The following is a 72,089-nucleotide window of genomic DNA, read 5'->3' on the forward strand; positions in this document are numbered from 1 at the left end:
TTAACGAGCCTAGCGATAGTGAAACTCGTTCTCGTCTATAGACAAGTTTGTCGCTATTAATTTTTTTAACGAGTTTAACGACAAAGATAACTCGGTCCTTTTCAATTTTAGAGAGTATGAAAAGGAACGTAAAGGTAACTCCAAAATTCCTTTTTCGTCATCTAATCCCTTAAGTCCGAAAAAGTATAAAGCAATACAAAAGGGATGAATTTTCGATACTTTTAACGAGCCGAACAAAACAAGCGCTCGATCTTTTTGTGTAATAATCCCTCAGGTCCAAAAAGATTAAAATATAGAGAAGGGATAGCACTTCCTGTCCCTTTAACGAGCTGGAGAGGCCAATGGCTCGACAATCTTTTCATATTTTACGAGTCAGTTGAAAAGAGCTTAAAGGAGACTCGTCTTTTGAGGAACGAGTGATAAAACGGGTAGCAGCTGATTCCAGGTAAGGTTTGGAATTTTCCAATCACGGCAGTGTCACAAGGATGGCTAGTGAAATCACTCTTCGCAGCTGTTCCTCAAAATGGGTAAACAATCAAATGGAGGTGAATGATCGGCCAATGAACAAGTGGAGGTGACGGTGCAAACACGACCAAGGCTTTAACGGCTGAAGTACTACATTCACACTGGTTATTTACCGGGGAATAGTTCATTTTTTAACGAGCTTAAACGTGGGTGGAAACATTTGCTCATGTCTTATGTTTATTTTTTAACGAGCTTGAATTATGTGCTAAAACTGCTCGATTAATCCAGTCGTGTGATAAGAATGTCTCATATAAAACGACAACTTTTAGAGGCCCCACATCCTTTCTTTATGAAAGTTAGGAAACGACTAATCCTACGAGTTTAAAGGGTTAGAGGTCCTACAAATTTAAAAAATAAATAGTCGCTCTTTGCTTGCACGCCAAAAGGTTTGCATGCCCCCAGGTATAAAACAAAGTTTCAAGGTCACCTTCTATTCGAGCTGACAAAACATTTGTTTTATCAGGAAAGGTATACTTCTTTCAGGCTACCCAAAGATTGTTCTATTTAGCGCATAAACAAAACACTTCTCCGGCGATGTCTATCGAAATAAACAAAGGTGAGTGGCGATGCCCGCCAACCCACATAACTTTGACAAGAGGATCTTATTCCAGTCCAACTCCCTCTTCCAATCACAGACGGGAATACGAAGGTCATATTCTCTCGTGGAAACCTACCCTATACCCGAAGTTTTCCTGCCGAATCAGACCAGGGTGCATGCCCCCTGGGTTTCAGTCATGTCCCCTCGAATCACTCGCGCTCATCGGGTGGACGGACTGGAGATTGAGACATTTCTTGCGTGAAAAGACCATTTAGGGATGATATATGACTATTTGCTATGCGTGATCCGGGAAATGAAAGCTGGTCTACGAGCTTGACCACTCTTCCTTCGTGCGGAAAACACATCACTCTAAAGAGTGATGAGACAATGGCTCTCATGCAATAAATATAGTCTCATCCAAGGAGTAGATTGTAATCCAGGGGTCCTTAAACTATCATCACGTTCATGTGAATGATTTTCCCTCTCAATGTTATGGGCACATTGGGAAGGATCCCTAACGGTCGACTGGTTCCTTTATCAAAGCTTGTTAGATTTCTCATCTCAGGCAAAAGCGATGGCGAACCAAGCGCTTTCCAAGCAGTTGAGGAAAGGATACTCACAGAAGCCCCTTCATCTATGATGGTACCAGCCATAACCATTCTATATATTTGAACAATAATTCGGAATGGTATACTAGCTGGTAAACAGGGTCTTCCTAGTTGATTCCAGTCGAAGGAGACAACTAGGTTGCTTGGAGGTGGGACCGAATAGACAGCCGGGTACGACTCTGACGAACTTCCTTCCTGCGGTAAAGGAACGGGAAATTTCCCCCATGTTCGTTGGAGTCTGTGCTTATGAAAAGAATTTGGACGGTGTCATCCTTGTTCTCTTCAGTGACTGTATCATTTGAAGATGGAACGTCTGAAGGCAAGACCGGGTCAACTGCCGCCTCGACCTTTTGACTTTCGTCTGGTATGGATTCAGATGGTCTATCTTCAATGATAGATGCTTCGGCCGACCACCTGAGCGGGCCAGCCGGATTTTCAACTAGTGACAGACTCGGCAAGAGTTTTTTTATATCCAGGAGGAAGTCGTAACGGTGAAACCGGACGATCTTCCAAAACTCTTTTAGCTTCGTCTAAGAAGGGACAACGTTGGACGACATGATCGCCTTTGCACAGTTTACAAGGAAATCTATATTTTCCTTTTTGTCCTGGGGCTTCACTTTCACTAGTTGACGGTGTGTTTTCAACATGATCATCAGAAGTTGACGACACCGGGTTGTGCAAACGAGGAGACCAGTCCCTTAAGATTCGAGCGATACAAGGACAATCTCTGTGATAGTGGTCTCCCTTGCAAATGACGCATGGCGATTTAGGCCTGGTCGGTGCAGTGTGTGGATTTTCGCTAGACGACACTCGTTTGCCCCCATTTTCTTTTGGAAATTTCTTCTTCTTTTCCTTCTTCTCCTTAGGTACTTGATTTTTGGCTTTACTAGCCCCATCAAGCGAAGAGGAAGGAGGAGAGGAAGAATTAGAGGAAGTAGAAGGCTGGTGGGTAACTTTGGATTCGTCTAATTGCTGATTCAATTGTTCAGGAATTGTGGTGTTTTGAATGACAGAGGTTGAGAAGAGCCATACAGGCAAACCAATTGTCAGTCCTGGAAGCGACAATGTGGCCATATGGGGTGCACCAACATCTCCCCAAGAGGAGAAGGGACTAGGATTTCCTCCAAGGGGAATTCCTTGGTTGGTGGATTCCATTTTCTCAACCCAAGATCAACGTAGGAAAGGGGTAATGAATATTCCGTTTAAAATAAATTTTAGACGCTTTGACACAACTTGTTTTTTCAGTTTTTAAGAGTCGAGAAAAAACAAAAGATGACTCTAGTCTCCTTCGATTTTTAATGAGCCTGAAGTGACAAGTGCTCGATGGACCTTTTCCGTTAAGGAGTCTGAAAAGGAACGAAAGGGACTGCTCTGGAAATCTAGGTAGAGGGAGTACCAAACCAATCGCAAAACTGCAGAATACTTTTTACGGTACGGTAGTCAATCTTCCCGAATGTTGTGTTTAGTGCATTGCGATCGATAGGGTGGCAGACACGGATTCCTATCGATAAATGATTAAGCCTATTGGGGTCTCCCAACATATACTCGACGGTACGTGGGAGCACAAGTCCGTACTGGCACTTATCATCTCAAAGTGGAGGAATCACCCAACCATCAATGAGAACAATAGTTACCAGGCTTTACGACGCCGGAATACGTCTCTAGCCTAGACTTCTAAATGTTGTGCGTTAAGTTCCAAAGCGTTGTTAGATTCATTGAATTTATTTTAAGTTGATCTTGTTTATAAAGTTTGCCTTTCGGGTTCACCACGAGATGTAGATGTAATTCCTAAAATGCAATCTAAGATGATAAACAAACTTTTTATCTCCTTTATGCAATGAAAATCCTAGATACTAGGGAAAAGAAAGACAGAATCTTTTCACAAAGAGCAAAGAGCACACTCTAAATGCACTTTCCTAAATCAAGCCAATCAGACTGTCTATATGCAAATGCACATGCATGTATTTGTTTTTCGACTTTCTTAGTTTATGAATGCTAAAAAGAAAGTTGATGCACAAATCTGAATTTCTTTTCAAGCGACAAATATAACCAAGTTTCTTTTCGAAATCAAAAAATGGAGATGATTACAACACCTTACGATTTGAAATGGATACTTGTTCCTGACACTAGAAAATTACAAATTCAGACCAAAAGCAATAGTAACAGGATAATCGACCATCAACAGCAATCAAACTCTTTCCTAGGATTGAAATTGACACTTGCGGCAGTTTCAAATCAAAGGGCGACAGTACGATTATGCTACTTTTGCAAAGGAGAACTGTAAATGACTCAACAAACACACAAAAACATCTACAGTTCTTTTGTACAAAGGAGGAGGAATAACAGTAAGGAAAAGGGGTTTCAAACAGACATATACTGATCACAGGCAGCAAAATTCAAGAATAGATCTGGAAAGAATGAACCACAGGAGCCACAACTGCACAGAGCTAGTCTGATCAGCGCACCTGTAACACAGAGAATCTGAAATGCAGCACAGGTTGTCCACTCGGGAAGTGTGCTGAAATTCAGAATCTCTGAACAGTACCTGCGCTGGGCTAGAAATGAGACTCTGTTCGGGTTCCGGGTCACAATTTGCAGTTCAGTTCTTGGGTTTTGGCCGAGAAAAAAGCAATCAGTAATGCAACAATCAGGGGTAGATCTAAGGAGTATCTAAGAGCTATCACAAGGGCAATCAGATAGTTTGTGAATCAGTTGTTTAAATCATAAACAGATCCAGTAGATGGATTGAAGTAGCAGTTGTCTACTTTGCATTTGTTATGGCAAATGCAGTTCGAATGCTACTTGTAAGTTTATGAAATAGACAACAAAGAATGATAAACAAACAAACTAATTAGTTCCCCAGCGGAGTCGCCATTTTGTTACAGGGAAAAGTGTCTATATAGAACTGCTCTATCCCACTAAGGTGTGACAGCTGCCTTAGAAACAAACAGAGAAAAACTACTTTTGTTTTTCCTTTATGAGTTATAGATAGAGAGGAATAGAAAGACCAACCTCTGTCTTGCGCTAATCCTTCGATTCGATCCCTCTCTTCTTTGATAGTCCTCAACTACTTGCTCCCTTGCACACCCAGCTTCACAAAGTACCTGTAAGATCACAGAAGCATAGCACTATACAAAGACATGGATCTATAATCATAAACAATCTAGGGTCAGATGTAAATTGACCATACAAATGTAATAAACATCACTGATACAAAAGCATGGAGGAAAACTCAAATAGCTTTTATTGATAAAAATGAAAAGAGCCAGGAGGAGTTACAACCAGTTGTTCTGACCCAGCATCAACCTCCCAGCAAATAAGCCCCTCTTCACCTCAAACAAAGCTTAGATCACCCAACAATTTGATGTTTGTCTCAAGAAACCAACAACAATTCCTTACAATATGCAAAATTCCAGCCTCTGGATCTTTGGGATGAGGGATCCATATATAGATATCTGTAAGGGAGATGAGTCAGCTTGTGATTTGATTAGTGTCTTCTATCTGATAGTTCTTGCTTCCACTTGGAGACTGAGGGCCTCTTACTCATCCTTGGTCGAATTCAGTGAGGCAAGTGTCACAGGAGAAGATTCTGGAAGCTTCCATTGCCTCTCCACCTCGCGGAATGACACTGCCATTTGTCATTTCTCGCCCATCGCACCCCACAGAAGGGACTTTTGAAATGCAACGCACCCTCACAGTGTATTTGGGTGAGATGCAACGCACCTAGCCAGTGGAGCAGCTGCAATGATCCCGTTTTGACCAATTCTGAGCAATTTCTCATGGAGAAATTCTGGGAGAAGTTGTAATCTGTTGACCTTGTTCCTTTAGGGGTTAGAACAACACTTTTAGGGACTTAGGAGCCCTTGGTTTATGGACATTTCATGCTTGGGGTTGTAGGGCCCAAAAATGTCTATAACAGAGGAGGAGCCTCATTCCTCATCAACCAAGTGCAAATAATCATAGAGAATCCATCTGAAGTAGTTGAGCTCAAGGACAAGGACGAAGAAGGTTGAGGATTGATTTGGGTCTATTTCATGTCTATTGTAGGTCTGAGTGGAGCAGAAGGGAAACCACATTAGTTCTGGTCTGATTGTTGCATGAGATGAGGGTAATCTTACTTAAGGACAGGGTCGAGACCGCTCAAACTTGTCATAGGTAGGGTCAAGCCTTGTCTTTTTGTTGTTATCAAACATAGCTTTGAAGGAGTAAAAGGGATGCCAAATATATCTGGAAGGACAATGAGCTAGGAAATACCTTGTAGAAGGGACAACGAAGGGATTTGAGGGCTAGTTTAGGGTTGGTATATTTCCCTAACCATGTCGAAATGTTGCAGAGCCGTGGTATGTGGTGTACCTCTATGGATAATTCTATGTTAGAAATTATGCCAGAGCATCTAAAATGGTTTGTTCGTTTTTAAATTTTTTTGGATGACCAAAGCTCTAAACTGTTTGAAAAGCTGCAATTCTTAATTACTTACGATTAAATAGAAGGGTTGATTCTTCACCTCTAAATAATAATTTAGCTTTGATTTAGATGTGTACGGTTGAAACTTTAGAAACTATATGATTTGTTAAACATCAAACAGATTACCTAACCATCATATACAGTGGATGTGTGTAAAATACTTTTACAACCAAATAATATATGTTAAGGAACTTGAGGGAAGATGACAATTTATTGATGTAGAGGAGTTAGATCAAACAGACAGTTTAATAAACTTATATTTGTAATAGATTATAACTTCATGGGGGATTTCACGCAAATTGAAACTCAATATTATGTTACCTAGAACTCCAATAAGCTTCAAAACATATGCCGATAAAACAAAGTGAAAATAATAACAATGGATGACTTACAAGAACACAATCTGTTTTGAAATGAATCCAGAATCCTTTTATTATTTCAGAAATAACTTCGAAGGATACAAGTCTACTCAAAGGTCTATCACAATGGTTCAACCTGTCTGTCAAACTAGGCAGTAACTCCTCCAAATCAATTCATTTTCATTCATTTATGTTGGTCTTTATTATATACATGAGGGAGAGACTGTTCACTTCATCTCTCGGTGACTATTCATATTTCTTATTATTTATTTACATCAGTTACACTTATTCACCCAATCTTGATGATTAGGTGTCAACATTCCCCCCCTTAATCTGAAGGGATGTTGGTGAGTCCAAGCATTGTTTTGAATCATTCAAACTTTTCTCTTCCAAGTGCTTTGGTGAAGATGTATGCGATTTGCTCATTAGTGGAACAATGGTGGAGATGGATTGTTTTGGCTTCAACATGATGTTGAATCAGATGATATTTAGTATTGATGTGCTTCATTTGATCATGGAACTTTGGGTTCTTGGCCAACTTTATTGCAGAGGTATTGTCAATCATGAGTGGAGTCGATTGTTCTTGTTTTACTTGCAAATCTTCAAGAATTTTCCTGAGCCACACAATTTATTTTGTTGCCTCAGTTGCTGCCACATATTCTGCTTCTGTTATGGAATTTGCTAGAATTGATTGTTTGCATGATCTCCAGGAGACAACTCCTGATCCAAGACTCATAACATAACCTGAAGTAGATACCCCAGTTTCTTTGTCTCCATCGAAGTCTGAGTCAGAGTATCCAATCAAGCTGAAGTCGTCCACCTATGTATACTTGATTCCAAAGTCTTGAGTTCCCTTCAAGTACCTTAGAACTCTTTTTGCAGCAGACCAATGTCCCTCACAAGGCTCTTGCATAAACCTGGAGAGAATTCCAATAGTAAACGAAATGTCTGGTCTGGTAGTAGTTAGGTAGTTGAGACTTCCTACAAGCTATCTATACTTTGTTGTATCCTCAAATTATTTTCCTTGAATGGATGTGAGATTTAAGTTTTGTTCCATTGGAGTAGTAAAAGGATTGCATTATGTCATGACAAATCTATTCAACAGATCTCCAATGTACTTCTTTTGAGAAAGGAATATGGAATTTGGATGCTGAGTTACTTCAATACCGAGATAGTAATGAACATAGCCCAAATTAGTAATTTCAAAACCTTTACTCAATTCCTTCTTTATGGATGCAATGTAGCTTTCATTGTCCCCTGTCATCAAAAGATCATCTACATATACCACAAGATATACAACTGTTTTTCCAACTTTCTTAACAAATAAATTTGCATCCTCAAGATCATAATGTTTGAAATTGAGTTTCAGAAGATGCTCAGTTAGTTTTTCATACCAGGCTCGTGGTGCTTGTTTGAGGCCATACAAGGAATTCACAAGTTTTCATACTTTATGTTCATGTCCTTTCACAGTAAATCCTTCAGGCTGGGACATAAAAACATTCTCTTTTAGATCTCCATTCAAGAAAGCAATTTTTACATCCATTTGATGGACTTTCCAATCGTTTTGAGCTGCGAGGGCAACGAGTGTCTAGATGGTAGCCCATTTTGCTGTGGGGGAAAAAGTCTCCTCATAATCGACCCCTTCCTTCTGTGCAAAACCTTTTGCCACAACCCTGGCTTGGTGCTTGTCAAGTGAGCCATCTGCTTTATTCTTGTTTTTGTAGACCCACTTGCAACCAATTAGTTTGGTTCCTAATATAGGATCAACTAGCTTCCAAGTGCCATTCTTTATCAGGGCACCATACTCCTTTTGCATCACTTCTTTCCATTCATCATGAGAAGCAGATTCTTTGAAGGAAGTTGGTTCGAAATATGTAGACAAATTCAATTCACAATCACAAGAAACATCCATATCAATAGGTGAATCAGAGTCATCTATATCACCTCCATTTTGCTGGTTTGAATTTCTAGTTCTTGTCTTTCCAACCTCATAAGGATGAACACTTTCAAGTGTCTTTGTCAGCCACTTTGGGGGACCTTTCTTAGATGGTAGAGGTTGCTCCGTTGATTGAGTTGGGATTGAATCAAGATTGAGTCTCCCAATTCTATCAATCACATCACTTAAAGCATCATCCATTATTGGAGTTTCATGCGGGGGAGAGAGTTCTTTAGAAGAAGATTCCACATGTTGATCTAGTATAGGAATCCCCCTTCAAGATGTGGAATCTGATTATCAAATTCTTGAAATGATTTTTCATTTGCGAATCTATCCAAGCGATCAAGTTGCTGATCAACAACGTTGTCAGTTTTGGATGCTTCAAGAAAGATTACATCTCTAGATACAACAAAATTTTTATTGACTTCATCATAGAGATGGTATGCTTTGGAGTTGTTTGAATACACCAGGAAGATACACTTACGACTTCTTGCACTAAGTTTGTTTCTATGTACCTTTGGTATCAAGGCATTACAGGTGGAACTAAAGACCATGAGATGCTTTACCGAAGGAACGTGCCCATACCACATTTCATATGGAGTCTTGTTTCTAATATCATTAGATGGACATCTATTCTTTATATATATAACACATAGAACTGCATCAACCCAAAACATCAACTTTACATTTTTGAAAAACATCATGGAGCGCACCATATTTAAGATTTTCCTATTCATTCTTTTAGCTACACCGTTTTGTTGGGGATTATAAGGCACAATTGTTTGATGTTTGATCCCATGTTGGTGAAGATAGTTTTCAAATTCATTTGACATGTATTCTTTTCCATTATCAGTGTGAATAGAGCCAATATGAGATTGTGAATAATTTTCAATCCATGTATGAAAGTTCTTGAATGTTTGAAAAGCATCACATTTGTTCTTCAATAAATAAACCCAACACATTCTCGTGTAGTCATCAATAAATGTCATCATATATTTATTTCCATTTGCAGAAGGAACAGGCATTGGACCACATAAATCTGAATGAATGAGTTCAAGTTTTCTATGTTCTCTTGAATGTGAATCATGGAAAGATTGTTTGCTTGCTTTCCTAGAATGCAAGCATCACATTGCTTAAGTTTCCTAGGAATTGTAGGCAAACCAGCAACACAATTTTTCTTCAACAAGTGGAGGCTGTCATAGTTCAAATGTCCAAATCTAGCTTGCCATAATAAACTTGATGGAAGTGTACCTTCTTCATAATGAGAGTTGTATGAGAAATGTTGTGCACGAGTAGAGGTACTCTGCAGCTTGAGAAGCCTTTCTTCTTCTATCCCCCTCATGACGAGTGAGTGGTCAGATGCTTTTCTCACCTCAAGCTTTCCATTAAACATATGAATGTAGTGACCTTGCTGGCGGATGTGGACCAAGGACAACAAGTTTATCTTCAGTTGTGGGAGATATAGAACATGATGCAGAAGGATGTCTGGAAGACTAGGCAATTTGAGCCTGATTGTGCCAAGCCCTGATGGCTTGATTTTAGATTGGTCTGCAAAGTATAATGCTCCATCAACATTGTCAGTAAATTATTTAAAAAAATCTTTTCTATGAGTCATGTGGCAAGTTTCTCCTTAATCAAGCAACCAATCATTTTTCTAAGAAGTAAGTGAAGCATTAAGTAAGTCTTCATTTACTCCAATATTACATTGTGCCACAACATAATGAGTGGATTCAGGTGCTTTATCTTTTTCTATGTCATTAGTTTTACCTTTCTGTTGGTTTCTTTGCTGCTCAATTTTGTCCCAAGGTAACTTACATGTGCAGGCATCATGCGATCCATTTCTTTTGCAGCGTATGTAGTGCAAATATGAATTTTCTTCTTGAGAGTGTTTGCCCCCCTGCCTCTAAAATATCTTCCTCTTCCTCTTCGACCACCTCTTCCTCTGGAATAATCTTGAGCAAGATTATTTTCTTTATGAGCAAGGCACACAGCCTCTTTAGAAGATTCAGGGGTTGTCTTCTTTCCAAAAGCTTTCTCTCTTTCAGCAAATTTTTTCACAAGAGAGTCAAAGGTAATATTTTTGAGATTTCCATTTGCTTGCAATGACTCAAGATAAGTGGACTAAGTAGGATAGAGTGCCTTGTGAAAATCGATAAGAGGAATATCCAATTCAACCTTAGTGGCTTTGATATCATGCATTATAGATTTTACTTCGGATGCAAGAGCAAGAGGATCATTATTTTGCAATTCAAGAGTGAAGAGTTTAATCATGAGTTGAACAACTTCAAGTGCATAATGTGAGTCATAGAGTTCTTTCAGCATTTGTAAGGCTTCGAAAGCAGTTGAAAATGGCGAAATATGAAGACTCACCTCTTCACTTACAAATGCTACAATTAATGCATAGGCTTTACTGTTCTTATTTTCCCAAATGGCGAACTCTTTGTCTGAGGTAGGTTGTTCTGGTTCTTTGTCTCCGTCTCCAATACACACTTCTTTCCACAACTCATTGAAAATTAGGGTGTGTTTTATCATCCGGGACCACTCAGGATAGTTATCCTTGCCAGTAAGAACTATTCCCACAATAGACATGACTGAATGCATACTGTAAAATCTTAGTGCTGTAAAAAAAAATACTTCTACTGCTATTTTTTTTTTTAATTGATTCTGATATATGGAAACATAAGTATTACTGTACAAAGTGTAATACCATACACTGCAATATCAGACCACAATATTTCCAACAAAAGCCACAAAAATATATTCATCGTGTATACATCCAAAAAATCTCATCAACAATAACAACAATCACAAAAAATATCGTTGCTAAAACACAACATTGCAGCAACATCAATATATCATGGAGCGATCGTAGTCATATATATTGCAACAGAGGGAGTGATATACCAACGTTCCATGTATGGTTGGGTTATATATTAAAAATGCATTAAAAAAACACGAGTGGAAAGTCACTACATCTCCACGCTCACCGTATATCCACCAGACCCTTTGGGCGAACGATACACGAGTCTTCGAACATCGTCTCGATCATTCTATCCAGTAATCACTCTGAATTTTCAATCCATGAAGCTAGGGAAGCTTGGGGCAGAAACCGAACTCTGTGCTTGTTAGGAATGTCATTCTCACTGTATCAGCATAAGGTTTTGATACCAGTTTGAAGTTGCCTCGACCTGCAAGTTACCAGATCTCTGCTTCTCGCTGACCTATCTTTTAGCAATGAGCTCTACATAAATTAGAAATATTTGAGTTATAAGAATGGAAGACCCAAATATGAATATAGATATTGGAAGACCAAAGTCTGAAAAGCCAGTGAGTAAACCACTGTATCGAACTAGTACGGAAGCTCAGTTTCAAGAAGTGGAGGCCGGAGTGGACCCAGCAACAAGAGGCCCAAAACATTAAGAAAGAGTGAGGAGAGTGGGAATTTTACGGTGAGTTTCTATAGTGTCGATACCACTGAGTTTCCAGCAATTCCAGCGATATCACAGAGCAGGTCGGACCAATGATACCACCGAGCTCAGAACGGTTGGAGGGCGGGCTATTTAGAGGGAATATAAAATGTCTATGACACTGTATGGACAGTTGGAGCAGGCTTCAGGCAACTGACACTAGGCAGAGGTGTGAGTTCTTCAAAATAGGCAGAACATAGGTAGGAAATTGACACCAGGAGTTACACAAAAGCTAATTTTGGGAGCTGGCTTTGATACCATGTCAGACCAGGCAGTAACTCCTCCAAATCAATTTGTTTTCATTCATTTAGGTTGGTCTTTATTATATACATGAAGGAGGGACTGTTCACTTCAGCTCGCGGTGACTATTCATATTTCTTATTATTTATTTACATCAGTTACACTTATTCACCCAATCCTAATGATTAGGTGTATACTTTGGTCTACAAAGCATTTATACAATTTTCTCTAAAATATATTGATCAAATATGAATATAGATTTACAATGATATTTCAAAAATTGTTCATAAAAATAGATCTAAAATATAGGAAAATAAAACTGCTTAAGCTGTTTGGCATTGAATTCAAGGCTGGTGTTGATGATTGCGCCTAAAAAGATGTTGTTTTGTTTTTATTTTTCTGATTATCTATCCACTTCTTCCTCTAAACCTGACTGCTGTTGTTGAAAGCTTCAAAATTATTGCTATAAAACCTGTTTGTTAATTCAATCAATGAGTAAACATATTTTCTCATTTGGAATGGTGGCTTTAATTAACTTTCTGTAAGTCTCATCTACTTCAGTGTAGTTCTGAAAAGTGGGTTTGACTACAAACAAATGTTTGATTTCATGCTGAATCAACAAGTCAAAAGTCAAACCCTCAATGAAAGCCTTCCCTGTAATAGTCCCTCTGATATTGGAAAATTTTTCTTTGTCTATGGCTATTGAATACAACCTTCGTTGGTATTCTTCAAGAGTAACGAAATTATCTTTGATTCCCCTTAGACCAATCAGCCCATTTTGATGCAACACATTAAACTTTCTGTGAAACTTTTGGAGGCTGGCTTCTAAATTGTGGCATTTGTTTTCAAGTTGCAACATTAAATTCCTTTTGATGTGAATCTTTCTAACCTCCAGAATTGTTTTAGTTCTGTCATCTATGTCATATTCTTCAAGCTCTTATTTTGTTTTTGAATTCAAAATCCTGACTAATGTTGTTGCATCTCCTGGTTTGTTACCCAATTCTTTCTTAACTTCTGCTATTAATTCCTTTGATTTTTCTAGTAATGTTTCCTGTTCAAACAAAATTTCAATTGATGGCCACAAATATGTCATGGATTCATTTATGTCTTGCCATATGTTTTCTTTGGCCTGTGCAAGTGTTTGAGCAATTGATGATTCATTTTCCAAAGTGTCTATTCTTTGAGTCAACCTGTGACTCTTTTGGATTTCTGCCACATATGCATTGTCAATCTTAATTTTATGTTCTTGGAGGTTGTGAAGATGTGCTTTCAATTTCTCAATTTCTGTCCCCTTAATGATAGATCTCCCATGGCCTTGGCTAGATCAGTTGCTGGATCAATGGATTGTATCTCTTCTGCTATAGTAATTGTTGAAGTGGAAGCCCCTGCTGTTGAAATACCTGTAATTGGAATTGCTGCTAAAGGAATAACTACTGCTTGAGTTGCTTGTTGTTCTTTCTCCTTTAACAAAGTTTCTAATTATGTCTCCATCTTTTGTATCTGTGTATTTTGTTCAATTATAATTTTGAACATGTTCTCTTTTTCCTTCTCTAGTTCACCAATCTCTTTAGTCTAAGGATCTTCAGTAGTAGGAAGTTTTAATTGTTTTCTCAATGCCTGAATGTCAACATTTTTCCTCTTAATCATTTCCTCAACAACTTTAACATTGTTGGGATCATATCCCAATTTAATTACTAGATCCTCCAAATATTTTATCTTAGTATCCTTTGCTAGAGAAGAAATATTTTCCATCTTTAGCTGGGACTGAATATTACTCAATGAAACCTGCAACTTAGATTTTTCCATGGTTGAACTGGTTAAAGTTGAATAGATCATTTCCACAACTTGTTTATGTAAATCAATCTGGTCAATAGGATGAATCTCCTTTGAGTCAAAGGAAAAGATTGATTTCTTATAGTCTTCAGCAGTTTTGGGAAATGGGATTTTAGGTTCAAGGAATGCCATTTGCATCAACCCTTTTTCAGTGTCAAAGGTAGAAAGTAATCTGTGCTGAGAAGTTGAAGTTTGTTTCCAGAATTCTGTATAAGTGGTAGCCTTCAATGCTTCATTTTTCCTTTTGATTTCCTCGTACCTAGCAAAAATTCTTGGTTTAGTATGACCATGGGCTAATTCTAATGTTTGGGATGTTTCCAATGGCTCTTGAGAAGCTCAAGATGTTGGTGACCCTGTAAAATTTCTTCAATTTGAGGAAAGGTAGTAGCATGAGGGCCTGTCAAGACTAGTGTAGTATATGTGCTTTCTTCTGGAAAGGAGTCCTCAAGAGGATTCTTTTTCTTCTTCTTGTACATCACAAACTTTGTTTGCTGGATTTCTGTAACTAAAGGGGAAATAGTTTCCCTTACTCTCTTTGCATGTTTTTCTTGGGGAACTGGAGTATGAGATGTTGTAGGAGTAAAAATCTTCTCTTCTGCTTCGTGCAATGTGTTCTCTTGCCACTCCTCCTGATTCATCTACCACTCAGTCTTTGGTCTAGGAGTATGAGCATAAGGAGTAGTTTTTTGTTCTACCCTTAGCTTGGAAATGATCTCCAAGGGATCATAAGACTAGGAAAAATTCAGTTTAAATTTTATCTACTTTAAGAGAAGATATGCCTTCTTTGCTTCTATTCCATAATTACAAATGAAAGCTCCGACTTGAGTTTTGATTTTAAATTGGGACTTTCTCTTACCTGACTCAAAGTGTATCTCGTCCATATTTATGATTTGCTTGATGTATTCTAGTGTAAAAATTCTAATAGGTACAAACTTTGGCAACCTGTATGGAGGAAGCTCACAACCATACACTCTAATCTCTGTATAGTTTCAGGATAGATACCAATCTCCTATCTTTATTTGTTCACTAAGATGAAGAATCCTTTTAATTTCAAGAGAAATTCTAGGGATTAGATCACTATTAAGTAAACAAGAAACTGTGTATAAAAACTGATCTGTGTAGTCACTAAAAGAGAATTCATTTGTATTTTTCCTAACGAGTGAGGTCCAATGAATCACAGATTGTGGGTTTCCCTGTTCATCTAAATTTTGCAGTGGAATTGAAAACTTGTCTGACTGATAGAACAAAAACAATTATACAAGTATTGATGGATGTTTGAAGGCTCCTTATGTAGAAATATTCATGAACTGATCATGGATAGTCTGTGGTAAGAATTCACTGTAATTGAAGATAATAGAAGGTTTCTCATCTTTAGAAAATATTGACAAAAGCCCTAGGATGATGTCATCAACCCATTGGTCATATTGATAACCTAGCAAACAGGAAATTATTGAAATGATTTGTTTGGTCATATCTGGAAACATATAACCTGGGTAAGTGAATGTTGGGAAAACTAGTTAATTCTATGCAAGCTCCCTCATCAGTATTAAAAAAAAATGTGTTTTAGATCGTCTCAAATTAAACAAAATGCGAGGAATTATGTCTTAAGTATTGAGTGTCTTTTATGAGAAATTCATGAGGTTAATTAGCTGTTTAAAACACATATACAACAAGTAAATTGTAGAGAATTATAACATAGAAACTCATAACACAAATTTGATAAAGGAGTTCAACCCTCCCGGGCTACATCTCCTTGGACCTGTTTCAATGACTAGGCCCTCTTTGGATTAATGGTAAATTCTCTTATTACATGCAACTACACTTCTCCAATGGGTTTGAAACCTTCTCCATTAGATTCAAAAGACCCAAAAACCCCAAAAATGACTATCCAAGCTCTGCAATTAGACTTCAGCTGATCTAGCTTGACCTCCTCTCCTGCTGGCCCTAGGCTTCCTTAAACTTCAATGTAGAAAAATCATGTACAAAAGTGTCTTTCTACCTTTAAAACTTATTCATTGTGTTCATAACATCCAAATCATCTAAGAATGACTCTTTTTGAGCCAAAATTGGTCGAATTTTGCAAAAATTATGGTCTCTTCAGCTTTCCCTAGGAAAACTCCACCAAATCTGGAGAAATTCTAGTTAGCCCCACCAAAATTGGAGTAGCGTCAGATTTATTGGGTCTACTAAAACCACTGCCAACTGCTATCTAGCACCATCCATGTTTAGTACTGGGTCGTATGGTTCCAATGGAACTGGGGCTAGTCCTCTTGGGCTGACCCCTTACCTCCAAACTTTCGGCACTTAACATTTAAATAGTCATTCAACCGCATATATGTTAAGCCTTGTGGTTGCAGCATAGTGGTAAAGCATGGGGCTTGTGTCAATGAGGTCATGGGTTCAACTCTGCCGGCCCGCCAAATAACATTTTAAATGACCTTTGAGAGGGCACGTGGCAGCCTCTCATTGGTCCACCTCAAATGCCTTTGACCAATAACAAGCCAACACTTGTCAAAATCCGATTGAGCCACCTGTCGAAAAATTCAGGGAATATCCAAGGAATATTCCTTGGAATATTATTTTTGCTAACTGGGCTATACGGATTCCTAGTCAGCTCTGTACCCAAAATTTTGCCTGCTTGACAAAGTAGACATAATTCTCTATCTTTCTCATACGAGCTCCGTTTTGAGTGAAGTAAGTTGTGTTGGGATCGTATCACTGAGACGGTCATGGTCGTTCAAATTTTGAGCCATTCTGAGCACTTTGATTTTTGAGAATTTTTTTTCCCCTAATCCAGATTCTGATCAATAAGGTGGATTAGTTCTAGGAAATTCACCATTTTCAAGTAGAAAAATCTCAAAAATATTAGCTCGTTGAGGGAAGGTAATATTTTTGTAGAGATCCATGAGGGATTCTACAAAAAAAGGATGGAGTTGAGGATTCAGTATGTAACATTTTGCAAATGGACCGGGCTATAACTATAAACATAATGTCGTTATTCTATGCAACAATAACCCTTTGGTTGGGAATATACCTAAAATGACACCATGACACAAATTCAGAGATGGGGTGAGTATGTGGGAATATGAATTGAGGTAGGAAACAATCCCACATACTCAATTCATCATTACGGTCAACAAATTTATGTTTCATCCAATTATGTAATTCATACAAATCAAATTCATACCGTGTCTCTGAAATCTTGTACTCTTGGTCCACTAATGAGAAATGGTCTAGGTCTATCACAGGTCGGAGCATGGGATTTTTCTCAGTCATTCTAGCTTTTCCGTTCAAAGAAGTCATTGGAAAGAATACACAGACAATAAATGATGGTTACCAGGTAATTGGCCGTCTTATAGGTGCTGTATGCTGAGTCATTCTTCTAAGGTTGTACTGGAGCTTGGTACACAAATTTCCTTAACAGAATGCATAAAAGGATAATAGGCAAATTGTGGGTTTATTATATAAAGAAGGGAATTAACCATTTATGAAATTTGATATGGGCGCAGGGTATTTATAGCAGCAACAACTATTATTGTATATCGGTTTTAAAATTATGTAACGAGCAATAGACATGTGGCAGCAACAGAGTGGATATGGCGGGAGCAGAGAAAATCAAAATAGGCATGGGCATGTTTGGCAATGGTTGCTGGTGCATTTCAAGGGGGGGGGGTGGTGGTAAGTTGTTTTGAAGGGGTGGGGGGGGTATGCACTGCCTCTATGTGCGACATGTTGCAAAATGGTTTGAATTAAAACTGCTTTTCGCCCCCCCCCCCCCCCCAAGTTAAATGTCGAAGAGGCCGGGGGTGAACTATATTCTCCACCGTTGATTGGGCGGAGAATATCTTAGCTATTATTTGCAGCGCTTTGTTTATTCACAAGAGACAAAATCATTTCGTTGTATTACAACTTCATCAAATGCATATAAGAATCAAATAAATCAAATATCCAAAGTTTTAACTTAACAAAAAATTAACTATTTTTAATTTGATAGCGGCATTAAAATATGCATCGCTAATTTTATTCTTTTTCTAGGGATTTCATTTTTTTATTTTTAGTTTTCTTTTTTTCTCAATATTTTTCATTTTATCAAATTTTTTTTATCCCTTTTTATTTTTTCTTTCTTTTTCATTTTTTTGACATATATATGTAAAAATGTAGAATAATATTACAACATTTACTCCATTTGGGGATTGATTCCCTATGAGATGCAGAGAACATGCAGATGCATGTGCCCTCTCCTTGGGCTATGGAGTCCTTGAAAATCACACTTGCCATGAAAATGTAAATAAAACTGGAAATGTACAATGAATTATGGTTGTAACATCTTTCAGTACTAAATATAGTGCTTGAGATACTGTCCATTGACAGGAAATGAAGAATACCTCCTTTCTAGGTTCTGCAAAATGAAAGTATTGTTTCCTTTAACCTCTACAATCCTGAATGGCCCCGATTAGAGATTGTCAAATTTACCATGTTTTCCCTTTTCTTCTCTTCGGGCATCCCATTTCAAAACTAAATCTCCTTCTCTAAAATCTCTTTCTCTGGCTTTCCTATCAAACAAAATTTTCATCTTGTTCTGATATTGACGAAGTTTGTATTGAACTTCATCTCTATCTTCATTTAATTCTATAATCTGATTGATTCTTCTAGAAAAATCATCAGGTTCTTCATTTGACTCTTGTAAAAAATTCATGACAAGGAAAGCTAATTGTGTAGGAAGAATAGCCTCAGTGCCATAGACAAGTTGAAAAGGGGATTTACCTGTTGCTCTTTTGGGTGAAATTTTGTTGGCCCAAACTACATACTTGAGATGATTGTCCCAGTTTCTCTTATGATCTTCAAGTACCTTTTTGATGAATTTTACCAAACTCTTATTAGATGACTCTGCCAATCCATTCCCTTGAGGATAGTATGGAGTAGAATGATGCAATAAAATCTGATATTTCTGGAAAAATTCTATCATTTTAACACTACTAAATGCCTGTGCATTATCTGTGACTATCTGTTGAGGACAACCAAATCTAGATAATATATTTTCCTCAATAAATTTAATGACAACAACATCTGTAGAATTTTTTTATTGAGATAGCTTCTACCCATTTTGTAAAATAATTTGTGGCAGTTAAGATCCATCTATGTTGATTGCTGGATGTTGGATGTATCTCTCCAATGAAATCTAGTCCCCATTGTAAGAAGGGTGCCTGAATAAAAAATGGAACAAGGGGGAGTGCTGCTAATCTTTGTTTACCAACAAAAATCTGACATGGAATGTAGCTTCTGACCTTTGCTCCAACCTATGAAAACAACTTTGGCCAATAGAAACCTACTCTTAAAATATTGTGTGTTATTTCTCTCCAAGCATAATGACCCCCACATATTCCTTCATGGAATTGATCAATAATACCTTTTGTTTCATTCTCTGACAGGGATAGAAGTAAGATATTTAAAGGATCTTTCCAATACAAGTTAGCATTGATAATACAATACTTCATAGCCTTTAATCTAAGAGTTCTGCATTGATTTTTTGTGAAATCAAGAGGGTACTCAAAATCATGAAGAAAGTGTACAAGTTCAGGATACCATTTAGATAATAGAAAATTTTCCTCAATATCAAGTGGAAAAGGCACTGAGTTTGTAGAAGAAGAAGGTTCTTGTGGATTATTCTCTCATGAACTAGAGGAAGGTTCTTGTGGGTTCTTCTCTCTTGAATTAGAGGAAGGTTCTTGTGAATTCTTCTCTCTTGATACCCGCATGATGGTGCTTATTTCCATAACTTTACAATTAGATTAAGCTAATAATTTGGCTAAACCCTATCCTTTTACCAACTTGGTGGATTTGATGTCTAGATCAAATTCAAGAATTTTAGTTATCCATCTCCCTCGGCTATCATTTGTATTAGGTTGGGTCAAAATAATTTTGAAAACATTGTTTGGGACATAAGCAATAATAGGGGAATGAAGGACATAAGTTCTGAAATATTTTAGAGTTTTCACAAGGGCAAAAGCTTGTTTTTCAATGATGCAATATTTGAGCTCTGCATCTATCGTAACTTTACCAAAGAAGGGAATTAGCTGGTCATCTTGGTTATCATTCTTGTGCAGTAAACACCAACTAAAGTGGTGTTAGAGGCAAAAGAGAAAATATTGAATGGTTTTGTATAATCATGGATGGCTTGTATTAGGGCTCCAGAAATGGCCTCTTTGATATGTGTAAATGCATATCTAGCCTCCACTGCCCATTTAATCTCATGATCTTTCTTCAACATGTCAATAATATCTTTAATAATTTAAGCATAGTTTGGTATAAAACTCCTTAGAAAATTAATATTTCCTAAAAAGGCTTGAATTTCCTTTTTATTTATGGGGAGACCAATTACCTCAATAACCGAGACTCGTTTTGGATCAATCACCACTCATTATTTTGAGATGAAGTGGCCAAGTAACTTTCCTTCCTTTATGGAAAACAAATAATTTTTTTGGGTTGAGAGAGATTCTGAATTTTCTGCACCCGTTAAAAACCTTTCTAAAGTGCTTTAAGTGCTCTTCATCATATTTTGAAAACACAGTTAGATCATCTAGATAAATAAAAATAAACTTATTGATTTTACCAACAAAATCTAAATCCATTTCTCTTTGAAATGTTTCTCATGCACTAGTTAAGCCAAATGAAATCCTAGCATACATGAATGTACCCTAGGGAATTGTGAATGTTGCTTATTCTCTGTCTTTTGGAGCTACCAAAATCTAGTTGTATCCAGAAAAACCATGTAGCATGAATATTCTATTGGAGCCTGAAACTCTTTGCAGTAATTGATCCATTTTAGGCAATGAATAATTATCTTTTCAGGATGATTTGTTTAGATTCCTGAATTCCACACATAATCTAATTTCACCATTCTTTTTTCTTACATAAACTAAATTTGCAATCCACTTATAAAATCTACGAGGAACAATATTCTTATCATCCAACAATTTCTTTAGTTCTTTCTCTATGAAGTTTTTAAAACATCATTATGATAAAAAAATCCTTTCAAGAGGGATTAGACCCTTGGGAATGTAATTGTTTGGAAATTGGAGGATATTATGATCAACTATCTTGTTATTCAATTGTGAGGATTCATTTTCATGAGTTGATTTATGATCAATAATTTGTTCTTCCTCAATTTGGAAAGCTGAAAAATCATCAATTGCCTGCAAGAAACCCTTCAATTGTTAATCATATTCAAACACTTGCCATTGTTTAATATCTTCAATGATTGAAGGCCTATATTTTACCTGAATTTGATATTGGAGTTGCATTGGATCAGGAGTTTTAAAGGAGCTTGCATAAATTGCTAAAGGGTCTGCATAAATGTTCTCATCTCTTGGGATTTCTATGATGTTAAAAGATTGGAAATAGTTTTCTACAGAATTCCATACCTCATTTCTATAAGATCTAAGACTAGGATGTTTTGCTTGGCATAGATTTCTTACCTGTTTGACAATTAATTTTGAGTCATTGAAAACATTTAAGTTTTGAACTTTCAGACTTTTACCCAAATTAGGGTCTAAAAGTAGGGCTGCATATTCTGCTACATTATTAGTAATATAGAAGTCTAAATTAAAGGATTGGGTTATGTTTTCTCTATCTGGATAAATCAATGCAATTCCTTCTCCAACCCCATTTTTAGAAAAAGCCCCATCAAATTATAACTTCCAAACATCAGTTTTTATATATTTAGATTTGTTCATAATATTTTCAATGCTAAGCTGGGAATTTTGGAGATCATTAGATGAAAATGTGAAGCATCCAAAATTTTGATCAACAACATAAATAATATGATTTGTTGCTTGATCATCCCTACAAACAATTTTAATGAATCTTACATCTCTGTATAACCTTAGATGTTCACTGCCATATATAGGGATAGCAGCATCGGACATGTCCATCTATAGATTTTCCCCTAATTTGGCACAACATGATCTTGATAACAACATTCCAAATTTGGGAGGGATATCTGTGACTACAATGTCTAGTACTACACTTTTTACAGGGATTTGTGCTAAAGTTACAACTAGGTCTTTTATCAGTCTGAGACAAGGAAATTTCTTGGAGTCCAGGTGTACAAACTAGGGCAAGGTATGGTAATTTGTAATTTAAGTTGGTCCATGATTACTTTGGGCATCAAATTGTGAGAGGTCTTAGAGTCTAACATATAATTGTATAGAAGAAAATCATGAACTTTTAGAGTGACATTAAAGGGAGGAATGTTCTCATCAATCATGTCAGAACTAGGACCAAAGGCTATTGATTTTTTTTCATCATGTAAACTGATCACATTCCCATCAACATCTATACTCGAGGATTGGATCCATTTTGATACTTGGTTTTTGTATCCTGGGTTTTTGGAGAGTTCAGACAGTGGAACATGGATTTTGACTATCCTAACTCTTTTTCTACATTGAAAACTGTTGGAACAGTTCTTTCGAAAGTATTATGTTCATCAGGTTGAGTTAATGGCTGAATTATAGTTGTTTGGGTTTTAACAGTTTGTACTGGAGGCTTATTAATTGTAACATTCTTGGCTGGCCCACTTGGGCCTAGTCTAGGCCTCAAAAATCGTACCTTTTGTTTAATTCAACTATTAGAAACTATGAGAAGGCTTGATATTTAGAAACCTGTGAAGTTTATTGATTTTTCTTTAAAGCTTGATCATTGGAAACTAGAACTATAACATTCTGCTATGATTGATCATCGAAATAATTTATATCATTAGTAACTAATGGTCTAGTTTCTTCAGGTTCTTGATCATCAATCATCAACAATGGTTGAATTTGTTGATCAAGGTTGGGTCTTTGTAAGATCTAGGGCTGGAAAGGTATTTTTTACTAAGCCTAAGGTCCCTTTGATGTTTGTTGAACTACTCTAGGATGTGTTTTAAAATTTGAAATCCTATTTGAAGGATTTAGAAGTATGGAAGTGATTTCATCAATTTTGTGATCCTCAGTTTTTCTTTTAGAAGAAGAACCTCCTTCTTCCCTAGCTTTAATTTTCCTTTCATCTTTTTTAGCCTTTGCTTTGAGTTTGGCTAAGGCTGATCTATTTGCGTAAACATCAATAGCATTAGTTTTCATGTCTGTTAGGGTTACATAAGTTCTTTCTCTGAGCATAACTACAAAGTCATCATCAAATCCTTTAGAGAAACTTACTTTGGCAACAAATACTGGTGGCTTAAAATCGGGTGGCATTTTGTTGTAAAATTTGTTAAATCATTTTATAAAATCAACCACAGGTTCACTAGGATTTCTTTTTAGGTCATCAAATTTAGTCAGATAGTAAACTAGATCCTTTTTAACACCCCATTGGTTTTTAAAAATAGTAACTAATTCATTCCAAGAAGGGATTGAATTAGCTCGTAATTGTCTAAACCAAATCCTAACATTTCCTTCAAGAGATTGAACAAACAATCTCATGTAGACATCTTCATGCTCTATATTCATATTATCAATAAAGTCTAAGAAAGTTGCGAGATGATCTTCAACAAACAAAACGGTTTCACCATTGAATCTAGGTAAGTTCTTTAGATATCCATCTGGGAAATTATTTAGCTTATTTGGATGAACTAAGACTACATACGACCCTAAATGATGGGACGAATACCAACCATTTGATTAGATGAAGATGAGGAAGATGAGGATGAGCTTTGAGAAGATGAAGATGATGAAGGGGATGAGGATGAGCTTTTGGGAGTTGTAGGGGGTGAAGATAAGTTGGAAGAATTTATGGAAGTTTTTATTTTTCTTGGTGTTTGTATTATTAATTTTTGTTCTTCAGGACCAAAATTTCCTTCACTATCAAACAAAGGATTTGTGTAAACAGAAAAGTTGTCCTCAAAGTTAACAAAAGTAGATGGGTAAGTGTGAATTATTGAAGAAATAAAATCACTAGGTTTTAATTATGGTAATTCTAGACCTAATTATTTTTTTGATCTAGGAGATTCTGAAAGAGGTTCAGGAATCTGATAAGATTCTAATTGATAAACAAGGAGATTTGATAGTTAAGGAGGAATTGGAACATATCTAAAAGGATCAGTTTCAGAAACAATTTCAGATGGATGTATAACAAAAGCAGAAGTAGAGGCTTCTAGTCTTTGTCTTGTAGAGGCAATTCTTACCAGTCTCTCAGGATCTAATAGTGGAGAATAAAGTTGTGGATCTGAGAGAGACCTAGTGTGTCTATGTGAAGCCAATTTATTTTTGTGGAATCACCAGGTGAATTATTTTAACCTACTAACATTTTATTAACGGTCAAAAGGTAATCTTTAATCATTGTCCCAAAGAAAATAATTAAAGAATTTTGTTCCCCGACAATGACGACAGTCTGATGTTGTACCTCCGTAGATAATTCTAGGTTAGGAATTATGCTAGAGCATCTGAAATGTCTTGTTGGTTTTTCAAGTTTTTTGATTGACCAAAGCTCTAAAATATTTGAATAGGTGCATTTCTTAATTACTTATGATTAAATAGAAGTGTTGATTCTTCACCTTTAAACAACAATTTAGCTTTGATTTAGATGTGTAGGGCTGAAACTTTAGAAAATATATGATTTGTTAAACATCAAATAGTTTATCTAACCATCATATACAGTGGATGCATGTAAAATACTTTTACCCCAAAAAATATATGTTAAGAAACTTAAGGGAAGATGACAATTTATTAACGTAGAGGAGTTAAATCAACTAATCTTTGTAATAGATTATAACTTCATGGGAGATTTCAGACAAATTGAAACTCAATATTATCTTACTTAGAACTCCCATAAACTTCAAAAAATATGTAGACAAAATAGAGTAAAAATAATAACAATGAAAGAGTTACATGAATATAATCTATTTTGAAATGAATACAAAATCCTTTTATTATTTCAGAAATAACTTCAAAGGATACAAGTCTACTCAAAATTCTAACACAATGGTTGTCATTTTTCGGTCTACAAAGTATTTATACAATTTTCTCTAAAATATCTTGATTAAATATCAAGATATATTTATAGTGATATTTCAAAAAATTGTTCATATAAATAGATCTAAAATATAGGAAAATAAAATTGCTTAATCTGTCTGGCATTAAACTCAAGGCTGTTGCTGATGACTGGGCCTAAAAAGTTGTTGTTTTGTTTTTATTTTTCTGATTATTTGTCCACCTCTTCCTCTAAACGTGCCTGATGTTGCTGGAAGCTCCAAAATCACTGCTGTAAAACCTATTTGCTAATTCAATCAATGAGTAAACATATTTTCTCCCATATTTCCTCATCTAGAATGGTGACTTTGATCAAATTTCTGTTAGTCTCATTGAATTCAATGTACTTTAGAAAAGTGGGTTTCACTAAAAACAAATGTTTGATTTCATGCTGAATCAACAAGTCAAAATTCAAACCCTTAATGAAAACCTTCCCTGTAATAGTCCCTCTAATCTTGGAAAAATTTTCTTTGTTTGTGGCTATTGAATACAAACTTCGCTAGTATTCTTCAAGAGTAATCAACTTATCTCCAATTCCCCTTAAACCTAGTAGTCCCTTTTGATGCAACACATTAAACTTTCTGTGAAACTTTTGGAGGCTGGCTTCTAAATTGTGGCATTTGTTTTCAAGTTGCAACATTAAATTCCTTTTGATGTGAATCTTTCTAACCTCCAGAATTGTTTCAGTTCTGTCATCTATGTCATATTATTCGAGCTCTTTTTTCTTTTTGAATTCAAAATCCTAACTAATTCTATTGCATCTCCTAGATTGTTACCCAATTCTTTCTTAACTTCTTCTATTAATTCCTTTGATTTTTCTAGTAATGTTTCATGTTCAATCATAATTTCAATTGATGGCTACAAATTTGTCATGGACTTATTTATGTCTTGCCATATGTTTTCTTTGGCCTATGCAAGTGTTTGAACAATTGATGATTCATTTCCAAAGTATCTATTCTTTGAGTCAACCTGTGACTCTTTTGGATTTCTGCCACATATGCATTGTCAATCTTAATTTTATGTTCTTGGAGGTTGTGAAGTTGTGCTTTCAATTTCTCAATTTCTTGTCCCCTCAATGATAGATCTCCCATGGCCTTGGCTAGATCAGTTGTTGGATCTATGGTCTGTATCTCTTATGTTGTAGTAAATGTTGAAGTGGAAGCTCTTGCTGTTGAAATACCTATAATTGGAATTGCTGCTAAAGGAATAATTGCTGCTTTATTTGCTTGCTATTCTTTCTCATTTAACAAAGTTTCTAATTTTGTCTCCATCTTTTGTATATGTGTGTTCTATTCAATTATAATTTTGAACATGTCCTCTTTTTCCTTCTCTAGTTCACCAATCTCTTTAGTTTGAGGATCTTCAGTAGTAGGAAATTTTAATTGTTTTCCTAATGCCTGAATGTCAATGTTTTCCCTCTTAATCATTTCCAAAACAACTTTAACATTACTGGGATCATATCCCAATTTAATTACTAGATGCTCCAAATATTTTATCTTAGTATCCTTTTCTAGAGAATAAACCTTTTCCATATTTAGCTAGGACTGAATATTACTCAATGAAACCTGCAACTTAGATTTTTCCATGGCTAAACTCGTTAAAGTTGAATAGATCATTTCCCCAGCTTGTTTATGTAAATCAATATGGTCAATAGGATGAATCTCCTTTGAGTCAAAGGAAAAGATTGATTTCTTATAGTCTTCAACAATTTTGGGAAATGGGATTTTAGGTTCAAGGAATGCCATTTGCATCAGCCCTTTTTCAGTGTCAAAGGTAGAAAGTAATCTGTGTTGAGAAGAAGTTTGTTTCCAAAATTCTATATAAGTGGTAGCCTTCAATGCTTGATTTTTCCTTTTGATTTCCTTGTACCTATAAAAAATTCTTGGTTGAGTATGACCATGGGCTAATTCTCCTGTTTGGAATGTTTCCAATGGCTCTTGAGAAGCTGAAGACGCCGGTGACCCTGTAAAAATTTATTCAATTCGAGGAAAGGTAGTAGCATTAGGGCCAGTCAAGACTAGTGTAGTCTATTTTCTTTCTGTTATCACTCAGATTTTCCTTAGAAGTTATTTGAAAGAAGGAAAGGATCCAAGGTAACCCCAAACCAATCTTTTAAGTACAAATCCTAGCCAATATATACTGAGAGAGGGCTCTCCCTTTATGACTTATCGTTGTTTTGATATGATATTAGGCTAGTTATCAATGTTCAAGGGATTTGTTTTGATTTGTTTGGTGGAATTAAAGGAAACAGATGGGCAGAACAGGTATTTAGGCCATTGGGCTATGGAATTGAGTAGGAAAGGTTTATCAGGATTTGATTAATCACTGAGGTAAGAGTTCACAAGGCAAGATAGCACAATAGGGACAAATCTGAAGGTTTCAATGGATGGAGAACTCAACCAGGGCCAAGGGCAATGAAGAATCCTTAGCCAGGATCAAGTTGAAGAAGGGAGGATTAGAAAATAGCAAGCGCAAATAAGAATCCTATACCAAGGACCAATAAACGAGATAAATCACAAAAATATGGGAGAAACTAAGAATTCCAAAACTTAAGAAATTTCGTAGAAAGTATTAAGTGAGCAAACAGTTAAAACAGAGAGCATTTAAGCTAATTCTGATAGTATTTTTCCTTGTTTGATTCTAAGAATATATAAGAAAACACGTGTGATATTTCATAAGATGAAGGAAAACAATATTCAAACTTAGAGAAATGATACTTATTTGTTTCCCATAGTGCACATGAATCGAGTGAAATGCCCTAAGCTTTATTCAATATAGTAAACCAGTCTAGCCTTGATTACAATAGCTCCTCTAGCTCAAAACAAAAATATCTAGAAATGATTTTTCAATCCACCCTAATTACTTCAATTTCTGAAGTATTTATACAAAAAATATTACAAAATATCCTATAAATATACGAGATTCATTAAAGGAAACAAAAGTTATTTTTTCCAAGAAGGTAAAGATAGATGGAAAACAAATTGTTTGCTGTCCCTATATTTGTGAATGAGCTGGATGCTGGAAATCGAATTTGTCTCACGTAGTTGTCTTGGTAATTATGTGCTGGATTTCACTCTTATCTTTACTTGATGATACTCTTTACTTGTGCTGATACTATTTACCTGTATTTACTAGACTTTACTGTAGTAAATATTTTTACTCCATGGATTTACTAAGTAACTTTATAGTATATCGATCATACTGGTCCACCATTCATCATTCAGTATTTTCATTATGATCATTTTCCTGTAAACTTCATCCGCTTCTGTATATTTAACAAAATTGGGCATGTTGGTGAAAAGGTGTTTCACTTCATGTTCTATGTAAAAGAGGTTTTCCAAGCCATCATAAAACACCTTTCCTGTAGGTAGTGCTTTTACTGCTGAAGAGATGGCTTGGCTCTTGGCCTATTTATTTAGTCTCTTGATGTAATCATCCTATGTCATCAACTTGTCATTTATGACCAGTGGGCTTGGAAGACCTTTCTCTCTCAAGATGCCATACTTCAACATGAAGTCATCTATATTTGCTTGGATACTTTGACATCCTTTCTCCAAGTTGAGCATCAAGTTCCTCTTAGTAAGAAATTTCTTAATTTCAAGGATGGTGGCTGTTCTCTCTTCAATCTCTAATGCATCTAGTTGGTACCTGTTTCTGTTGTTCAAGAAATCAATCAACTGATCTTCCTCTTCAGGCTTATCTCCTAATTCTTCTTTGGTCTCATGTATAACTTCCATAGCTATCTTGAATAGCTCAGTATGTTAAAAAATTATCTAGATAGAAGGCCAAATATCATTGATGGAATCAATGATATTGGCCCACAATATATCTCTCATAGCTCCCAGTGGCTTTTCTAGTGTTAAGTCCTTTTCTAGGACTCTGATTCTCTCCTCCATTCTTTTTTTCTTCCTTTCTTCTTCTTTGTTTTGAATTTGTGCCAATTCATAATCTGTTTCCATACTTGATATTTTTTCTTTGAGCTTATTCAATTTAGTAGCCTGGATACTCATTTGTTCCATGGCTTTGATCACTTCATTTGTTTTTTCTGTTGTTGTCCCTGTTTTAGTCGATGTACTTGTAGTTGGGATAGCTTCTGCTCCTAGCAGTGCTATTACCCGTGGAAGTATTGATGCCAAGGATGCTGCCAGAGTGGAGGGTACTTCTGTAGAAACAGTGGGTATGACAGTTGGAGGAGCGGTGGCCAACTCACTCTGCCTAGACTATCTTTCCTTTTCCAATTCCTTCTTAGTTTCCTATAGATGTTCATTTAACTTAAGGACTAGGTCCATAAGTTCTTCTTCCTTCTTTTTCTCTATAACCTCTGCAGTTTGGGGATGGTGGAGAGGAGGGATCTTAAGCTGCTTCTTCAATGCAACTATATCATCATTCTTCTTCTTGATCAATTGTTCAGTTGCTTTGACATCCTTGGGATCATGTCCCAACTCTATCACCAAATCTTCTAAGGTTTTTATTATGATGTCTTTAGCCTGAGAGGAGGCTTTTTCCAGTTGCAACTGTGCTGTTGTGTTGTGCAAAGAATTTTTCAATTGGTGTGCAGTGATGGCTTTACTAGTCAATGTAGAGTAGACCATCTCACCAGTCTGCTTGTGTAGTTCTATTTGGTCAATCAGATGGATATCCTTGGCCAAAACTTCAAAATCAATTTTCAAATAGTCGACCATTGACTTTGGCTGCTGTACAGTTGGTTTCAGGAAACTCATTTTCATTTTCCCTTCTTTTATGTCAAAGGTTGACATAAGCCTTGTCTGATTAGTTGGATCCATTTTGAGGTAATGAGCATAGGTTTGAGATTTTAATTTCTCATTCCTTGCTTTGATTTCTTTGTATTTCCCTTTAATGTCTAAGCTCTGTTTAGAGAAAGCTTTGAAAGAAGACACTTCTGTGCTTTGTTGGCTCTCCAATGCTTGTATATGGGAGGTGGACGTGTACCACCTGCTAAGATAGTCTACAAACTATCTATCTTTTCAGCCACTGTGTTACCTGTGGTCTCCTCAGTATATTCTTCTTCTGAATAAGGATTCAACCTTTTCCTTTTAGCAAAAGTTTGATCAATAGGCCTGCTAGAAGGAGTGGCCTCTTCTCTATCTCTATTGAGATTTATTTCCTCATTGAGAGGAGTCTGTAGCACAGGAGGATTTCTCATGATTTACTGAGGTTGAGCCAACTCCTCTGAGATTTCGGGCTGCTCAGATTCTTCTTGTTGTTCTAAATCTTCTGCTCTTTCTGAGGTCCCTTGTTGCTCTAATGGTTGGGTACTGGGTTCCTGTGACTGCTTCTTGGATGAAGTTTCTCCAAATATTTGTACAAATGAATCCTCATTAAATCTTCTTTCTAAGTCCATTACATTGTCAACTTCAACTTGAGTGCTATCTTGGTCTATTAGTGTGCCTTCCACCCATTCTGATTGGTTGGCATATTGTTCAATCTCTAGGATCCTATGGTGGGTATATGGTGATAGCTTATGTTTCTACCTTCTGTCACAAATAAATCCGTGAGGGTCATAGGGTCAGATGAAACTCTTTTTTAATTTCAATCTCTCAAGGATTTCATCTACTACCTGTCCGGCTTCTTTTTTATTGCAAATAGGCCTAGATGATCCTTTATCCTCATCTAAGCCTTCTTCTTGGTCTTAACAAAGTGAATTTCATCAGAATTAATCATTTGCCTATAGTACTCCAGAGAAAATAATCGAATGGGATGATATTTAGGTAATTTATATGGAGGAAGCTCACACCTATAAATCCTGATTTCAGTATGGTTTTGGTATAAATAGCAATCCCCAACTTTGTATTGTTTGGACAGCTGGAGAACCCTCTTAATATCTGCACTAATTCTGGGAGGGGGATTGCCTATCAACATTGTAGTCACTAGCTGCACAAATTAGTCAATAAAATCTATATATGAATAGGGAGAATCAAAAGACCTGTGGAAAAGAGAAGTACAAAAAATGACAGATCTAGGATTCCCTCTAGTATCAAGTTTTTGTACAGAGAAGGGAAACCTATCAGTTTGGTAATAAAGAAACAAATGATACAGGACCGATGAATGCTTGAACACCCTCTCATTTTCTAGTCTCATAAATTTATCACACATTTTATCTGCTATGAATTTGGCATAATCAAACTTGACTGCAGGAGGTTGACCGAGGGTAAATATAGACATACTGGCAAAAATAGTTTCATCTATATACTCATTAGTGGTGGAACCTAGAATTCATGATAGCATTATTGTGATGTCTCTACCTAGGTCAGAAAAGAAGGCTGACATGTAAGGAGGGGGATCCTTTGGCATGTATTTTTCTTCAGAAATGAAGGTCTGAAGGATTTGAGTACATCTGGAAATAGACAGTTTGGTGAACCTTTCAAGCAAATCAAGGATGGACAGGGGGTGAGGTCTTGACCAGGATGTAACAATAACATCTCGTTTATGGACTCAGCTGTAATGGTGAAAAGGATTTTCTGGTCTGAGGACATTACAGCTTTCAAAATGGGGTCATAATTTGCATGGCAGTAACGAGTAATTTCAGGAAAGACGTGAACACTTGGGAATTGATATTTGGGCAGGTTTGACTCCCAGAGACCTATCTTATCTGCATGGTTTAAGTAATTATCTCTATATCTGCAACGCAATTTCAAATGGGTTTCATCAAAGGTGAGGTCCTTTATTTGGAAATCCTTGTCAGCTAGGGGAAGATGGTCTAAATCTTTGTGGGGAGTGGTAATGGGCTTGGCATCCAATGCAACTGGAACATCCATCCTTGGTTCTTGTGGATTCAAGGACGAGGGTAGGGAATTTCATGGAATTTGTGAAGAATGGGGTTGTTTCAGAGAGTTTCTAGACTGTCAAACAGGTTGCTATCACTAAATTTACTTGGTTTTCATTGCAATTCAGTCCAGGTTAAATATTAAAATAGGGTTTTCTCAGTAAAGCGGGTAAATACTTGGTTAAGGTTGCATGAAGGGACAAATGGCTCTGGTGCACTATTTGCATGGAGTGCACGGGTCTGCAATGGAAATTTGGAATTTAGCAGCTTCTGAAAGTTGACGGTTGGAAGCAGGGTGATCGCTCGAACGTAATCTGAGTGTGCATGGAGAACAAAAGTTTCTTTTCTCGGTAGGACAAAATAATGAGTATTTTTTTTTTGGAAAATTCAATGTTTTAGCGGGTATGATGAAAATGACAGTTGGCGCTAGTTAACGGATGGGACATTTTGTCATTTAGCGAAGGTGGTAAGCGGGGGCGGTAAGTGGATTTTATCACACTGCTTGTGAGGGTGTAGTGGTATTGGGAGAGGTCCCCCTGATGCCATTAATCGGGTGACACATAGTGGTGGGGGAATAGTGAAACCACTCATATCGGGTAGGTAAAGTTCGGCATCAGGGGCCACCCGATATGAGCGTTGACCGTTAGATCTGAAGGTGTTAGATCATACGGTGGTCGGGGAAGGGACTTGTTCGAGTTTTAATGGAGGGACCCGATGGGGTAGTAATGGCGGAGAAGGGAGGTTAATTACATCGGGGGTGATGTGATTGGAGGAAGGTTTTTAATTAATCATAGGTTGATTAATTAATTCCTTTTTAATGTAGTAGAGAGGTTATATGGCTTAGTTTGATTGTGGATAGATTAATTAATTTATTGATTAATTAATCTATCAAATTATTCTTTTATTTACGGTTTATATTTTAAACCAGAGTGGGATATCAGAATATGGAATTTTAATAATATATAGGCGGTGGGGTGTATCTTGCGGGAGCTAACTATAGTAAATTATGTTAATATGAAACAGATGTGAAAATGAGAATATGCTAAGTAAAATGTTTTGAAAAATATTATATTTCCGCATTTAAACATTCATAACTTAGGCTTAGATGCATGTTGTGGGTTTTTTGTGGAAAAAAGGGGTTTTATATGAGGTTAAGTACTTTCCCTAGGCAAATAATGATTTTACCTTAGGAAAAGGGATGTTTGAGATGAAATGGATGAATTATGGATGGAGTAAATGTTGGTAAGGGGGTTTTGTAGTACTTAAACCTTATAAGTTATTGGGCCGAGGGTCTAGTCCCTCTAGAAGTCAGAGAAATGCTTTGAGCCCCTTTAACTTAAAGTTTTAGGCACTTTGATTTTTTTTTGTGGGAAATTAGTGAAAAAAGTAAAATGAATGGGGGGAAATTAAACACTTGACTTTGTAAATATTTCCTTGTTTTCCATACTTTCAAAGTAATATAATGATGAAAGTAAATGATATGAGCTTTAACTAATCATTCATCATACACCATTCTGCAACCATCCATCTACTTACCCACCTACACATCCTACCATTTTTTCTACTCTTTATTAGGGTGCACTTAAACTAGCAAACCCTTATGAAACTTTTCTTTTATTTTACAATGGAAATCTATCTAAGCCTATCCTTATTACATCCAAGGGCTCAGATTAAACTGTTGAGCTCCTTTATTTACTCTACCTATCTACTTATCTGCCAAGATTAAATAGTTTGGTTAGATTTCATTCTCTATCTCTAAGCATGAAATGAAAACATGGAATAACCAACATTAAACTGTTTAGTTACCATGGATTGTGGCATAACAACACTTTGCACACAACCATTATTGTACAGAAAGTAAAATAGTAGTGGCATTTGGGCTTGCACATTTTCATGGTCTTTCTTTCTTTGGGGTTCATATTTTTCATCTTTTTTGACCTTTTCTTTATTTCTTTTTTTGTCCTTTGATTTTCTTTTAGGACATACCCTCTTTACATTTTTTAATTTATTTTTGATTTTTTACAAATATAGAAAACATTTGCAGAAGCAAAGGTATGTACATATTTCAGAGACAACTAATTCAATCATAAATTATGACACCTATTGGTATAGGAACATAACACTTTCTTCTCGAAAGGAGTCCTCTAGAGGATTCTTTTTATTCTTTTTGTGCATCACAAAATCTGTTTGTTGGATTCTCTAATTGAAGGGGAAATAGTTTCCCTTACTCTCTTTGCATGTTTTTCTTAGGGAACTAGAGTTTGCGATGCTATAGGATTAAAATTATGCTCTTCTGATTCCTGCAACGTGTTCTCTTTCTACTCCTCCTGATTCATATACTGCTCAATATCTGGTTTAGGAGTATGAGCATAAGGAGTAGTTTTATGTTCTACCCTTAGCTTGGAAATGATCCCCAAGGGATCATAAGACCAGGAAAAACTCAGTTTATATTTCATTTCCTTTAAGAGAAGATCTTCCTCCTTTGTTGTTGTTATAGAATTACAGATGAAAGGTCCAACTTGAGTTTTGATTTTAAATTGGGACTTTCTCTTAGCTGACACAAAGTGCATCTCATCCATATTTATCATCTGCCTGATGTATTCCAGTGCAAAAATTATGATAGGTACACACTTTGGTAACCTGTATGGAGGAAGCTCACAACCATACACTCTAATATCTGTATATTTTTGGTATAGATACCAATCTCCTATCTTTGTTTGTTCACTAAGATGAAGAATCCTTTTAATTTTAGGAGAAATTCTAGGGATTAGATCACTATTAAGTAAACAAGAAACTGTGTATAAAAACTTATCTGTGTAGTCACTGAAAGAGAATTCATTTGTATTTTTCCTAACCAGTGAGGTCCAATGAATCACAGATTGTGGGTTTCCCTGTTCATCTAACTTTTGTAGTGGAATTGAAAACATGTCTGACTGATAGAACAAAAACAAATATACAAGGATTGATGCATGTTTGAAGGCCCCTTCTGTAGAAAACTTCATGAACTGATCATGGATAGTATGTGCTAAGAACTCACTGTAATTGAAGATAATAGAAGGTTTCTCATCTTTAGAAAATACTGACAAAAACCCTAGGATGATGTCATCAACCCATTGGTCAGATTGATAACCTAGAAAACAGGAAATTATTGAAATGATTTGTTTGGTCATCTATGGAAACATTGAAGCTGGGTAAGGTGGATTAGTTCTAGGTAATTCAACATTTTCAGGTAGAAAAATATCAAAACTCTTAGCTCGTTGAGGGAAGGTAAGATTTTTGTAGAGATCCATGAGGGATTCTACAGAAAAAGGATGTGGTGGAGTTGAGGATTCAATCTATAACATTTGACAAATGGATTGGGTTGTAACTGTAAACATAATTTCGTTATTCTGTGCAACAATAATGCATTGGCTGGGAAAATACCAAAAATGACACCATGACACAAATTCAAAGAAGTGGTGAGTCTTTGGGAATATGAATTGAGGTAGGAAAGAATCCTATAGACTCAATTGATCACTGAGGTCAATGGATTTTTGTTTCATCCAGTAATGTAACTCATACAAATCAAATTCACACTATGTCTCTGAAATCTTGTACTCTTGGTCCACTAATGGAAAATGGTCCAGGTCTATCACGGGTGGAAGCTTGGGGTTTTCCTCAATCATTCTAAATTTTCCTTTCGAAGAAGACATTGGAAAGAATAAAAGCACGGGAAATTATGGTTACTAGGTAATTGGCCAGCTTTCAGGTGCTGTGTTCTAGGTTGTTCTGGAGCTTGGTACACAAATTTCCTTAACAAAATGCATGAAGGGATAATAGGAAAATTGTGGGTTTACTATATAAAGAGAGGAATTAACCATTTATTATATTTGATACGGGGTATTTATGGAGGCAATGACTATGATTGGGTGATGGTTTTAAAATTATATTACGGGCAATAGGCAGGTGGTAGCAGTGGAGTGGATATGGCGGGAGTGAAAACGATCAAAATAGGCGTGGGCAGTTTCGACAATGATCGCTAGCAGATTTCAGGGGGGGGTGGTGGTAAGATGTTTTCCGGGGGGGGGAACTATCTCTGCGCTTGACACGTTGCAATAACATTTGAATTAAAACTGATTTTTTAGACCTCCCCCTTGTTAAATGTTAGAGAGGTGGGGGAGGGGCCCGAACTGCCTTCTCCACCGTTGATTAGGAGGAGAATATCTCAATCGTTATTTGCAATGCTTTGTTTATTCACAAGTGACAAAATCATTTTGTTGTATTACAACTTTACCAAATGCATATAAAATCAAATAAATCAAATATCCAAAGTTTTAACTTAACAAAAATTTAAATTTTCTGAATATGATAGCGTCATTTAAATGTGCATCGCTAATTTTATTATTTTTTTAGGGATTTAATTTTTTTTTTTTACTTCTTCTTAATATTTTTCATTTTTTAATTTTTATCCTTTTTTTTTCACCTATAAATGTAAAAATGCAGAATAATGTTACAACAATGTGCACAAACAATGAGTAGCAAAAGAAAGCTTCTTCAATCAAAGGTATGTTCTTCTAAATTGATGTGTTTGCTAAGTGTTTTATGGTCCTAGTTTAGGAAAGTTGTTGGAGCATCCAAAAGATCAGTTTTGGGAGGGATGTAGTGGCTTGATCCAAGCCCTACATACAACCTCTTGAAGGAAAAAAGAGTTGTTAGAAGAGGTAGAAAGGATATCCTTAGGGAATGATCTTTGAAGGAAAAAAGGAGGTCAAAGGGAGAAATTTGACTATCCCTATATTGCTTCTAAGAGGAGGAAATATATAGTAGAAGTGGGAAACCCTCCATCCCTAAGTTTATCTTCATTGGGTAGCACAAGAAGGAAATAGAGGGAAGAAGTCCCTAAGATTTGTGTCCTTGAAGGACTAAGGAGAAACTAGTGGGAAAGAAGTCTCAAAGTGTTGAATACTTGAAGGACTAAGGAGCAGAAAGTGGGCAGTTGATGAAGACCCTAAGTGTTGAGTCATTGATGGATGAATGATCAACTAGAGAGAATATTGGAGCCTTGTTCTATGACCTAAAGGAGTAGGATCACTAATAGAGGCAGGTTGGAATTGTTGTAGATCAAAGCCAAAAGACCGAGGTAATGTGTTCAATGTACATGGATTGAAGTGGAGTTGTGGAGTGTGCTACATCAACTAGTAGGTCATATTGTATCTTGTTAAGGATACATTGGTTGTCGAAGGACTAACACTAAAACCTAGTTGTATTCCTTGTATTATTGGATGTATGAAGGCCATTATCCCTGGTATAGGATCCATAGACAGTTGTATTACAGTTTGTTAATATAACAAAGTTGGATTGTTGAAAATTGTAAAAAGTTGTCTATTTTATGCACGTGTTGATTTACTATTATTTATATTCCAGTGTGCAAAGTAGTTTTTTGTGGTATTTAGATTGGTAGTGTTAGATATTCTAAGACCCTAATCTAGATTCTAGTGATGTGGAAAAATAACATATACCAATGTGGTGCTGGAAGTACAATGGTTGTACTCGCTAGGAAGATTTATAATGAACTACCAAGCGATGGAAATGGAATTCTAAGACCCAAAATGTAGCAAGATAATACCAATATGCATGACCAATTGTGGTCCTTGAATTGTAAAAACTTAACAAATGGAGGTCATACCCAAGCATGGAGAAGTCACTTGCATAATAACCTGTAAAATTACAAGTAATGACTTACAATCTAATGAGGCTAGATATGAAGAGAATGATGAGCATGACACATTCATGTGTAATGATATTATCCTAAAGATAACATTAGAATTCCAGAAAATACGAGAGAGATAATGCTAGAAATGAGACACGATGGAAGTATTTTATTATGATCAATATAAAATAATTTTCACTTTCCTCTTCGATGGGTCAATCTCCAGTAGAACAAATCTCAATTACAAAATACTCGAAAAGACTTCCCTTGCTATCTTGGACTATATATAGTTTCATGAAATCGAAAACCATAACTACTCATGGTCCCTTACATAATGTGGTTTAACCATTTCATTTAATATCTATGGTCCATTTATTCATCATCCTTAACTAAACTAACTAATTATCGTCAATTTTTTATAATGCAGGTCAACCACTTACAATCATCATAATTGTGGTTAAATTATTACGATATTTATTTACTAAACTAACTAATCATGAATATTACGAGGCCCATTGGGACTATTACATTAATAAAGGGGTTAGAATTAGACGCAAACATGCCCTCCCCCTTGAGTAGCATCCTTTTCCTCAAGGTTGGAGCTACGAAAATTTCTGGAGAATAGTTGTCGGTTCCCATGCCACATCTTCTGGTAAGGAGTCAATCCGTTGAATGAGGTCTTCCTTGATAGTGTGGCCATGAAGATGCCTTTCCCATGAATCCAATATCAGTTTTGGTTGGAGCCAAAGAGAACCTTCCTCATCTAATTAAGGAAATATGGTTTGAAACTTGAAATTGTGTCCCACTACTTTATTAATGCAAGATACATGAAAGACTGGGTGGATTTTGAAATGGCTAGAAAGGCCAATTTTTACTTGGTGACAAAGCTAATATGTTAAATCACCAGATAAGGCCAATAAATTTTTGGAGCTAATTTTTGGAAGCCCTTTTCCATGTGAGACATCTGCTTATAATGCTGGAGACGAAGAAACACTTGGTCACCCACTTGAAAATACCTTTCAGAGCGATGTTGGCAAGCCTATTGCTTCATCTAGTTTTGAGCTTGATGGAGATTCTCCTTGAAAGGAGCAACAATGGCAACGCGGTTATGAGGCAGTTGATCCACTGCTTGAACTTTGGAAGATCTTGGAAGATAAGAAGTTGGCGAAGGTGGGAGTTGGCCATAAACCACCTCATACAATGTCATCTTGGTTGCTTAGTGATAATTAATATTATACCACCATTATGATAAAGGTAACCACTACACCTATTGATATTGTTTCTCCAAAGAAAAGCACCTCAGGAAGGTCTCCAAACATTTTTTACTGCTTCAGTTTGACCATCTATCTAGGGGTGATATGTTGTACTTATTTTGAGTTATGTGCCATATAGGTTGAATAGATCCTACCAAAATTTGGTAGTGAAGGTGGGATCTTGATCAGACAAAATAGAAGTAAGCATTCCATGCAGTTTGAAAATTTGACCCATGAAGAATTGAGCCACCAATGTTGGAGTGAATGGGTGTGGTAGGGCACAAAAATGGGTGTATTTGGAGAGACAATAAAATACCACCATGATAACTAAGTTGTTGCTTGAGATAGGGAGACCTATAATGAAGTCCATGGAGACATCTGTCAATATAGAAGCAGATAGTAGCAATGGTTGTAAGTTTCCTAGCGTATTCATTATTTCACCTTTGTGGCACTGGAAAATGTCACATTAAACTACAAATGTAAGAATGTCTTGTTTCATCCTAGCCCAAAAGAAGGAACTACGTGCACTAGCATAAGTTTTCTGAAAGCTGAAATGGCCTGTAACAGGTGAGGAGTGTAGCTACACTAAGATGCAGGGTTTGAGTGTGGAGTGAGGGAAGAGAACCACATGATCCTTATATCGAAGAATATATTTCTACTAAGTATAACTCGATGGGTGGTTAGGATCCCCTTGTAATGTTTGTACTATTTTGGAAAGAGATAGATGAGTAAACCATTCGTTGTGTTCCTCCTCAATCCAAGATGGTATGGGAAACAATAGGGATAAGAGGGTGTTTCCATCCTCAAATTGTCTAGACAAGGCATCGACCACAACGTTGTATCAACCCTTCTTATATATTATCTCATAGTCATAGCCCAATGTTTTGGTAAGCCATTTATTTTGTTGCAGAGATGGTAAGCGCTCCTCCAAGAAATAATTCAAACTATGATGGTTAATTTTGATAAGGAAGCATCATCCAAGAAAGTATAGTTTACAAGTGTCTAGTGCATGTAGGATGGAGATCATCTCTTTCTCATAAGTATATTGACCCATATTCCTGCCACTTAATGACTTTCTTGTGAAGGCTAGTGGCCAACCTTCTTGTGTTAAGACTTCTCCAATGTCAGTTCCTGAGGCATTACATTCGACCACAAATGGTTTGGTGAAATATGGTAGGGCTAACATAGGGGTGGAGCACATGGCTTGTTTGAGAGCCAGGAAGGCCTATTGAGTTGCGCTTGTCCAGAGAAATTCATTTTTCTTGAGAAGATCTGTTAAGGGTTTGGTGGTGCATCCATAATTTTTGAAAAATTTGCAATAGAATCCCTTGATGCCCAAAATTCCCCACATATTATTCAAGGTCTTGGGTTTTGGCCAATCTTGCATTTCTTGAATCATTTTGGGATCCACTTGAATGCCTTCACAACCCATAATGTGTCCCAAGTACTCCACCTCTTCTATTCCAAAAAAACAGTTGGACAATTTAACAAATAATTTATTATCCTTCAAAAGGTGCAACATCTTGTCAACATGTTGAAGATGTGTGTCGCATGTTTTACTATAGATGAATATATCATTAAAAAATACCAGGAAAAACTTTATGAGATATTGCTTGAGAAGGTGATTCATAATACTTTGAAAAGTGGAAGGTGGATTTTGAGTTCTATTGCCATATCAATTGTTGTTGGCACCATCACTATAACATACACTAATATTCCATGTGCTGAAATAAAATATTGTGCATATTCAATGCACACACATTCTGAAATCCATGGAACAACACTTGATCCAAAAGATATATCAATCATTATGTTTTTTCATAATGAGGCGGGATAAATCGTGAAGGATTTCAAAGAAATTATTCATGAAATAGATGACAACATCAAGAAGAACAAAGCAAGGCATGTGATAAGAGGGTTCTCCTAGTAAGAGGGAGAAACAATAGTAGAAGGACCTACTTACATTATATAGGGAGTAGCAACCATAGAAGGACTTGCTCACATGACAAAGGTAGAAGCCAAAACTAGCACATGAAAATCTTCTTCAGAAGCCTGAAGGACATGACCAAGCCACTTCAACAGAGAATGATAGAAAGAGGACCAATAGAGCTCCAGTATATATCCATAGATGAGAAGATTGTCGAAATTCTTCAAAGAAAATATTAGTATGATTTTGAATGTCTCCCTAATAGGAAGGGAATGATGAGGTCTTTGTAGGATTCAACTAACCATATCCTAAAGCCATAAAGGAATTTGGCTAGGTCAGAAAAGACTTTAACCAATGGGAAATGAATACATTAAACTTTAAAAGCTAGAAGTACTTGGGTAGGTCATAAAGGATTTCGACTAGAAAGGTGAATGGCCCAACACAATTACAGGGTCAATTATAGTATACATTCACCTTTGAAGCTAAAATCACATGGCTAGTTGGACCAAAAGTAAATGTCCCAATGAAATTATAGGATTGGAAAATTTTTCTCCTTAGAAGAAAAAAGAACTTGGCTATGTAGGCTAAAGGAGATAGATGTAATTCACCTTTGAAGCCAAAAGAAATTGGCTGCCACAAGGAATTCACTAGGTCATAAAGGAGTTTGACTAGAAAGATGAATGGTCCAAATGTAAATTTTCTCCTAAGAAGCCATAAAAACTTGGATGCTAGAAGGACTTGGCTAGTTCATGACCAGAGGAGATTGATATATTTGTTTAAAGATCCATAAAGGACTTTGGCAAAAATCCTTGGATACTCATGTGCATATGAGGAATTATATTTCCCACTCCAAGGTGAAGTTTTCTATAAACATGCATCAACATGGAAAGATCATAAACTCTTCTTAAGAAAGTAGAAATTTCATGTAAATGAGAATCTATTGTAGTAAAGGAGAATACCTCCCTAGCTAAGAGGGGGTGTTTATTTTTGTGTAGCATTGGGAGGTATTCCTGCATGCCAAGAGGCCTATTAAGTCGACCTAGAAAATTTATGGAAATTAAAATGAATTAAATTTTACTTCTGGATTTCATGTAGGTTCAAAAGGAACAAGTCAACACCACCATGTAAGGGCATGTCCCTTGGGGTGAATGCACCCATTCTACTTGTATATATGCACATGATGTGACACTTCATTTGACCTACTCGATCATCATCTCTCTTATATAGAAGACACCCGTGGGAGCAGAGATAAGGATGAAATGGCAAAAGTTTGGACTTGGTTTTTGGGACAAATTTCTAGAAATTCTATTGTAAACCTCGATGAAGAAGAATTTCTCTTGGGAGAAGAGTTGTTGGGTTTTTTCCCAAGTTTGGGTTTCCTAAGGAAACTTTGTTATCTCTATTGTGCATGGTTGTCTCCTTATGATGTTATTTGTTTCTACTATTTTCACTGCACTACTGTCAAGGATTTTTGTGTATATTTGTTTAATGATACCAATGGCATATGAAGAATTAATTAAATACCATTAGAAGTAATTATTAGATCATAAAATTGGTTTTTATAGACTTACAACTGAAACAAAAAGACAAAAGCATAAGTCTCACCTTCTTGCCAGGTATTCACCAGTATTTCATTTACCAGGATAAATCTTGCATTCATTTATGTAGATGATCTCTATTTACTTTCATATTTGAAAATTTCTTAAACTCAAGCCTTAAGTTAGAGATAACAAATTTAAGGTCTAAGGAAATAAACCTACATAATCTAAGATATAATATTATGAGATTTATTGTGACAAACTATTCTAATGGAACATCCATTACAATTTATAGATCATCGAAATTTATAAATTAGAAAAAATACATCCTATCTAATTTAATAACTTTATTTAATAATATAGAGCAAATTTAATTTAATCTTACTATTTTAGATTTTAACTCTTGTTTTCACAAAATTAGAGTTAGACCATTTTCCTTACTGAAGATTCTCATATAATTGTGGAAATTGATGTTTTTGAGTGTAATGATAATTACGTTAATAGGCATGTAAATTTTGGAATAAGTCTCCCAAAATTTTAATTTAATTATTAATAATTATTAGGTGGGCGGTGGAGATTTAACTTTTATGAAATATTCTAGCATATTCATAGTAGTACACACAAATCAAAGGTTGATATTTATCTCCAAAGTAGTTATACCTCTTTTGTCATTTTAATTAAATTGATAATTACAAAAAAATTCTTGTGAATAAGTATCATATAAAGTGAGTTATGGTTTTTGGACATGTGGTATTGATAATCTATGATATTGATAAGCTTGTTTACAAATTAAAAATCTCCATAGTAAAGTGGAAGTAAATATCCATGATTAGGAACTTTGTATATATATATATATATATATATATACATAATAAGCATCATAACATACTACATTCTTGCATCATTAAAATTTTAAAAATTATAAAAACTAATTAAGTCATAATTTTATTTTAAATTATTATTAAATAATAAAAATTTCACACACATATGTGATTTTTATTATTTAATGATATTTTAAGACAAAATTATGACTTAATTAGTTTTTTATAATTTTTTAAATTTTAATGACACAAGAATGTAGTATGTTATGATGCTTATTATGTATTGATGCAGAGTTTACCAATTATGTATTGATGTCTATTAACCTTTTCTTTTTTCAATAAGAAAAAATCAACAAGCTTCTATTAATATAAAATTTGTTTACATATGCATAATTGCCAAGGTATATCCCCTATATGATATCTCATATAGCCTAAATCATGGAATACCTTTGCCTCAAAATATACCACCACAGTTTGTCAAGCTATACATCTATAAGCTATACATATCCTTTCTACTTTCAAAATAAAGATATGTCATTCTATCACATAAAGTTATCTATCTTGTTGACATTAAAATGTTTCCATCAAACTATAAAAGGAAAAAAACATATGTACTGAAATGTTTGGTATGTAACGTATAAGAGTGTTACGATGAAACATTAATTTTATATGTTCTTTGAAGAGTACCATTGGAAAATGTTGAGAAAGTGATCTCCCCTATGAAGCTTGCAACATCTCTAATTGGATAGTGTATCAACTACAATATTATGCTCCTTGTAAATATGGGAAAATGTCAATCTTTGAAAACTACCAATGAACAATATGATGTGTCTCATATAGTTAATGAGCATAGGTGGCTCAAATGATGACCACATGAACACCCAATCGATAACCACTTTGGAGTCTCCATAAACATCCATAGATTCAATGCACAACCATTTTCACAGTATAAGACCTAGAAAGAGAGATAGTCTCAGCTCGATTATTGGAGCCAAAACCATTGTTCCAACAAAAGTAATAAATGTACCAGGCTTTAGAACAATATATCCCCCACTACCATAAGAATTTTTGGATGCCGCTCCATCAAAGTAACCTGCAGGATATCTGAACCAAGTTTCTATGGGTTGAATATTTCTCGATGGAACCTTCTTTGTTATAGGCCCAATTTTCTTGTAAAATGAAATTATGTTCAAGCTTGTATTCTTGATGTCAGTTGAAACATCATAAAAAATAAGTGCATTATGACATCTCCAAATACCCTAGAAAATATAAAAGGGGAGGGTACAAAAATCCTTATAGTTCAAGAACCACTGCAATAAACAAGCCTCTATATTTTGAATTATTGTTCCAATCAGCAGAAATATGTAATATGTTCAAAAGCCCACTCCAAATAGAGGCCACAAAAGGGAAGTTAAGGAAGAGGTGCACCACGCGTTCATGATCTGATTTACATAAGACACAACTCCTAGGTGTTCTGAAGCATCTCTTAATTAAATTTTACCATGTTAAAATTTTGTTTTTCCAAATTAGCGAGGCAAAGAAATTAAGCTTAAGGGGGAGCTCCCACTTCCAGATTTTTTGGAACTAAAATTGATATACTAAAGCATGTCGAACATGAGATGTATAGTTCTTAGCATCTTTAACCGAGATTCGTCCTTTGGCAACTTTTTCCATGCCAAAAAATGATATCTACATTTTCTGATGGAGAGATACCTTTCATATTTAAATTGTGAATAGAAATGTCCCACACATAAGCTAGATCACCATTTAATCCAAGATCCCTTGCTTTAGTCTATAAATGAGTCATTGGAAAGGGATCACGTGCAACATAAATTCGATTTAAATGATAAAGACCTTTATTATGAAAGTCCCTAATGACTAGGGAAAGCATGGAATGGTCACCATTAAATCATTTAATGGGATTGGACCCTATCTCCACCATTATGCCTAAACCAATCTCCCATCTCAGATTCCCTATCAACCAATGTTTTATCTTCATCATGCTCTTCTAGATATATGAAACTGAGTTTGGAACCAAAATCCATCCCTTTATCCATGTCACAAAGGGTTTATTTCTTAGATATTTTTCTTTAATGATCAGTTATCCCATGCTATTTCCATTCAAATATCGTCACAAACTATTTACCAGAATGGCCCATCCAAATTTCTCAATATTTTTGATACCCCATCCTCTATCTTCCAACTGCTGAGAAATTTCATCAATTCATACGAGATGGAACTTGTTAACATCCTCTGTACCTTCCCATACAAATTTTGAGATGTAAGAATTTATCTGATTGATGATTTTTTTAGGAAACATGAAGAGATGCATCCAATAGGTTGTGATACTATGCATAACCAAGTAGATCAAAACTAGTCTAGCCCCCATAGTAAGCCATTTATGAGACCACAACGACAACCTCTTCTCAAATATATCGATCATCCATTACCAATATTTAATGTTATAATTGATTTTTTTAAACAAAACCGAGGCACTTGAATCCACAATTTGTTGGCATAGTCTCAACATCAAAATCTTTTGAAATATCTAATGTCAGGACATCTTCTGGGGATGCAACAATTAGATCTAAGTTTGACTTGTTCATACAGATGCCCAAAGCATCTTCAATGGAGGAAATAATTTCATATACATTTTTTCATTCATTAATAGAAATCTCCCCTAAGAAAAGGACACCATCCACAAAAATAAGCTGAGAAATGCATATGTTTTTTGTTATCTTGTACTAAAAAATTATACCACTAGAACGTGCCTTTGAGATCTTCCCACTGAAGCCATCAATTAATAATAAGAATAAGACAGGGGAGATTATGGACCCCTCTCTCAATCCTCTTGATGATTTAAAGAAACATGATGGAATCCCATTAACTAAGAAAACAAAATTTACAGAAGGGATACATGCCATTATCCAGTCCACGACTCAATTAGAAAGACCAATCCTATGAAAAACCATTCACAAAAATTCCCAATAAACACAATAATAGGATCTAATCAAATCAATTTTCATTATACATTGCATCCTGAATTTGTCTATTAGCCAGGTGATGAGCCCTGGTATTGCACCAATAGTGTTGCAACTCCCAAGGGCTTCTCAACTCAATTTATCAACTAAGGGTTCATACAAACTTAGAGGTTACAGTGCTATATGCATAGTAGGTTAGGTTCTACTCATGTCATCCTCAATCACGAAATCAGATCAATGTGTTCAGAGACCCTTCCTCTGACTAACTATAGTGAAAACTTCTTATGAAAGCTCAATTAAACTTGATTCTAACTATGAAAGTGAAAATGCCATTCATTCAAATGTGAATGTTGATTGACATTGCATGAAAGAGAAAGGGATAGTATATTTGCAGAAGTAAATCTACTCTACTTTTCACATTTAATAAAATCAATAACCTACGTGCATGTATCATTGGTCTACTTTACATTTTCTTGATAATAAGGAATATAACTTTTGACATGCTTATGAATAAAAACACTAATTCTAACTTTGTTTTGTTATTTGATAGTTGCAGTGAGGAAAGGAGGAGGTTGGAGTGGTCTAAGAGCCTTCCTTAATCATCAAATCATAATTTGAATCCATTATTAAACCTAACTAGGCTATGTTCAAACTGGGGAGAAAAACTGGTTGAAAAGAACATTGGTACAGGGCCGCTATAGGAGCAGTTTTGAGAGACTTTTGAGGGTAGAATTGGTGTCTTGAGGGAAGGAGAAGATGGATGAAGGTAGGATGAAGTGAATGAAGGACATGGGATCCCCATAGCCAATCCTAGGACATCTCGGAGGTTTATCTTGCGCCCAGGTTGATGCCATAGTGTCGTCCATTTTCCTTAACAAAATCATCGTGGAAACATATTTTGGGAGTAGTTTGAGGTGCCTACAAAGAAGATGGAATGGTCTAGGTGGAGATGGAAATATGTCCCCTCCCCTACAAATCAACACAACCCTATAGTTATCCAAATATATGCATCAAATGACCAATAACATAAGTGAGACAAATTATCACAGAAAAGATGAGTTCAATTTGACTAAAATCTATTTTATTCCATAACACTACTCTAATTGCTGAAATAATAACACTAACTCGTAAGTTGCAGAGAGAAAGCATGCAAAAGGATCACAAACTAGCATCTATCCATTTCCAAGAAATCATAAACAAATATTTTTGGACTGATATTGTAAATTTTTCCAAACACTCTTCCCACAAGAGAGGTTATAGGCAAGCCTGCAATCAAAAGTTTTTATAACTTAACATATACTAAAACAAGAGAAATACATGGAATGTTGTGAAACAAGAACAAGAAATAAATACATAAGCGAGACTAAAGCCTCTGGGTTGGGTCTAAACCCAAGGGTTTCAACCCTCTAAAACTAACTCAGATGAAAATCAAAGGAAAACTTCTCATTAACAAAAATTAGTATTCTCATACATCATATGAAAGTTAAGAATAACAATGTCAAGCACTAGGCTCAATAGCTACTCCTAGCTAAATAAAAAAATTGAATCCTAATGAGCCTTACACCTTGTTTATTTATACAAAAAGGTAGCTGAAGGTAGCTCCCTTGAGAAGAGGAGTGATTCCCTCTAAGATCTCAATAATTGTGGCTCTGGTCCTCCTTGAGATTCACATGTACTTGGAGTCACTCGGATGCCAGTGAATTCGATCTTGTGAATGAGGATTATGTGATCTCAAGCCGAGTTAGGGAGTTAAGGTGGTGGACAATCCCCCCTATATTCTCTCTTAGTTGTCTCCATCAAGCCCCTGGATAGTAAATGCCTCAAAAAATGCTTCTGTTTCCTGAAATTTAATCACATTAGAACACATAATATGGCACACACCTTTTAGTCTTCTTAATAAGAATATTATGACTGAAAATGTGAATTAATGTGAGAAGAAGATAGATTTAAGGGCTGGAGGATAGCATATTGAACTTCAAAATATACCTATTAATGGGACCCATCATCACCCGAAGATTTTTCTCATCCTCTGAGCAACTTAGTCGTCCATATGAAGGTCATTCATGGCTTTGGTGGCCTCTTTGACATCCCCTGACACCTTTTATGGTGTGCCTTCCTATGGATAAAAACTTGCATTTGTCTCTATCTCTGTCCATAACTTTTGTTCCTCTGCTTGGTTTCTTCCTTCTTGTAATTGAAATAGTAAGGGAGGACTGAGTTTGAGTCTGATCCATTTGATTTTAAGCCTTTGCATGATACTTTTGTACAACAGGGTTCTTTCCAAGGCATTCCTTAGCCTTCTTGGAGAGTGATGCTCTTTGATTTGTAGATTCTGAGGTAAGGGATGCCACCTTCTCTAACAAGGTTGCAAACTCTCTGTTCCTAACATCCTATTGTGCTATGCAACAACCCCCCCATTTTTATTATGTATAATACAAATAGGGACCCTTTTAAATTAAAATTTTCCCCTCTTTGTGAATAAAATGCAAACTTTTATAAAATTTTCACTTTTCAAAAACCCTTTCAGAACATATTAAAGTCTTCATCGCAAATCGCAAATCGCATGATTCCTTAGTAGCAAAGTTAAGCACATTCAAAAAATACCGATATGCGACTTGCGATTGAACTTTATATGCGACATCCCGATCGCATATCACACATCAGAGGATATTATGTTAGCAGCTTAAATGTTACTTATCAAAACCTTGATATTATGATCTTGCAATATTGCATATCACAGATCACAAGATCCATCAAAAAAAGTTTTATTCGTGCCATAGCTTAAATATCTAATGCGACGAATTTGACAGATGTTTAATAAGTGTTTTTGAGTTGGACACGAGTCAGGTCAGAATGAGTTAATACGGTTATCATCCCCATTCATGTAATCATGGTGTTCGTTGTGGTTGATTAATGCTGAACTCGTTCCATGTTCTTTTCTCACAAAGTTCAGCCATTTCATCAAATCTTTTATTTTACACAACAATTAATTACTGGTTGTTTTAATAGGGACTCCACTCAAATGATGTCCATTCGAAAAGTGATGTAGAAGCATACCAAGTAGTCTATCGTAGAAACTAAAAGCAAAGAGATGTTGTCCGTCTTTATAGATATAGTATACGCTGCAGATGGATGTGCCACTACATGGCAGACTATCTATATTATGCTAGAGAATGAAGACCTTGAAGTAACAGACATTCAGCCAACTGCTGAAAGAATAGAACCTTTAGGAGTGCAATTCAGAGACGCTTTGTGATCTTTCCTTCATCGAATAGCAGCAAGGGCTACACTCTTGCCATACACAGATATGATAAGATGGATAGTAGAGAATACAGAAGTCGAAGAGAGACTTATCAAAACAACTAAAAATACAGTCTTGGGTTCTTTCAGAGCCGAAGATTTACAACAAACGTACAAGCTGCCCGATACCCAACACATCTACGAAAAACAATTTGTTTCAAAGTTCGTAAAGGAAAATGAAGACCCATTTCAAATGATAGAGGAATGGGGGAGAAGAGACAATAAATTCAAACAAGATAAAGAGGGTATGTATCCCATTGCTTCTTTGGCCAATCCTTATAATTTTGCAGCCTCTATGCTATGTAGATTGTATGACCTCCCTGACAATTCTAAATTCTCAATCAATTGGGTTCCGTTAATTGAGGATTGTGTTAATTCTCACATTATGAATTGGGCAACCATTCTGTCTGAGAATTTGGCCAAAGCGATTACTGAATATCGCCAGACCAGGGTTGCCTCCTCTAGAGCATTTCTCCAATTCTTCATGTCTTCATATATCTTCGATGTTTTTTGTTTCTGTACTCATTTTCCAACCATGGGTTGGAAATGGACTACCAATGATCCTACTTATAAGCAAATGTGGGAACAAGACTATATTTCACATTTTCACCAATTATGCCAGGGACTTTTTCTTCCCTTACATAAGTTAGTTTTTAACAGAAGATGTCCAAGATTCACAAAAGATGCTATCATAGACCTCCAAGCAATTGTAAGGTATTTTAATGAAGAATCCTTCTCTTATATCAGGATATTTGGTAGCCAAGCTTTCCCACATGTCCTCCCTATGTATGTATCAGATAAATTATTGGAAAGAGAAGTAGCATACCAAACATTAGGAAATGGCCTTAAAAAAATATTGAGGGAAATGAAGAAATATTTATGGCCAAATTTTCCCCTTCAGTGTGGGTCATTTACCCTTCTTAGCTATGGTCATGCATATAAAGAGTATCAGAATATGCAGTCACTAAAGTTCCCTGTTCTACCAGCTAGACCTTTTGATCCACATCATATAGCAAAAAAATTCACCCTTTCAGTTACGATCAGACCTGTAACTAATGTAGTTGATGAGTTTGAAGATTTACTGGAATCCACCATGGACTTTGAGCAGATTATGAATGCAGCCAAGACAAGGTTTGACCCAGAAAAGTTCAAAAGTTTTCAGGAGTTTAGAGGACAGAGGTTAGAATACCTCCCATAAGAATCTCAGATTACTGATCATATAATTGAAGCCAAGTCTCAGAAGCAAAATAAGCCAAGCACGTCACGAGAGCAGGAATCAGAAATAGATGAATTGGAAAAGTTGTGGGATGAATTCAACGACAAACTACATGATACCCCTAAGGTGTCATCAACATAAGTAACTACAAGATTTTAGACCCTGTCAGGGCAAATAGTAGTAGTGATCACTGAAGGTCCAAAAACAAGTTCCCAAGATACAGAGGTAATCCCTGCAGATCCAACTGCTGAAATTGTTTTGAATGTAATAGATATCCCCCCTCTAGACATCTTTTACAACCCTCTTTATAAATCTATTGTGAAAAGACAGAGGAAGAGGAAGAGAACCAAAACTCCCTCATAACATGAATTTATGGATGTCTTATGGAAGGAAATACAAATAAATCTGGCTGAACATTTGACTTTGCTATCTCAATTTGCTGGAGCCTATGCTACAACAACAATCAACAAAGTAACCAAAGTCTCTGTTTTGATTAAATAAAAGGATGACCAGATTACATTATTACTATGACAGTTAGATGAAGAAAGAGCCAACGTAAACTATCAAGCACAGGAACAACTACATAAGCTACAACAGGATATGGAACTATTGAAGGTAAGTCATGAAAATGACTTATCTTCTAAAAAAAACAGATCTAGGAGTTAAACAGTGACCTAGAAAAGTATAAGGATATTCCTACTGCAGAGGAATTTCTTAATGAGGCTTTGACACTGAATACTTTACTGACAAAGCAAAATCAGCTCTTCCTCCAACACATATCAAATATCATTCCACCTCTGAATACTAGTGAACAATTAACAAACATCATTATTGATCAAAGAATTGAGTTGAATGAACTCAATTCTAAGATCTCTAATTATATTGAATGGTAGGATTCAGATGAAGGGAAAATGTCAAGTCTCCTGAAGATCAATGAAAGGCATAAGGATATTCTATTCACTGATTAGGACTCACAGGTGAAATAGACCAAACTAGAATTACCCAGAGCATCAGGTATTTACAAGAGCATTGTCAAAACAATAAATCACATGCTGCACACCTCCAACCTCATAAAGGAGGAAGATCCAAAAACACTTCCTGATCTTAAAGCATTAGATGAGAATTGGAAAAATAAGACTCAGCTACAGAAGGAAACAATTGAGAGGCTGTCAAAAATTGATTGGGAAGCAGTATGACAACTTTTGGTCAAACCACACAGCTAGATCATGACCTTGAATTTCTCCTTGGATTCAGTACAGAGAATGCTGCCACCTTTACATGATGTTGTATTTGCAGGGCAATTGAGAACATAATTCGGGATGCCACCACAAGTCAGGCCAATGTCCAATATTTTTGAGTTGAGAGGCAAAGCTGGAAACAATGATTAATCAATGAAGACCTGAGTCATTTTTGAGCAGTTTTATTTTTGGAAAGTTGGATACTACAAACGAGGAAGGTTGCTTGAAAACTCCTCATAGATATTTTGTATAAGTTATTTTTGGTTAATTAAGAATAGTATTTAAACCCTTCTCATGCATTTAGAGAAGGGTCTAGAATTTTATTAAGAACATTTACAAAGAATGCGCTATCGTAAGTTTGTAGATGTCTTGATGGACTCATGGAACATGTTCTTTTCAATCAAATATCTTTTTGTTGACCACTGTTGATGCACTATTGTATTCTTTGGGATGCTTATTTGTAGAAGATTTATTATGGCCTATTGTCACTAGTCAAATGAGCATAACAGTACACATTTGGTACTATTATCATGTTTGCTAAATCCTTGTTCTAGTATTAGTGATAAGTTTATCTTTCATGAATTATGTATGAAATATGTCATCTCTGTTTGAAGTATTAGTTGCATTATTGTACAATATCAGAACAGAGAATGTCTTGTTTTATATATGATCATTAGATTATGCGATATTTTTTCACAATTCTTTTGATTAACTATTTTCTAAAAGGAACCATTTTACAATATATTAACTCTATATAGCCTGCGATTGATGTATATCATCACAGATTACATAGCCATATTTTTATATCGCATAAAACTAGCAATACCTCGGGTTAGATTAAAATATATTTACTTCAAACTTTTGCATCTTAGAATAAAGTTGTGTTAATTTCTAGTCATTATTTTGCAAATCATTAGGAAAATCCCACAAATCATATAAACCCAAAACACTGGGAAACTTGTCCCATCATATGTAGTCAGAGCCACTATCCCAAATGGAAAAGGAGCTGCTCTAAGGTCTGGATTGGGTAGTTATCCCCCTTTCTTGTTTCCACAGATTTCTGAGGCCTCAACATTTTTGGCGCTAGAAGGAGGGCCCCAACTATAAATGGCATATAAATCTAAATCTCAAACTTGAAGCCTTCATAAGCATCAACACCCCTCAAAAAGTTATGCAGCTTCTCGATCATGTTATAAGTCACCCACTTAGAAGTGAGAAGTTGTAGAAACTTTCCCCTCATATCCTGAAGTATCTCGACACTTACCTTCTTCAGAATATAATCTAGAATCTCTTGAAGTTCAGTCCTTAGTTCATAAATTAGAATGAATATCTATTTCTACTGAGAATCCTGATAAACCCGAAGTTTCTGAAGAAAGTATTACTTCTTTGTTCAGAGAAACTGGTATCCTAACACGATAAAAAAGTGATAAACTTGGAATACCTCCCTTTGAGTTTCCAATACATTCGTAGTGTAAGAAAGTTCCTATGTCTAGATCTAAGTCAGATACAAGTGAGGTCATATCAAATTCCCCTCCATTTACTCCTTCATTCACTACACCTCCATTCACATCCTCTCATCTTTCCATTTCTTCTACTCAAACAATTAGTGCTACCACAAGTAGTTCTAGTCCAGTTGTAAGTTCTACATCCATACCCACTACTTCTAGATCTGCTTCTATACCTTCCAAAATCCTAACTCAAGTTATGGTTAATCAGCCGTGGACTAATCTTGGTGCTGCGCTATTTACAAACTCACATCCTCTCCCAGATCATCCAGAGAAATGGTTACCCAAATACAATCCAGATGACGGTATTCTAGTTGAAGAACACATCAAAATTTTTATGTTGGCCATGAATTTGAATGGGGTTGAACATGAAGATATTGTAGTGAGATTGTTTCCCTATACTCTTAAAGGATTTGTAGGATCCTGGTACTTTTCTCTTCCAGCAGGAACTATAACAGACTAGGTAACTTTTGAACAACTGTTTCTTGCAAAATTTGGAGATGATAGAACTGTGGCATCTTTAATCAATTCTCTCTAACCTAAAAACAAATTCAGGTGAAAGGATCAAATATTTCAACTCCAGATTTAACAAGTTATTAAACAAAATCCCAACTGCTTCTAAACCTGTTGTTGATGTACAAATAGAGTGGCACATTTCTGCTTTGCCTTCTAATATAGCGATTTTTGTAGATAGAGCCAATAAGGCCACTCTGTTAGAAAACATGAAAGAAGCCCTCTATATAGAAAAGAGAGTTTTAGCCTTAGAAAAACGATCTAAGATGGAAGATAAGAAATCTAAAAAGGTGACTCTTAGCCAAGAATCAAAAAAGAAAAACCCAAAGGATCCATTCGATCTTGAAGGTCTTCAAAAAGTCTTGAAAACTATGTTAAATGATATGGTTGAAATAAAAAAACAAGTAGTGGAATCTTCAGTTCCTAAGAAACCATATCGCCCATACAATAGAAGTCCCACTTCGCCATCTCAGCCTTTGAGTGTGATTTCAAGTTCTAAATCAGATCAATATGTTGAATATGCCTCAACAACTGAAGAAGAAATAGAACTTGAAGAAGAATTCGAATTGAATGGGTTATGGGACTTTATTCTTGCCACCGAATAAGAAAGAGAAGCTATGTCTGCATCTACAAGGAGAAAAACATCTGCTGACTCAACTGTACCAATGTTGAAACAAAAATATCCTCCCACAAAGGAGAAAATAGTGAATAAAAAATCTAAAACTGTTCAAACTGATCCTATTCCCCTAGATACTTTTAAAACTCTGATAGTTTCAGATACAGTGGAATAAAATATAGTTGAAGACATGAAAAATACTAAAGCAAAAATTTCATTATATGAAATGACCAAATTGAAACAACAATAGAAAATCTTACTAAGAGAGCTTAAGGCAGTTCCTGTAGATCCCAGGCCACCACCAGTTATAGCCCAAGCTGACAAAGGTACGGGAAGACCTCCCTCACCTTCAAACAGGGTAAGCCCAAATGATCTTGTCTTGATTGGTGATAGATCTAAGTCTCACACTCCTCCTTTCCTTTTGACTTAAGAATTTTTTAATAAAAATGTTCATAATTGTCTCATCGATTTAGGGGCTTCTTCAAATATCATGCCAATATTTGTATGTGCAAAACTTAACGTTACCCCTCAAAAGCCTGCTGTGCATATAGTCCAATAAGACAGAACAAAAGTTGAAGTTGTTGGAGAAATGTTATCAGTATCAATTAGATTATCATCCAACCCAAAGATATTGCAAGTGATTGATGTCTTAGTAGCAGATATCCCTGAATTTTATGGTCTAATTTTAAGCAGGGATTGGTTTGAGAAACTACATGGATATTTCACAACCAATTGGTCACACATGTGGTTAAGATATAATGGTAAACTAAATCAAATTAGAGTTTATCGTGAAAAATTCATGAAACCTACAGTCACTGAATTAGAAGGAGCGAATGAGCTGGTGATTTTCGCTAATAATATTATTGGAAATTATTCTGCTGAATCATTCCTTAGCTCATTCAATGCCCAAACCTCACCTTTCCTAGAAGATACTATTACTTCTCAGGTTGAAATTTTTTCTCAGTCAGACACTTCCAAATGTATTAATTTTAGTAATAAAACTTTAGATCATTCTTTATTCTGGACTCTATACTTTGATGGTTCAAAATCAGACAATGGTGTAGGAGGAGGTTGCATTTTAATCAATCCGCGAGGAGAGAAAACAATGTTAGCTTGTAGACTTGAATTTCAATGCATGAACAATGTTGTCAAATATGAAGCATTGATTCAAGGCCCGTAGAAAGCCATCAAATTAAATGTTAAATATTTGTAGGTATATGGGGGACTTTGAAATAATTTTTAAGAAAGTCAGGAACACAATTCATTATATTTCTGGACACCTGAAACATTATCAAGCATTAGCTCATAACCTCACTTCTCATTTCATTGAATTTAATATTTCGACAATCCCTAGGTTACAAAACGCATGTGCTGATTTACTTGCCAATGTAGCATCTAAATGGATACCGTCAAAAGAATTTAGTCTAGATAGATTTTCGATTGAGTTGATTTTTAGGCCTTCAATTCCAGATAACATAATAAATTGGAGAGTGTTTAATGATTATACAGATATAATCAACTTTCTTTCATCAGATGGATCTTATGAAGGTCAAATCGTAGAAGAAAATGAACATGACCTACAGATTTAAAATAAACATGACGCAAATCCAATTCCCAAATCTGTAGTCAAGATGGAAGATCTCTATGATTTAAAAGATAGGTTTAAAAAGACTAGCAATTAAAAAACACAGAGTTCTACTCTAAGATTTGAGTTGATTAATCTTGGTACATCTGACAAGCCTCAGAACATAAACCTAGGTTTTGGCTTAACACCCGATGAAAGGATGTCATTTATTAAATTGCTAAGAAAATATAAAAGTGTCTTTGCCTAGGATTATTTAGATCTCAAAACATATGATACTTCTATAATGCAACATACTATACCCATGATTTCAAATGAAAATCCTATCCAACAGAAGCTTAGGAAGATCCACCCGAGCTTAGAAATTCAAATTAAGTTTGAACTCAATAAAATGCTTAAAGCCAAAATCATTTTCCTTGTTAGACATTCAAAATGGGTGTCAAACATGGTTCCTGTTAGAAAAAAGAATGGAGACATTAGGATTTGCACATATTTTATGTTAGGTCCCTATAATATTAGTGATTCCGCCATTAATATTTTCTTTGTATCCCTTATTGTTATTATTGTTCCCCTATTATCCCCATATTGTTATTATTGTGCCCCATAGAATCCCTCTATTGTTATTTTTGTGCCTTTATATTATTATTGTTAGACCAGCTTGGTTACATTGTGACCCTGTAGACTCCTATATATAGAAAGGAGGTTTTGCCATTTGAATCATCCAAGAATTGTTCATTTGTGTAATTTAAAGGAGGTTTCCCCCTTGAATAGGCTTATTTCTAAGGCGTTGATCTATCTTTTCTATCTTTTTGTGAGTTTGTTTCATAACATTTGGTATCAGAGCTTTGGATTCTAGGGTTTCGCTGCTCCAAACAGGTCATCGTGGAATTTTCGCTATAAATTTTCATCTGCGATGTTTCAGAACCTAAAAACAAAACCCATTTAAGAAGAAATCTTTCTGAAGCTCGAGTCTAAATTTTAGATCTTGTCTTGCTTTAGTTTCAGAGATATGATCAGAGGCAATTAGGGTTTTTGCAAGCTCCAAAATTTCACCTAAAACAGGTCATCATGGAAGTTTCTCTATAACTTGTTTGCTATGGAGTTTCAGAAGCTAAAAAAAAAAACTCATTTGAGAAGAACGTGGTTTGAACCTCGGGTCTGAATTTCAGATCTTGCCTCATTATATTTTTGGAGATATAATTTGAGACATTTAGGGTTTATGCTTGCTCCCGAATTACATCCTAAAAGGGTGACCTTGGAAAAATGGTCATAACTTTTTCTCTAAGCATCAAATTAAAATTTCATAAAAAGTTGCAGAATGAGGATGGACTGTATTTTTTTGTGTATCGGTTTCAAGTCCTAAGGTTGAAACAGTGACACGTGGCACTTCATACAAGTTCAATCTACTGAACTAGTCTATAATTAGGTCACTGTGGGAGATTTGGCATAACTCTTCCTTGGAGAATCCAATTTCAATCAAACTGGTGGCATTGGAAAGATGATGCAGAGGGATACAACAGCTCACCATTTCAGAATTGGGAGATCTATCATTACAAAGGTACATTAGATTCAATATCGAGATCCTACAAAGTAAAAAAAAAGTGTGTATTTTTTTAAATTTTTGCATAAGATTGGTTTGAAAAATTAGTTTGAAGGAATTCAAAGGGCATAGTGAATCATTATTATTGGTAATTGATTCCCCGAAGAAAGAAAATGAAAATACCTACTAAGCAACCTGAAATCTCTGGCATGACTCATGAAGAAGAGGAATAAATGCAACATGATATATCAATATTACGAAACCAAGTGCAACAAATTTCACTCACACAAAAGGTAACATAAAATAAGATGGATGGTTTAAAGAAAGACGTAGAAGCTAAGATGGATGGTTTAAATAAAGGCGCAGAAACTAAGATGAATGACTTGGAAGCTAAGATGGACGGCGTGGCGACTAAGATGGATGGCGTGGAAACTAAGATGGGCGGCGTGGAAGCTAAGATGGATGGCGTGGAAGCTAATATGGATGATTTAAAGAAAGGCATGGAAGATTTGCAGACATATTTGACAAAGTTTCTACAAGGAATGCTTACTAGTGGTAAAATGGTAGTAAAGGAAGCTCAGGATGAGAACAAAATAAATGTTAATCATGATTTCATAGACTCTAATGTTGGATCAAAGAACCACCATGTTCCAAAGATTGATATGAGGAAGTTTGATGGCAAGGATCCCGGAACATGGATACTATAGATGGAGCAATTTTTCGATCTCCATAATGTGCAAAACACACAAAAGGCAGGCATTACAACTTTATATTTGGAACCAAATTAGTTTGTATGGTATCGATGGCTTTGCTCTCGTAAACAAATTGTCTCTTGGGCTATTTTTACAGATGAAATGATAGCATATTATGAGGATACAAAAAGCAACACTTTTTTTAGCCAATTGATAAATCTCAAACAAAAGGGTTCAATGATGGAGCACATTGAGGACTTCTAAAAATTGAATATAAGGGTAAAAGATATTCCAGAGGAGCATAGAATTGATGTGTTCATAGGGGCTTTAAAAAATAACATCCAACTTGAGGTTTGCCTTTGGGAACCAGATTCATTGGAGAAGGCATTCAGGTTGGCAAGAAAAATGGAAAGAAAAATTATGGTAACAAGGAAGCCTACCACTCACAATCATAAATATGGAACTGTTACTTCCCCTAGCCATCCACAAACTACAAGGTTGACACCACAACAATTGGAAGAAAAAAGAGCAAAATGGATTTGTTACAGTTGTGATAGCAAATACACTAAAGGACATAAGTGTGCCGAGAAGAAATTATTTTACATATATTGTGAATAGGAGGAAGAAAATGACAAGAAATGTCAAAAGAAGAGGGCATACACCAGGAACAAACCCTAGAAAAAGAAGAAATGAATCCGACCATATCTTGTAATGCATTGGCTGGAATTACAACTTCTCAAACTATCAAGATAGAAGGGCATATCAAGAAGAAAAAAGGTAATAGTGTTGATTGATTCAGGAAGTACCCATAATTTTATTCATTGTAAGATAGCCAAGGAATTAAATTGCTTGCTATATCCAACACCAGAGTGTCAAGTGATGGTTGCAAGTGGAGGAACCATAAATTGCTCAGGAAAGTGCCATAATATAAAGCTATCCATGGGAGAGTATGTATTGAATAGCCCAATGCTTTCCAATGGGTGGTACTGATGTTGTACTAGGAGTCCAATGTCTACAATCCTTAGGTACAATAGATTTTAATTTTCAAGAAATTTTCATGAAATTCTCTTCAGAAGGAAAGGAAGTTGAATTAAGGGGTATCGTTGGGAAATCGGGAAAGATAATCAGCTCTAACGGAATGACAAAGCCTATAAATAAAGAACAATGAGGCATAATTGCACAATTATGTTCACTAGAGGTTTCCACATTGAAATCATCCATTTCTCAAGATCTCCAAAAAGTTTTGGACAATCATTCCAAGGTATTTGAGACTCCCAACAACTTCCCACCTATTCTTTATCATGATCATGCTATTAATTTAATCCCAGGAAGTGTTCCTCCAAACATCAGGCCTTACAGATATCCCTATGTCCGAAAGAGTGAAATTGAATGTATGGTTGCATAAATGCTAGAGGATGATATAATTTAACCTAGTCAAAGTTCTTTCTCTGCTCCAGTAGTATTAGTTCACAAGAAGGATGGATCATGACGCATGTGTCCAGATTATAGGGAGCTCAACAAGCTCACTATTAAAGATAAATTTCCTATTCTCGTCATTGATGAATTATTGGATGAATTGCATGGATCAATTTACTTCACCAAGTTGGATCTTCATTCAGGATATCATCAAGTCAGAATGAAGACTGAAGCCATTCCAAAAAGAGCATTTAGAAATCATGAGGATCATTATGAACTTTTTGTCATGCCTTTTGGCCTTAATAATGCACTTTCTACATTTCAAGGTTTGATGAATTCCATTTTCAAACCTTCAGAAAATTTGTGTTAGCATTTTTTTTGATGATATACTAATCTACAACAAGTCTTGGAAGGATCATGTCAAACATGTTGACATGGTGCTCAAACTATTGGAGGAGAAACAATTATATGCAAAAATATCCAAATGTTTCTTTGGGGTACAAGAGGTGGAATATCTAGGTCATATTGTATGTCATGAAGGTGTTAGGGTAGACCCTAGAAAAATTAAAACCATTAAGGAATGGAAAATCCCCACATCCATAAAGCATCTGCGAGTATTTATTGGGTTGACAGGGTATTATTGCAAGTTTATTAAGAATTATGGGAGAATAACAGCACCTCTAACAACATTATTGAAGAAATATGCATTTTCATGGACTCCAACAGCAACAAAGGCCTTTGAACATCTTAAAGAGATAATGTGCCAAGCACCAGTCTTAGTTACATTGGACTTCAAAAAAACCTTTATTTTGGAATGTGACGCCTCAGGAAATGATTGGTGTTGTTTCAATGCAAGAAGAAAGACCCATTGCTTTCGAAAGTCGCCCAATCAAAGGAAAGTATTTACACAAAGCTATTTATGAGAAGGAAATGTTGGCAATACTACATGCACTTAAGAAATGGTGACCCTACCTAATGGGAAGACACTTCAAGGTAAAAACACATCATGATAGTCTTAAATACCTTTTAGAACAAAGATTATCCTCAGAAGAGTAGCAAAAATGGGTCACAAAGATGTTGGGTTATGACTTTGAAATCATCTACAAAAAGGGAAGAAAAATGTTGTGGCAGATGTACTCTCAAGAAAGGATGAGGATGTGGAAGCATTTCTTTGTGCCATTTCTATTATCCAACCAGATTAGATAAACGAAGCAAGGGATGAATGGAAGAATGATGAGGAAGTGTGGGCACTCATTCAAAAGATACAACAAGATCCTAGTACATCTGATACATTTATCTGGAAACATGATTTGTTATGGTACAAGGATTGGTTATACCTATGTAAGAATTCCCAACTCAAACAAAAGATTCTTAGGGAATTGCACACCTCTCCCTTAGGTGGGAATTTAGGATTTCTAAAAACCTACCACAAGATTAAGAAGGATTTTTTTTGGGATGGCCTTAAATAAGATATTCAAAAGTTTATGGTGGAATGTTTGGTTTGCCAACAAAATAAAGTTGAAATAATTAAGACTACAGGACTATTACAACCTTTATCCATTCCAAGCCAATGTTGGGAGGAGGTTTCAATGGATTTTATCACAGGTTTAGCCAAGTCCGAAGGAAAGAGTGTTATCATGGTGGTAGTGGACAAACTTAACAAGTATGCACATTTTTATGCGTTAGCTCATCCATTTAAAGCGAGTATAGTTTCTACTGCATTTATGGAGACAATTCAAAAGTTACATGGAAATCGAAAGATTATTGTAAGTGACAGAGATCCCATTTTCACTGGAAATTTTTGGACAAAATTATTTTCTTGTCTTGGTACTCAGTTAGTTCATAGCTCATCTTATCATCCTCAATCTGATGGCAAAACTGAGATAGTAAACAAATGTTTGGAATGATATCTTCGTTTCTTTGCATCTGATAAACATACACACTGGGTCAATTGGTTGCCTCTGGGTGAATGGTGGTATAACACTTCCTTCCATACTGCAAAAAAATGACCCCATTTATGGCACTTTATGGATTTCATCCATCATCCATCACATCATATTTAAGAGAAAATTCTAAGGTTCAAGCAGTGGAAGATCACATCGAGCATTAGCAAGAAGTTCTCCAACTCTTAAAGGATAACCTTACCTTGGCACAGAATAGAATGAAATAGAAGGCAGATCAACATCGCAACGAAAGAAGTTTTGATGTAGGTGATTGGGTATTCCTAAAACTACAACAATATAAACAAATGTCCCTCAAGCAAGCTAATAAGGATAACAAATTATCACCAAAGTATTATGGTCCATACAAGGTGTTGCAAAAGATAGGTACTATGACATACAAATTGGAGCTTCCTGTAGCTTCTCGAGTGCACCCAATTTTCCATGATTCATGCTTAAAGAAGGTTATAGGTGACAAGCTTCCAGTTCAGACAATACTGCTAGAACTTGAAGAGGAAGGAAAAATCATATTTGAACCTGAAGAACTCAAAGAAACAAAAACTTGATAGCTATGAAATCGATCAATTTTAGAGTATCTCATCAAGTGGAAGAACTAACCCGTTGAAGATTCCACATGGGAGGATGAGAATTTTATACAGAAGCATCCACATCTACTCAAACGTTGAGGAAAACACTTTTTTTTGAAGGAGAGGGGCATGTTAGGCCCCTATAATATTAGTGATCCCCCCATTACTATTGTCGTTGTATCCCTTATTGTTATTATTGTGCCCCTATTGTCCCCATATTGTTATTATTTTGCCCCATAGAATCCCTCTATTGTTATTTTTGTGCCTTTATATTATTATTGTTAGGTCGGCTTGGTTATATTGTGACCCCGTAGACTCCTATATATAGAAAGGAGGTTTTGTCATTTGAATCATCCAAGAATTTCTCATTTGTGTAATGTAAAGGAGGTTTCCCCCTTGAAGAGGCTTATTTCTAAGGTGTTGATCTATCTTTTCTATCTTTTTGTGAGCTAGTTTCATAACGTTTTAGAAATTTAAATAAAGCCCGCCAAAAAGATAATTTTCCTTTGCCTACCATGGAGAAGATTCTGCAATGAGTTGCAGGTTCTGAATTGATGTCTTTTCTTGATGGATTTTCAGGTTACAATAAGATTATGTTTCATCCAGATGATAGGTTAAAGACTACATTTAGAACAAAGTGGGGAACATATGCATATCAAAAGATGCCATTTGGATTGATTAACGTTGGTGCTACATTTCAACGTGCTATGGACATAGCTTTTAGAGGACTAATCATCAATTCAGTTGTAATATATTTAGATGACACCACTGTCTATTATAGAAATAGAAACAACCATATCAGTCACCTAAAACAAATCTTTGAGAGATGTGATAAATTCGACATTTCTTTGAATCCTAGAAAATCTTATTTCACCTTGCAGAAGGTAAATTATTAGGATTCATGGTATCTAAGAAAGGAATCTATATCGATCCCGATAGGATTCATGAAACTGAAAACATTTCCGAGCCTCATAACAAAAAAACGATGCAATCGTTTTTAGGATAAATTAATTTTGTAAAAATATTTATTCCTGATTTTTCTCGAATTGTCTTACCCCTACAGTGAATGATCCAAAAAAATGCCACTTTCAAATGGGGAAAAGGCGAGAAAGATTATTTTGAGTTAATAAAGAAATCCATCATTGAGTCTCCTTCCTTAACAACTCCCAATTTCCTAAAACCATTTGTATTATACACATTCTCTTCTGATACCTCTTATGCGATAGTTTTGACACAACTAAATGATCAGAACATTGAAGCACCAATTTCATTCTTTAGTTATAACTTAAAAGGTGCTAAACTAAATTATTTAGCTGTGGAGAAACATGCCTTTGATATATTTAAAACTTTAAAACATTTTATACCTTTCCTCCTAAATACACACACTAAGATAATAGTCCCTTACCCCACTGTAAGGCAGTTGTTAATCCAACGAGAAGTAGGAGAAAAGAGAGAAAATTGGGTTAGTTCACTTCAGGAATATGATGTAGAAATACATCCTGCTAAAATTATTAGAGGTCAAGGTTTTTGCAAAATGCTAACTGGAGCCTCTTATTTATCAACAGAGGATGATCAATCTCCTGAAGTGCAATTATCTGAGGTAAGCCTCAACGATTTTGAATCACAATATGTTGATCTAAAATTTTTTCTTGAAAAATGGACATGATCCATTATATCTCAATTATACAACTAAGCGTGCTCTAAGGCTTAAAGAAAATCAGTATCAGTTAATTGATAATGTGTTATTTAGAAAAAACTATGATGTTGTATTATTAAGATGTTTAGAGAAACCTGAAGCTAAAAAGGTAATGCAAGAATTACAAAACGGGCCAGCTGGAGGTCATTTCAGAGGAAATACCACAACACATAAAATTTTGCATGCCAGGTACTATTGGCCAACCATTTTCAAATATGCACATGAATATGTAAGGAAATGCAAAGTATGTCAAACCGCAACAGGAAGAGAAAAGAAAGCAACACTCCTTTTGCAACCAATAAATATACATCAACCATTTGAGCAATGGGGGTTATATATTATTGGTGAAATAACTCCAACCTCCCCCAAACAGCATAAGTATATTCTAACTGCAATTGATTATTTTACAAAGTGGGTAGAAGCTATCCCATTAAAGGTAGTTAACACCCAAAGCATTATGGATTTCATTGATCAGTTTATAATTACTAGGTTTGGCCTCTCATTAGCTTTAATGTTTGATAATGCATCTTACTTCTTCGGAGATGCTATGGTAGAGTTTGCATTGAAAAGAGGTTTAAACTTAAATACTCAGCTAACTATTATCCGCAAGGTAATGGTTTAGTTGAATCTACAAACAAGAACCTGATTAGAATTATCAAACGGACTGTAGAGCAAAATCATAAGAACTGGCATAATGCACTAATATTTTCTCTTTGGGTAGATAGAATCACTTAGAAGGCCTCAATAGGTACTTCTCCATTTGTATTGGTTTATGGAAAAGAAGAAATTCTACCCACAAACATAACAATACCATCTCTTGCTTTAATTCAGTTTGTTGATGAAAAACCTTCTTCTTCTCTTCAACTTAGACATGGTAAAATCCTTAAATTAGAAGAACAAAGGGAGAAAGCTAAAGAAACACATGATCATCATCAACAGGTAGTTAAAGTTTCATTTGATACAACATCCATCAGCCCAAGAACTTTTGAAATTGGAGATTTTGTTTTGAAATGCGATAAGGCACATGACGCAAAAGGTAAACATACCAAATTCCAAATACTGTGGCTTGGTCCATTTCAAGTCATAGAGAAATTAGGCTCATCCACCCTTTTTCTACAAGATTTGTCAGGTATAAAAGAATCTTTACCTGTAAACGAGAAAATTCTTAAAAAATAATTTTCTTAGAAGATAAGTGTTAGTTTTAAAATTTTAAGTTTTAGGAAAATAAGGATTGAATAGTATCTCTTTGGCTCTTCAAAATTTTAAATTTCTAAGAATTTACTTGATTTTTCTCTCTTCTATAAATAAGAAGAGTAAAAGGATAATTATAAATATTATATTTAAATAAACCTTATTTCTCTGGGAAATTTTTGAATTTACTAAAGGCATTTAGTTTCTGAAAAGACTCTTCATTTTATAAAGTATAGATGATTTTGTACCAATTAGGAAAAGAACTAGTAACTTAGTAAGTATTCTCTGCAAAAAAGTATTTTCCAACTCTATAATTATCATCCATAACACTTAAATGAGGCAATGATTGACCCCATCTGATAAAATTTCCTTTTTTCACAATGAAATAAAAAAATATTCAAAAAACTTAAAAGATAATAAGTCTTATCATGATCTTTTTTATCATGATCACAGGAAAATAATTCAGACTGATATTACCAAGAATGCATATCATAACAGGGTAATAGCTCTTGATTAAAACAATCAAAAGACAAGAGGTCTCATCACGAGCCAGCTTGTTTAGTTTAAATTACAACGAGTGAATGACATTGTTAGCATTAGGTCACCAAGCCTGGATAATGGCTTTTAAGGATATTTAAAGAAGAAATCACCATAAAAAAGAGACAAGTTCCAAGTAAAAGGAAGTTGAACAAAATTTTGATTAAATTTTGAAATTAGGAATCAATTTCATATGGGACTATGAATCATTGTTGGTTAAAAGATAACCCTGTTGAGGCTATGAATGCCTATTGGAAGCAAAGGCTCTATCAATGACAAATGAGTAAAAATCTATAAAGCCAATTTTAAGAGAATACCTACTTTATCTTTATAAATCTAAGTATTGACTGATATAGACATTCATGTTTTATCACCTAAAGGGTCAAGTAAGAAAAGAAGTGAGATAGGTGAATACTTTATATTCCATAGAGACACCGTTTAATTTATGAATCATACAATTCTTATTTTTTTGCAACTTTTATTGTCTTGAAAGTTTGGTAAATGTCAAAGAAAATAATTAGAGATAGTTGGTTCTCCCAAGTGAATCACTGGCTGTTGTGCTATGCAACAACCCCCACCCACCCCACACCACCACCCCCTCCCCCCCCCCCAACACCATTTTTATTATGTATAATACAAATAGGGACCCTTTTAAATTAAAATTTTTGCCTCTTTGTGAATAAAATGCCAACTTTTAGAAAATTGTCACTTTTCAAAAACCCTTTCAGAACATATTAAAGTCTTCATTGCAAATCGAAAATTGCATGATTCCTTAGTAGAAAAGTTAAGCACATTCAAAAAGTATCGATATGCAACTTGCAATTGAACTTTGTATGTGACATCCGATTGCATATCACACATCGGAGGATATTATGTCAGCATCTTAAATGTTACTTATCAAACCCTGATATTGTGATCTTGCGATTTTGCAATATCGCATATCACAGATTGCAAGATCCGTCAAATAAATTTTTATTCACTCCATAGCTTAAATATCCGATGCGACGAACTTGACAAATATTTAATAACTGTTTTTGAGTCGGACATAAGTTATGTCATAATGAGTTAATACGATTATCATCCCTATGCACGTAATAATGGTGTTTGTTATAGTTGATTAATGTTGAACTTGTTCCCGGATCTTTTCTCACAAAGTTCAGTCATTTTATCAAATATTTTATTTTATGCAACAATTAATTACTGTTGGTTTTAATAGGAACTCCACTCAAACAATGTCCATTCGAAAGGTGATGCAAAAGCATACCAAGCAGTGTATCGCAGAAACTGAAAGCACAAAGATGCCATCCGTCTTTACAGATACAGTATACGCTGCATATGGAGGTGCCACTACATGGAAGACTATCTATAATACGCTAAAGAATGAAAACCCTGATGTAACAAACATTCGGCCAACTGTTGACAACACAGAACCGTCAGGAGTGCAATTCAGAGACGTTGCGTGCTCTTTCCTTCATCGAATAGTAGCAAGGGCTAGACCCTTTCCATACATAGATATGATAAGATGGATAGTATATAATATAGAAGTCGAAGACAGACTTATCAAGACAGCTAAAAATACAGTCTTGGGTCCTTTCAGAGTCGAGGATTTACAGCAAATGTACAAGCTACCCAATGCCCAGGACATCTATGACAAACAGTTTGTTGCAAAGTCCGTAAAGGAAAACGAAGATCCATTTCAAATGATACAGGAATGGAGGAGAAGAGACAATAAATTCAAACAAGATAAAGAGGGTATGTACCCCATTTCTTCTTTGGCCAATCCTTATAATTTTGCAGCTTCTATGCTATGTAGATTGTATGGCCTCCCTGACAATTCTAAATTCTCGATCAATTGGGTTTCGTTAATTGAGGCTTTTGTTAATTCTCACATTATGAATTGGGAAATCATTATGTCTGAGAATTTGGCCAAAGCGATTACTGAATATCGCTAGACCAGGGCTGCCTCCTATAGAGCAGTTCCCCAATTCTTAATGTCTACATATATCTTCGATGATGTTTGTTTCTATACTCATTTTCCAACCATGGGTTGGAAATGGACTATCAATGATCCTACTCATAACTTCCTATGTTATAAGCAAATGTGAGAACAAGACTATATTCCACATTTTCACCAATTATGCCAGGGAGTTGTTCTTCCCTTACATCCGTTAGTTTTGAACAAAAGATATCCGAGATTCACAAAAGAAGCTATCATAGACCTCCAAGCAATTAGAAGGTATTTTCTTGAAGAATCCTTCTCTTATATCAAGATATTTGGTAGCCAAGATTTCCCACATGTCTTCCATATGTATGTATCGAATAAATTATTGGCATGAGAAGTAGCATACCAAATAGTAGGAAATGGCCTTACAAAAACATTGAGGGAAATGAAGAAATAGTTATGGCCAAAATTTCCCCTTCAATGTGGGTCATTTACCCTTCTTAACTATGGTCATGTATATAAAGAGTATCAGAATATGCAGTCATTAAAGCTCCCCGTTCTATTGGCTAGACCTTTTGATCCACAACATATAACAAACAAATTCACCCTTTAAGTTAAGATCAGACTTGTAACTCGTGTACTTGATGAGTTTGAATATTTACCGGAATTTGCCAAGGACTTTGAGTAGATTCTGAATGCAGCCAAGACAAGGTTCTACCCAGAAAAGTTCAAAAGTTTCCAGGAGTTTATAGGACAGAGGTTAGAATACCTCCCACAAGAATTTTGGATTACTGATTATATAATTGAAACCAAGTCTCAGAAGCAGAATAAGCCAAGCACATCATGAGAGAAGGAAGTAGAAATAGATGAATTGGAAAAGTTGTGGGATGCATTCAACGACAAACTACAGGATACCCCTAAGGTGTCATCAACACAAGAAGCTACAAAATTTCAGACTCCACTAGGGAAAATAGCAGTAGTGGCCACTCAAGGTCCAAAAACAAGTTCCTAAGATACATAGGTAATCCCTGTATATCCAACTACTGAAATTGTTTTGAATGTAACAAATATCCCCCCTCTAGACCTCTTTTACAACCCTCTTCATAAAGCTGTTGTGAAGAACTGAAACTCCATCAGAACATGAATTTATGGATGTCCTATGGAACGACACACAAATAAATCTGACAGAACATTTGACTCGGCTATCTCAATTTGTCGGAGCCTATGCTACAACAACAATCGACAAAGCAACTGAAGTCTCTGTTTTGATTAAATGAAGGATGACCATATCGCATTATTACTATGACAGTTAGATGAACAAAGAGCTAGCATAAACCATCAAGTAGAGGAACAACTGCATAAGCTACAATAGGATATGGAACTACTAAAGGTAAGTCATGAAAATGATTTATCTGCTAAAAACAAATAGATCCAGGAGTTAAACAGTGACCTAGAAAAGTATAAGGATATTCCTACTGCAGAGGAATTTATTAATGAGGCTTTGACACTGAATACTTTACTGACAAAGAAAAAGCATCTCTTCCTCCAACACATATCAAATATCATTTCACTCTAAATACTAGTTAACAATTAACAAACATCATTATTGATCAAAGAATTGAGTTCAATGAACTCGATTTTAAGATCTCTAATTATATTGAATGGAAGGATTTAGATGAAGGGAAAAGGTCAAGTATCCCAAAGATCAATGAAAGGCACAAGGATATTCTATTCATTGATTGGGATTCACAGGTGAAACATGCCAAACTAGCAATAGCCAGAGCATCAGTATTTCAAAGAGCATTGTCAAAACAATAAATCACATGTTTCTCACCTCCAACCTCATAAAGGAGGGTGATCCAAAAACACTTCCTGATCTTAAAGAATTAGACGTGAATTGGAAAAATAAGAGTCAACTACAGAAGGAAACAATTGAGAGGCTGTCAAAAATCGATTGGGAAGTAGTATGGCAACTTCTGGTCAAACCACACAGTCAGATCATGACCTTGAATTGTTCCTTGGATTCAGTACAGAGAATGTTGCCACCATTACATGATGTTATATTTGCAGGGTAGTTGAGAACATAATTCGGGATGCCGCCACAAGTCAGGTCAATGTCCAATATTTGTGAGTTGAGAGGCAAAGTTGACAACAATGATTAATAAAGGAAGACCTGAGTCATTTTTGAGCAGTTTTATTTTTGGAAAGTTGGATACTAGGAACGAGGAAGGTTGTTTGATACCTCCTCATAGATATTTTGTATAATTTTTTTTTAGTTAATTAAGAATAGTATTTAAACACTTCTCATGCATTTAGAGAAGGCTCTAGAATTTTATTAAGAACATTTACAAAGAATGCGCTATCGTAAGTTTGCATATGTCTTGATGAAATCATGGAACATGGTCTTTTCAATCATATATCTTTTTTTTATCACTGTTGATGCACTATTGTATTCTTTGGGATGCTTATTGGTAGAATATTGATTATGGCCTATTATCACTAGTCAAATGAGCAGAACGGTATACAACTGGTACTATTATCTTGTTTGCTAAATCCTTGTTCTAGTATTAGTGATAAGTTTATCTTTCATGAATTATGTATGAAATCTGTCATCTCTATTTGAAGTATCAGTTGCACTATTGTACAATATCAGAATAGAGAATGTCCTGTTTTATATATGAACATTAGAACATGCGATATGTTTTTCACAATTATTTTGATTAACTGTTTTCTCAAAGGAATCATCTTACAATATATTAACCCAATATAGTCTGCGATTGATCTATATCATCATAGATTACATAGATATCTTTTTATATTGCATAAAACCAGCGACACCATAGGTTAGATTAAAATAGATTTACTTCAAAGTTTTGCATCTTAGAATAAAGTTGTGTTAATTTCTAGTCATTATTTTGCAAATCATTAGGAAAATCCCATAAATCATATAAATCCAAAACACTGGGAAACTGGTGCCATCATATCCAGTCAGAGCCACTATCCCAAACAGAAAAGGAGCTGCTCTAAGGTCCAGACTAGGTCGTTATCCCCTTTTGTTGTTGCCACATATTTCTGAGGCCTCAACACATCCTAAAAGTGTCCTCAAAATTTAGAATGAATTTCTCTTGAGTTTCTATGTAATTAGGTGCTAAATCAGAATTAAAGGAGAGTAGATTGTCATTCTTGATGACAACTATAAGGCTTACCAATTCTTATCTGATGTATAAGCGATCTTTCTCTTCATTTTCCATCACCTTCTTCACTTCTTCAACCCTTGTCTCCTCATGTGTTAACCAAGATGCTAATGCCATGAGTTTCATGGTAAAGACCCATACTATGCTAGTGTATTTGTCTGGAATTGCAGCCACTACACCTTGAGGAAAAGAGCATAGGATTTGGATGGTTTCTTGCATTGTATGGATTTCATAGAGAGACTTGCCATAGTAGCAAGTTGTGTTTCCTTTTCCTATAGTTATTCTTTTAGTCTTGTGTTCTCTATCTGTAGCTTCTCCCTCATGGTTGAGTCCCTTAGTTTTACATCATTTAATTGCTTTCCCATTTCATTGATCTTTTCCTCCATTAGGCCCACATCTTCTACATTTTTGGATTTGGCAATTTGCATCCATCTATGTGTTATTCCTATTTCCTTCTCCAACTCAAATAAGAGTGGGATATCGAACTTCTTGGGTATAACCTACCTCCCTCAAAAAATTTTTAGTAGGATTCTTGAGATGGCTACTCATTCTTGTATCTCCTCTTTATAGTCCTGTATCATCCCATGTTTCTCATGCAACTTCTCTATTTCCTCATGTAGGTCCTCTTTTTCTGCTTGCTCAATGTCAATTTGTGTCTTGAGTCTCTTAAAGGTGACTTCTGTAGTGGTGGTCCTTCCCACATGTATCACAGGTGGCTTGGTTTTGGCCTTAGGAGAGGTAACCTCCTCAATCTTCCCTTCACTAGGTCCTACTTCTTCCTTTTTTCTTGGTGACTCATCAATAGTGATAGGGATTTTTGAAGGAGGTTTTGGTTTCCCTTGCCTAATCCTAGTGCTATTTCTTGTTTTGAAGTATAGGGGACCTTGCCTTGATTGCCCCCTTTTGGGCTTAATAGGTGTGCCCAATGTAGCTAATGTTGCAGCCACTTCTTTCTTAGTATTATTTGGAAAGAGACTTGTTTGATGTTCTTTCTTCTCTATCTCTTGGGGCTTAGAAGTCTCCTCAGAGCTCTCTTTTTCTTCTACTTGTTTCTCTCCTTCTTCTTCCTTAATTTCTTCTTCTTCTTCCTCTCTTTTTGCTACATCTTCTTCCTCTCCCTTTCCTCCTCTACCTCTAGTGCTAGAGGTTGGTGTTTCTCCATGTGTGATGGTTTGGGTTTCAATGAATATTTCCATTTCCATGTCTACAAAATCAGTCCATAGCACATGGTTCCTTAAGTGACTTAAAGCATCCATCACAATTAACTTAATGAGGCCATGGTGGGAAATGTGTTGATGCTTCCCTTCCCTCACCTTTTGGCTCATTTCAATGATTGATTGTAGGAGGAAATGGGGAACAATTAGTATTTGTCGGATTGGTAATTCTTCTTTGAGTCTTAGCTCTTTTAGTAGCCTAAAATG

This window comes from Pinus tabuliformis, chromosome X (genome assembly GCF_031772625.1).
Source record: "Pinus tabuliformis cultivar Carrire ecotype Pingquan chromosome X, CPIR1, whole genome shotgun sequence".
Taxonomy (NCBI): domain Eukaryota; kingdom Viridiplantae; phylum Streptophyta; class Pinopsida; order Pinales; family Pinaceae; genus Pinus; species Pinus tabuliformis.